Source organism: Aplidium turbinatum, chromosome 7 (assembly GCF_918807975.1).
Source record: "Aplidium turbinatum chromosome 7, kaAplTurb1.1, whole genome shotgun sequence".
NCBI classification, from domain to species: Eukaryota; Metazoa; Chordata; class Ascidiacea; order Aplousobranchia; family Polyclinidae; genus Aplidium; species Aplidium turbinatum.
Window position 1 is genome coordinate 2,430,490 of NC_137478.1, and position 72,089 is coordinate 2,502,578.

The 72,089-nt window shown below is 40.1% G+C and overlaps 2 protein-coding genes and 6 non-coding genes across 8 annotated transcripts; 2 read left to right on the top strand and 6 right to left on the bottom strand.

Moving 5' to 3' along the window:
- Positions 1-2,036: 2,036 nt before the first annotated feature.
- Trnar-ucg (transfer RNA arginine (anticodon UCG)) lies at positions 2,037-2,109 on the bottom strand. Its single transcript has one exon. It is a non-coding gene; the product is annotated as a tRNA-Arg (tRNA).
- Positions 2,110-2,350: 241 nt separating this feature from the next.
- Positions 2,351-2,423, bottom strand: Trnar-ucg (transfer RNA arginine (anticodon UCG)). Its single transcript has one exon. It is a non-coding gene; the product is annotated as a tRNA-Arg (tRNA).
- A 261-nt stretch (positions 2,424-2,684) lies between these two features.
- On the top strand, positions 2,685-2,757 carry Trnar-ucg (transfer RNA arginine (anticodon UCG)). Its single transcript has one exon. It is a non-coding gene; the product is annotated as a tRNA-Arg (tRNA).
- Positions 2,758-7,807: 5,050 nt separating this feature from the next.
- On the bottom strand, positions 7,808-9,886 carry LOC145774508 (nose resistant to fluoxetine protein 6-like). The gene has a single exon (XM_082585765.1). The coding sequence runs from the start codon at positions 9,884-9,886 to the stop codon at positions 7,808-7,810; it is 2,079 nt and encodes a 692-aa protein (XP_082441891.1).
- Positions 9,887-42,409: 32,523 nt separating this feature from the next.
- Trnar-ucg (transfer RNA arginine (anticodon UCG)) lies at positions 42,410-42,482 on the bottom strand. The gene has a single exon. It is a non-coding gene; the product is annotated as a tRNA-Arg (tRNA).
- A 179-nt stretch (positions 42,483-42,661) lies between these two features.
- Trnar-ucg (transfer RNA arginine (anticodon UCG)) lies at positions 42,662-42,734 on the bottom strand. Its single transcript has one exon. It is a non-coding gene; the product is annotated as a tRNA-Arg (tRNA).
- A 558-nt stretch (positions 42,735-43,292) lies between these two features.
- On the top strand, positions 43,293-43,365 carry Trnaq-uug (transfer RNA glutamine (anticodon UUG)). The gene has a single exon. It is a non-coding gene; the product is annotated as a tRNA-Gln (tRNA).
- A 7,997-nt stretch (positions 43,366-51,362) lies between these two features.
- LOC145774789 (cyclic AMP receptor-like protein A) lies at positions 51,363-52,593 on the bottom strand. The gene has a single exon (XM_082586099.1). The coding sequence runs from the start codon at positions 52,584-52,586 to the stop codon at positions 51,549-51,551; it is 1,038 nt and encodes a 345-aa protein (XP_082442225.1). The 5' UTR covers positions 52,587-52,593; the 3' UTR covers positions 51,363-51,548.
- Between the last annotated feature and the right edge of the window lie 19,496 nt (positions 52,594-72,089).

A 72,089-nucleotide genomic window follows, 5' to 3' on the forward strand; every position in this document is an offset into this window, starting at 1 on the left:
TTCTTTAACTCTCTAAAGTTCAGATGCTCCCGTACTCTCGTGGTCAAATGTCTGGTGGACATTCCGATGTACCGTACGTCAATGCCGAATCACCGGACCTGTAAAACTGTATACGACATTTGAGCAGAGAGACGAAGGCGTCTGGGACTTTAGTTGAAAATGCGAACTAAATTTGAATGTTTTGTAAGTAGGAAAAACGCCCACATCAAAACATGTAGCTTACTGTTTACAAAATTTGTGCTTTGTTTCAAACTGTTTTCGTGCTAGTTGTTGTTTTCGCACTTATTTGTGTTGGCAAACGGAAAGCTAATTCTATTTTGTCATACATGACAAAAAAGTCGAGATCTATAGAAGATTGCGAGAATGGACGTAGGGATGAGGATGCTGTGGGTGCTAGTAGCATGGGCAGGCGCGGATTTATGGATGGGGCCCAAGGCCCCCCCAAAAAAATTTTGTGAGAAATTGTTAAAATTGTATGTTTCCGTATCAAATGGTTTAATATGCTTCTAAACAGTTAATCTTAGTCCCACGGCGGACTTAACTTATCCCGGGGGGGGAGGGAATAATTTTTTGTTATTATTATGGTTGAAATTATCCATCGATCAGACTCCGTTATTTTCTTTCATGCAACTTCAAACACATTTTAATGGCAACATTTGTTGAAGCTGACTCAGCTACCAACGTTGAACCAAATGAAGTCAGTTGAAACAATCTGAAACCTTGAATAGCTGTGTTATAGTTTTTAGTCTTCATTATAATTTCTATCAAGTACCATATAAGCCTGCAAACATACAAATATCCAATTGATCATGGACACTGTATACAGGGTTTTAAACCAGATTTTAAGTTTACTTTGCATGCTTAGCAATTTTTATTCAAGCAGAATTTATTTTTTAAACATTCACAATTGATGAAACTAGCTGTGTCGTAGTATCATTGTTCATATCTGTTTTATCTTTTTCTTTCTTTTTGATTGATTTTTTAAATTTTCTCCCCCCTCCCCGAAAAAAACTCCTAGATCTGCGCCTGAGCATGGGGTACACTAGGCCAACTTCTATTCTGATTGACAGAACGCATCCTGATGTATCGGCAACCGGTGGATTGTAAGTGCTTTTAAATACCGTAGCCTATTAATCAAAGGGATGGGAATTGACCTATTGTCACTGTCACTATTGTCGCAAATCACTCGGCCTGCATTTCTGAATTAACTCCCCCCTAATTTTTTTACTGGGTGCGCTACTGAGAAGGAGATTTCCCAATAACAGATTGCGTAACTAAAAGTTACTATCGGTCAGTAGTGTTGTCGAAACACCACAACAAAACTATGCAATAGAATAGTTCATACATTCTAGAACAAAAATGTAGCCTTCCGCCTCAGCCTGAGCTACGCACATGGATTGTGACAAGTACCGTACGCTTATTATTACTAATAGTAATCATTGTTTTAAATATACTTGTAAGTTAAATTAATAATGGCTTGTAATGACGTTTTTTTATAAGTGAGAAAACATTTGCGCTACAAATACACGAACGAAACTTACGAACACGAAGATTTTTATGTCCAAAACACTTGAATCATTTTGTTTTTATTTGTGCAATTATTCTAAAGAAATTTTGACTGTTCGTAAAACATTTTGCTAAAATTAAAATCTTCGAGTTTCAAAATAGTCGCACAAAGCTTTCCGAAGAAAATATTTAAACACGAACGGCTTACGAATGACAAATATTCGTGTTCACACGAAGAACATAGTATGCGGCCCCTGAGCTGCTTTATCCTAAGCATCCAGAAGATGAACTACTATTTTCTGGAGCTTTGTATTTCGATCACATCTCACCCCATCCACGGCATAGCCTACACATTACACAACACCGTTGCAAGATGGCTTCGTTTTCATGCTCCCTACTAAATACAATGAGTACTTGACAAATGTAGGCTAAGGTTGCGGAATTGATTTTAAATCATTTATTATGTCCATAGGATTTGAAATGTTGAAAAGTCGTGCCACCTTTTTTCAAAGTAAATCGATTAAAAAAATTGACCACAGAGGGACTCGAACCCCCAATCTTCTGATTCGAAGTCAGACGCCTTATCCATTAGGCCATGCGGCCGACAAAAACTCAACGGTTACATCAACTTTGATGAATGTAAATTTGTACTATCTTCACGAACCGATTGCGTTTTGGAGGCGATTGCAGTCCACGAAAAAGTCTAAACTAAAATCAAATGATCAACATTTTGCCTGCTTTTTTGCAATTTAGACAGGTTGGTGAGTTTTGGTTTTTAAATCTGTCCAGATGATTGAGTGTTGAAAAGTCGTGCCACCTTTTTTACAGTAAATGAATTAAAAAGTGACCACAGAGGGACTCGAACCCCCAATCTTCTGATTCGAAGTCAGACGCCTTATCCGTTAGGCCAAGCGGCCGATGGAGATATTATTCATCTCTCCTTGATCAAGTGTCAAGCATCGTTGGATAAGTTGATATGCAGCAGGTTTGTAAATCGGCAATTGTGGTTGAGCACATTCGTGTTTGTTGTGTTTTACGTTTTCATCATTTTGTAAGTAGGCTACTGTGTGCTTTCAGGGGCGTATCCAAATGAGGAGGGGTTTGGGTGAGCAATCATTCTCCAAACATAAGACTCAATTCCACCGATGAAAGTTGATTGCGATCACTGAATTTTCGTCGGCCGCATGGCCTAATGGATAAGGCGTCTGACTTCGAATCAGAAGATTGGGTGTTCGAGTCTCTCTGTGGTCACTTTTTTAATCCATTACTATTCCAACCGGACAGACGTGTGCTAGAGAAGTTCTCCCGGTCCCAACATCGACCCTCGCTCATCACGACTCCTACGCTCACAAAGCCTGTTAAGAGATGGAACTTCAGAATAGCTAACTGGTAGTGCTATTGCCTCCTCACCAACGAAGCCACACAGTATCTCCCATCCTCACAAAACAACAACGTGGAAGAAGCCTACCAGGACTTTTGTGATGCAATAACATCAGCGGTAAAACACTCCATCCCCCGCGGTTGACGAAAGAACTACATGCCGTGGTGGGATAAGGAGTGCGAAAGCCTCTACGAGTTCCTCCATGCCCCCCCCAGGGCAACAACACCAACAGCTCAGCCAATGGGTGAGTTCACCCCAGAGGAATTTTCCGCCGCCCTCCAGCACATAAACCCAGGTAAAGCCCCGGGCCCTGACCACCCATGCCCGGAGTTGATACTCCATGCTTCTGCCTCCTTAAAGTCCTGGTGAAAAGACTTCCTTTCCTGATATTTGCGCCACCTGAGAATTCCCAGAATTTGGAGAAGAGCCCTTGTGGTTGCAGTTTTTAAGCCGAAGGAGCCCCCAGGGGATCTGAAGAGCTGCCGCCCAACCTCATTGCTCTGCATCCCTTTCAAGATCCTCGTGAGACTCATCTATACCCGTGTCGAACCAATAATAGATCCGCAGCTCCCCCGTCAGCAAGCTGGCTTCCGACACAGACGAACAACCGTAGATCAGGTCACACTTATGACCCAAGACATTGAGGACAGTTTTTCGGCTAAAAAGAAGGCTGGCTTCGTGTTTGTTGATCTCACGGCTGCCTATGATACCGTATGGCATAGCGGCCTCACCTGCAAGTTACTCCGTCTGCTCCCTGACAGGCACATGGTCCATATGATGATGGAACTTGTGCAAAACCGCAGTTTTACCCTCTCAACCGGTAGCGGTCGTCGAAGCAGACTACGCCGACTTAAAAACGGCGTCCCACAGGGCTTAGTCTTGGCTCCTCTCCTGTTCAACATATACACCTATGACTTGTCCCCACCACCTCCAGGAATTATGCTTACGCAGACGACCTGGCACTCCTGCACTCAGCGGGAAATTGGCAGTCAGTGGAGAGGAACCTCAGCCAAGACATGCAAACATTATCAGCATACTTCCAGATATGGAGGCTACAGCTCAGCAAGGCAAAGACAGTGTCCGCGGCCTTAGACCTTAACAACCGAGAGGCACAGCGTGAAATCAACATTGATGGGGAGCACCTGCCCTACTGTGCCAAACCTACTTATCTCGGCATAACTCTGGACAGGCCACTCACGTTCCGCCGACACTTGGAGTCACTGCACAAAAATTTTCTACACGCGTCGCACTTTTGAGGCGATTGACGAGATCCGGCTGGGGAGCTGATGCCAAAACTCTTCGTACATTTGAACTAAAATAATTGCTTGCTTGCAGAATAATTAATGCCTTGCAGAAGCTGGATTCTTTCATCTCATCAAATCAGACTAGATAAAATCTTTTTATACGCGATAAAATAGCATTGTTGGCGAAAGAAAGATGAATCTTGGTTTGTACATGCAAAGTGGAACCTTTTGTAAATAGAATTCACCTTAACAAATTCAACGGAATTTTTAACAACAACCATCAACCAAACCTCATTTTGACATAAAAATAATTATATAATAATAATTGGTTGAAACTACTCTGAAAATCAAATTTTGAAAAAATAGAAAATTTTTACCCATTATACAGTAATAGCCTACAAAACAAACTGTGATAACCTGCGCTAAAACTACTAATATGTAAGAAAATAAAAGCTTAAGAGCAAGCGCTGGGCTCAAGATCACGCGGCGCTGGTTCAACTCTCGGGGTGTGCGCTTGAACAGCGCATTTCAGGACTGCTCTCCATTCAGCGGCACCTAGTGAATGGAATAATTCCCTGGCAACAAAACTTCAACAATCTGAAAACTTCAATCTGCCAATCTCGGTAACCGCACCTGCGTCAAGAGCCTCTACAAGTATGCGAAACTACCAGGAATAATCTATCAAGCTTTGTCAGTCCGAGGATAAAGATTCAAAACCAATCAATAAGAAGCCGGGTATTTTCCTGGAGATGTAACCTGGAGATGTAAACCCAGGTAAAGCCCCGGGCCCTGACCACCCATGCCCGGAGTTGATACTCCATGCTTCTGCCTCCTTAAAGTCCTGGTGAAAAGACTTCCTTTCCTGATATTTGCGCCACCTGAGAATTCCCAGAATTTGGAGAAGAGCCCTTGTGGTTGCAGTTTTTAAGCCGAAGGAGCCCCCAGGGGATCTGAAGAGCTGCCGCCCAATCTCATTGCTCTGCATCCCTTTCAAGATCCTCGTGAGACTCATCTATACCCGTGTCGAACCAATAATAGATCCGCAGCTCCCCCGTCAGCAAGCTGGCTTCCAACACAGACGAACAACCGTAGATCAGGTCACACTTATGACCCAAGACATTGAGGACAGTTTTTCGGCTAAAAAGAAGGCTGGCTTCGTGTTTGTTGATCTCACGGCTGCCTATGATACCGTATGGCATAGCGGCCTCACCTGCAAGTTACTCCGTCTGCTCCCTGACAGGCACATGGTCCATATGATGATGGAACTTGTGCAAAACCGCAGTTTTACCCTCTCAACCGGTAGCGGTCGTCGAAGCAGACTACGCCGACTTAAAAACGGCGTCCCACAGGGCTTAGTCTTGGCTCCCCTCCTGTTCAACATATACACCTATGACTTGTCCCCACCACCTCCAGGAATTATGCTTACGCAGACGACCTGGCACTCCTGCACTCAGCGGGAAATTGGCAGTCAGTGGAGAGGAACCTCAGCCAAGACATGCAAACATTATCAGCATACTTCCAGATATGGAGGCTACAGCTACCGCCTACAAAACAAACTGTGATAACCTGCGCTAAAACTACTAATATGTAAGAAAATAAAAGCTTAAGAGCACCACCGTATGGTGAAAACAATGCTACTTCGTTACCGATGCCACAACTTTTGCGTAATCCATGTCAGTTGCTCTCAATGTGGTGAAAGAGATTGTCCGCCCCGTTAGCTCAATGGTTACGCGCTCGGCTCAAGATCACGCGGCGCTGGTTCAACTCTCGGGGTGTGCGCTTGAACAGCGCATTTCAGGACTGCTCTCCATTCAGCGGCACCTAGTGAATGGAATAATTCCCTGGCAACAAAACTTCAACAATCTGAAAACTTCAATCTGCCAATCTCGGTAACCGCACCTGCGTCAAGAGCCTCTACAAGTATGCGAAACTACCAGGAATAATCTATCAAGCTTTGTCAGTCCGAGGATAAAGATTCAAAACCAATCAATAAGAAGCCGGGTGTTTTCCTGGAGATGTATGCTTGCGATGTGTAATTTTAGACTTTTCTCTGTCGTATTAGAATGAGTTTTTGCTTTCATTGGTTGGATTTCAGGTGATGCTTACCGATAGGTTTTCAAATGAACTTATGAGTGTTGTATTCTTTTCAATTTTCTTTTAAACTGCTTGCAGTAATTATGAGACAACAAGATTTGCTGAACATGAAAAACAAATGCAAGTTAGACGATCCCTTTTGCATAAAAGAGCCACACAAATGAACACCCAGCACAAATCGCATATTATGCTAATATAATGAGGATGAAAACAATCAATTTTAGCGCAAATTAAATGATATGAGATGTTCTACTGGTGCAAATTTAATTAAGCTTAATTTGCACCAGTAGAACATCTCATATCATTAAATTTAATGCCTGGTGAACAGCTTCATTCAATTTTGAGCGCAAAGTTATGATTTGACAGGTGGACGACTTTATAACAAGTGGAATTTATTTTTAGTGACATCACACAGAGCACAGAGTTGTCCTTTAAATATCTTTCTTTTTTTGCAAGTTTTCATCACATTTTCTTTTGCTGTTTTATTGAACAAAACTTTAAGAGTTTTAGTTTGCAATTGTACAAAACAAAAGATGAAATTTGGAAAACATACGTTGAGACGATTGTCAGACATCTATTGGGTGTTGAAGGTGGTCAGAAGATGATTGGTTCGCCCCGATAGCTAAGTTGGTTTGCGCGTGACTTTGTGAACGAAGAATCTTTAAGGTCACGCAGCGCTGGTTCGACTCTCAAAGTGTGCGCTTGAGCAACGTATTCTAAGGACTGCTCTCCATTCAGCGGAAGCTAATGGATAGAGTACTTCCCTGGCAACAACACTTCAACAATCGGAAACTTCACTCTGTCAATCTCGCTAACCGGCCCTTCGTCAAGGGCCTCTACAATTATGCAAAACTACTAGAAATAACCTAAGGCTTTGTCAGTCCGTGGATAAAGATTCAAACCAAGCAACAACCGTTGAGAGCAAATATATTTTATTGTTTGAAACATAGAGTGTGTTTAAAAATAGAGCTTCTGAATGCAGCCATAAATTTATCAAACGCAATTCAACATGTAATACAATGTCGTTAAAACGTTTTAATAATATTAAATACACTTTTCTATTTGAATAAGGACCTTCTGATAATCTTCATTTAGGTGAAATAGGCTGTCAGGGGTTTAGATAGTAATAACTATATTTGATTTAATTTTGAACACATATGTTTTGGGAGAGCAAGATAAAACTTTGTGTGGACGATTGCTATGAAACACACGTTTAGTTGAAATTTTATTGTTATGCATCGTTTAAAAATCTCTCAAAGCAATTTCTTTTTTTCACTTTGCATTGAAAAGTAGCGCGTAGTAGACGTAGGACCGTAGCAAATATTGGGCTGTTACGATACCACTACGTAGAAAAAGTAGTAGCCTAGAGCGCTTATAATATCGCTATCAACCAAAGTAGTGCGTTTATGCCCATCTCTTTTTGTAACTTAAATTTCATCAAGTTATCTCTCGTAACAATTTATGAGTCTACAAAACATTTAGTAAAAGTTGACACTCTACAATATAGTTAACAAGATCAATTTGCAGGGAAACATTTGTTTGAAAGTCAACAAACCAGGTGAACATTTAAACAATAGTTTAATCAACCAAGCTTTTCACGCAAAATTTTAATCAATATTAACATCGGAAACTCTGTCAACATGGCAATGACATAAGCAAACAAGTAAGCTAAAACTAGAGTCGCCAGGAATAACATCATTAATGTTGGTATACTAAAGTGCATCAAGGTTTCTTGGTTCATCGTCAGCCACGCAATAATCATTAGGTGCACTAGGTACGCGCAGTAAGTCAACCTGCTCAATGGGATAAAGACTTTCCAACTGAGAAAGGTGTTAATTGGACCTCCATAACTGTTTGCACAAGCTACAGTCAACCACGCCAACCCAACGCACCAAAGCGGTCTTGCGAAAGCGTAGAAAAGAGCAGCGAGTACATTGTTACTAACGTGTCCGTAAGAAAGTGATGGATACAGCCCAAACAACACAGCACAGTTGGTGCCAGTGGCAACTGTCCAACCTATTACGACAACCAGCTTTGACATCTTGATCTGTTTGTAAGTATGAAGAATATAACCAGTTATAACTCCCACGATGTAGGCTCCAATTCTGTACCACGGTTTTGCATATATGTCGTCCAGGTATATGTTGGTGCGTGGCTGATAACGGATGTTGTTTCTGTATTTTGCAAAAGCAGGACATACAAGAGATCCCTTACTTAGTCGATGCAACATATCAAGCACTGGGTCTTTGTTCGTGCAAGCGGACACGATGCCTGTCATGACAATGCTTGTTGTGACGGTCAGTACAGCGACTGCCACGCCAAATCGGTGATTTATATAAAACAAATACAAAAAAAGTGGAGAGAGTATATAAAATTGGAAGTCGTTAGCCAGATACCAACCCCAAGACATACAGCTCTCATGAAAATCACTTGGAAATAGATTGTTAATGTAAAGCAGGTTGGTGTACCAGTATTTGGAACATTGTGAATGAATGTTTTTCACAAGGGAAAACCAAAATAAACCATTACCCAACTTTGGGTAAACACTCACAAACATAAAGATAACAAAAGCATATGCAGGAGTAAGTCTGATGTAGCGAATGAGATACATAGAAAAGATGTTGATTTTACCATTTCGTTTTTCTACTGTTGGAAGATTGACGAAGATTACAAGAAGCCCGCTCAAAAAGAAAAACGTATCGACGGCTAAGAAAAGGTCCCAACCCAGTAATTGGGAATGCCAGTGGTAAATGTAATACTTAACTACTTCTAATTGATTATCTGGTTTTTGAAGGAGAATGATAAAAAAACTATGCCCAAGTATAATCCAGGCCATACTCAGGAAGCGCATTCCATAGATGCAGGTGATGTCTGTTGGCTTCTGCTCCGTGTCCAGCAGCCGCTTGGTGTTTTCAATGAGTGAAAATGACATGAACAATCGATATGGAATTCCATGTTTTGCTTGCTGAGTTGTTGGCAACAACGACGAACCCTCAACAGGATCTGTAGCGACTTCTTCTTTTCTTCTTTTGATGTACTCACACAACGTAGATGCAAGAACAAGAAGGATTAACACAATCAAGAGGCAAAGTCCGCTGATATCTCTAGCTTCCCATTCGTCATTCTCTTTCGGACAACCAATCTTCGTCGAGTGCTTTCCAGATGAACTAGGAATTAATTTTCGAAGGGAATCATCACTACAAGTGCGAGGAAAGCAAAGTCCCATCGTGATTCCTTCAGTTAAATTTAAGTTAAGCATTTTGTCATATTTTGGTTTACCGATATAGACATGGCAATATTTTCCACTGAAATTGTCAGCACGTATGTTCACACATTCATCATACCTTCCGAACCATCTTACATTGCCTTGGAATAAGCCACTTTCCAGTTTTCCTGAGGCATCAAGCGTTTTCAAAGCGTATAGTTTCGAGCGTTTGGCGTCATCAATAAGCTGTTGCAATGATTGAACACATCCATCCATATGGATGTCAGATGACAGTGGAAATGTTGTTTTGATATTGATTAAATTTGATTCCAAAAAGTTCCAATAATCGATCCCATCGTGTAGTCCTTTCATAGGATTGTAGCCAAAGGTGGTTTTGTTTGCATTTGTTTCAAAGCAGAAAGCTAACAGAACAATTAGCAGATAACAACCTATCATGATTTATAAAAAATAACTGTATTTAAATGACCTATAAATGAGTAGAAACCAAATGCAACAAAATGACTTTTATGTTTGTTCAATATGAGCAAAAATAATTGTGAACGACCTTAAGTAGTATCAACTTAATTTTATGTACCGTGCGTAGAACTGACAGATATCTCATGATTTGGCTTTGTCGTTAAGCATTCAACCGTATTGATGCCACCTTTTGTTTGCAAAGTAGATTTTTGAGTTGGTTTGATTAAGCTGAATGTAATAGTAATAGTAACAGTAATGCAATAGTAATAACTACTTCTGAGTTTCTTTGAAATTATCAGAGAGCATAAGATAAGCCATGCTTTAAAAGATGTCATGTTACATTGTTTTCTATGGCCAGGGTCGGATTTAGCTGATCGGGGGCCCGGGGCACTTTTAGATCGGGGGCCCCCGTGCAAAAAAAATTTACGCCACGCCGCGAAAAACCCCCTCTACGTCTACAGTAGCATTAATCCAGCACTGCACTGCACAGCATTTTCCAGAAACTTCAAAGGCTGAAAGAAAAACAAAAATAATAACACAAAATCACATTTTGTCTACGTAGGGGGCCCTTCAAAAGTCGGGGGACCCGGGCCACCTCCACCCTCTGCTCCCCCTAAATCCTAGCCTGTCTATGGCCCTTACATTATGTTTCTAACTTATAACAAAAAGCTGTAGGACAATTCTTGACATAACCTAATTTATCTCATGAAACAAACAGACTGATGTGGTAAGTTTTTATTGATTTCTTATCTGAAAGCAACAAGGGGTGAGTTCTTGACCCGCCAATAAACTTCTGCATGTACCGGTACACCTTAATTCACATAAATATTTATGGATGTTGTTAAAATGTTTTATAAAAACGAGAGATTGTAGGATACTGAAAAGAACTTGACATCGGCTATGTAAACTGCTCTGCTTTTGTTGCTTAAGAGATTACAAAATTATTTTTTCTCTACGAGGATTCAAACGTATTGATATATCTCAACAGAAACAATTCAATAGGAACAATTAGGACCAATTCAATAAATTCCAATTTTTTATTCAAATGTTGGTCTTCAAAACTTATTTTCACAAAAGCTTACCTCAAAACGGTGTAGACCTATATCTTTTTCTCAATAAATGTGGACAACGTATTTTAAAGTGATCTATCAGTCAGCCGCTTTTGTGCCTTTTTGTTTTCGAATACATTTCCATGGAAAAAGATTGGCTTTTGTAATAACGCCATCAACCATAAAGTTGCATTCTCTAACTGCATCTCAAAAGTTTTGCTATAACCATTCTCAGCAATTTTTCTAAAGCAGTGTTGCACAAAATACATATTTGATAAAATAAGGAAAATATGTTGAATTGAATTATTTTTTAAAGGGATCGGTTTCCTTGTCTCATAAAACTAACTAAAAAATAGGAATAACGATTTTTATCGTTTGGCATAAAAATATGTATATTGAGGTTCGCCTTGGTTTGCATTATAAAAAATGAAAATCACAACATCATTATAATGTATCCTGACGTGATCTATCAGCTAGCAGTAGTTTGTGCGTGTTTTGTTTTTGGGTGTGTATCAATTAAAAAGATGGCTTTTACACTAACACCGTCAACCGCAAACTGCATCTAAATAGCTATGACAAATTAGAAAAAAATGTAGAAAACGATATCTTACAAATCTAGTTGACAACATGAAAAAAGCCATTTCAATCGTTTAGACACAAACATGCATTTTTAAAACATCAATAACCTTATTTTTCTTGCAAGATTTGATATCTTGCTAAATGTATTTATTTTTTGTATCGTTATGCCACGACTTTGAGTTTGTCACGCAGAACGGGAGTTCCATTTGGCAATGTTCAAACGACCTCCTCTATCGCCTACCAATACGATTTGACTACACGATTATTATCACTACACTTAATCAAAACTGTTTGCAAAATTGTTTCATTCGAAGTGACCATTGTCGAAAAGTATGGAAACATATCACTTTTGTAATGCATCGTGACATAGTTTATCAGTCAGGAGTTTTAGACGCTTTTTGTTTTTGGAGTGCACAAAGGCCTAAGTTGGAACGAGCTCCTATTCCTTTGGATAGGTTGTTGTTCAAATACCATGTGACACCATCAAGCTACCTTACTTTTCTGTATTCAACCGCTAGCCAGACAACAAATCAGACACTTGTTACATCGATTCAATTTCAACGTCTCTAGACGTTGAAACAATGTTAAAAACGAATGAATAGCTTCCTGGGATGTGCTGCAAATTACAAAGTGCTTCTTGATCATGTATAACCAAATTGGACAGTGCGAGTGTGAAAACTGAACTAAACACAATTGACACAAACGAAATGTTTAGTAAAGCTCATTGCTTGATTTAGTTCTAATATCAAGTGATGACAGTACGTTTAAAAACGTGTAGACTATAACATGTGGCTCAAAAAGAGCTTGAAACAGTTTCGTTTTACAGTAATTTTGTCTCATTCTTTGCAAAAGCAAAAGATTTTTACAATGCCTTCGACAAAACAACAAGCAAACGCATGTCGGACGCCGATTACGATTTCATTGAAGCGCAGGGCCTCTGAGAGAAATTTTCACTAGGGGTACGAAGAGTCATTCCGGGCCCCTCTCTCACTCCGGGCCCCCTTTGTCTTGGGAAAAAAGTGTGATGTTTGCTTAGGCGTATTGCACACCACACAACATTTTACTGCAGAATTGGACATCTGTGCGCAATAATAGTATCAGGCTGCAATATAAAACTAATATTATTTTGTGGCGTGCATAGGCTACTGCATATCATGTGATCTGTCCCTTGCCAATTTGTGTATCCTGCATTGAATTCGTGTGTCAGTTGTTGATGGTGCTGTTGAGAGGTGCTGCTTGTACATCTTTAATGTGAAAATTTTGAATTCATTTTTTTATTTCTCTTAGACGTAGCTTATAATTATTTGTATATGTATCTGGTACCAGCCAAGCTCTCTACCAAGGCTCAAACATAACATCTTGTTAAAACATAATCTAGTTAATCATCTGACCAATCCTAACCTTTCTTCATTAACTTTTGCATTCACCACATGCCCAGCACTAGCAGAGGTGAACGAGAGAAGTCACTTTTTTTGACTCCGGCTCCGGTCCTGCTCCGAAAGTATTCTCCGGCTCCTGCTCTAACTCCGAAATTCATTTTGAAGTGAAATAAGCGTGAAACTACCTTTGTCAAATAATTAAAAAAAAAAAAAAACACCCGGGCTTTTTGTCCGGGTTTTTTACAAACCTGCTTTTGCTACAGTAGGCTATGCCCCCCCCTGGACAGGAGAATAATTAACTTTTATGATTTAATTTGAGGTATTTTTAACAGAACATCTTTTCACGTAAAGCATTAAATTACCACTTTGGGCCCCTAATTTGCTCGTAAAGCACTCGATTACCTTTCTGGGCCCTTTTGCTACATTACGGACCCCCAGGACTAAAGAATAACAACTTTTATGCTTGAATTTAGTCGTTTAGGATGGTTTTAACCAAACATTTTTGCGCGTAAACTATAAAACCACAATTTCGGGCCCCCCAACAAGCACAGGCCTGGGCCCTCAAGGGTACGCCGTACCCTCCGTACCCCCTCTCATAGGCCTTGTTGAAGCGTGGACAATGTCTACGCGTAAGAGATTAAAGTCGAACACAAAAGAATCGGCTCGTCACACTCAATTATAAGTAAGCGATTTCTTAAGTCAAATAAAAAATATGACTAATGATCAAATTATTTAATTTTCAAGTTGTGCTGTTGAACAAATTGCAAAAGATTTTCGATGCTGTGTTGTCAGATACATTATCTGCATCATGTGAAAATATGGTTGATCGATCTTGCGTAGTTTTTGAGCTACACGAGTTCAAAGCGCTAGTGTCGAACTCACCCCACCGTCCGCAGGTCAATTGGCCAAAGAAAGTCACAGGAAATTGGGTTAAGGTCTCCTCAGTGCAGTAAATCGTACACATGACAGGAACGCCTTATTACTATATTATAAGTAATGTAGCGTGTGATTTGTCCATGACCATTTGTGGTACGCAAGAAACCATATTTAGGTACTTTTGACCATCTTGCCAGAGTGTTTAAACTGCCGGAGCGATGAGCTATTTTAACGTTATTTTCTAACGTATTTGAAGTAGTGGATTCAGGATGCAGTAAAGAGTTTAGCCTATTATTCTACACATAAAACTTTATGTTTTACCATTATTAATCACATTTACCATATTCTATCCACATGTAGATGTAGATTGTGTAACCTACCTGTCTGGTATTGCAATGCCCTTACCTGACCCGCCTTATTGACCGGCTGATTAACAACGAGTTTTGTATTGTAATTGATGTCTGACCAGGGGCGCCGGAACGATTTTTGACTGGGGGGGCAAGATTACGAAAAAAGGGCACTTTTGTTTACTAAAAGGCCAATTTTTTTTCAAGTTTGAAGATAAAATATAGCGATAATGATAATCCGGTATGCAAAGAAGGGCACCATGCTATGTTATAATGATGTAACCTACTGTCAAGCCTTAAAGCAGCTTGCGGCCATGGCCGCTAAGTTGTTCTTGAATGAACGGCCGGTGCTACCTCCTCAATCGGCCAATTTTAACCGCCGGTCTCTTCTAGCCAATTATTTAATTTCGCAATAGAGTGATCGTGGATTAACTGTCGAAAATATGTAGCCTAGTATCAAAGAGTGTCGCAAAATTAAATCAGCGCGTCATAATCGCAACTGTTGCATTGTGCGGGGAATATTTGTTATTGATGGAATATATCCATCTGCGATCACCAGCGCTGCAAGTCTTGTTTGTAATTCCCGACGTTTATTTTAACAAAGTCTTAATCCGAAGTGCTAATTTACATCGGTTGGCAATATTGTCGTTTTTATGTCGATTCGATGTTGTCGGACATTGAATCGTTGTTAAAAAGGAAAACTTAGTTAGTTGACATCAATGAGAAAAACATTTTTTGATCATATTTTGAAAAAATTATGCTTCTTTTAGTATAGTAATGTCTTTTAGTAATGTACATCATAGAAATAGCTAAAACCTCAATTGCTAAGGCAACAGGGATCAGATGTCAGTAGATGTAACAGAAAATATATTTCGCACTGGCTAGTGCATCGTCAGTTCTGATAAAGGGCAGTTAAAGTCTACAAGTAATGTTTTAATCATTGAAATACTTATTTTATTACCTTGCCGTCATCGTCAACACATGTCGAACGTTGTTTTTCGTTGCTAAAAAGAATTCTAGGGGAGTGGCAAACTTCTATAAAATCAGCCACATTGGAGACACTCGTGCGAGTGTCTTTGGAATAGTAGGCTACTGGATTACAATCCCGATAAAGCAGTTATTGCGTGGTGCAACGATTCTATTGTAGGACGTCGCCCAGGCCCAGACTTCAACAACGCTAAGTGATCATTTTAGCATTGTTGCAAGTTTAATTCTATTTACTTGTGCTATCGTTATTCATATTTTGGCCTCCAAGCACGCAGATTTGGCCGCCGAGAAGGAGCTCCCGGTAGGCCACGATAGCTGCTAAAAAAACGAGTTTTAAGGCCTGTACTGTGTTGCAAAATTTTGTGCCGTAAATATTATTTTGAGGCAAAAATAAAAGATTATAATTAGGCTAAAAGCGAATAGCAGAAATTGTTATATTGCAAAATGTGCAGTAGCTTACATGACTTTAAAAAGGGCACCATTGCCCCCCTGCCCCTCCATCTGCAGAAAATTTGAGGGCAGAGGGGGCATTCGCCCCCCCTGCCCCCCCGCTTCCGGCGCCCCTGTGTCTGACCCTAACTATGACAAACTACTTACCATTCCTTGCAGATATTCAGCCTACTGAGCTTTGCTAAAAAGGTTCTGACCTTTTTCCCACGCAAAACTTTCCATATCACCACAAGACTCCTTCCTGATACTGCAATAAAGAAACCCCTCTGCACCGATTGCGCAGGAAGCAACACAGCTTTTTAGCGTTTGTACAACTAATGCAGCAATCCAGATAGAAGATATCCTACCACATTCTCATTCAAACGGAAGGAAGCGGTTAATGAAAAGAAAAACTCTCTTTTTAAAAGTGAAAATAAAGTACTTCTGCTTTTTCATATGTTTTCTCCAATAGAATATTCACAATGGTCAAAACCGTTACACTCAGTAAAAGCAGTGGCGTAGCCAAGGGGGGGGGTTTTGGGGGTTACAACCCCCCCCCCTTTGGCACGCGTGTGACGTCACGATATTCAGAATGATGCTTTCAATCTAAAAAAAATTGCCTAATTTTAAACAAAATTGCATTAAAAGAGCAAGTTTTGCCAATACCAAACATCTCAGCCAGGAATTAGCAACAAGAAAACATAGAGACATAGCTTTATTTTCGAAAAATGCCGAAGAAAACATGATCTTATCCTTTTGCTATGCCATCAGACACCACCATTTTACAGGAGTATTCGTAACCACATTTTTGTTGAAAAGCTCTCAGAATGCACCAAATTCAAAGTAATTTTTCAAAATTTTCTGGGGGAGGCCCCCCAGACCCCCCGCCGCTGGGTTGTCAAAACCCCCCCCTTTCAAAATTCCTGGCTACGCTACTGAGTAAAAGGCAAAGTTGTTAGTCTGAACAATGGCCACCCATGGACAAGGAGTATAGGCCTATATACAGGCCACCTATAGATCGCTGTCGTCAGAACAATGTTAATCGTACAACATCCTGAAGCGGTCAGGAACTTTAAAGTAGTGTGAAGTGTGATAAAAACACGTTGTAACAAAAAAATAGCCTATTGGTATTTCATTTGTTGTATTTTTAAAACGATATTAGGCTTAGGGTGGCTGCTTGACTAGAAGACCTTCCAGGTCACTTCGCAGCCACCCGTGGCAGTAACCACACATTCTACATTCTACGTTTGTATTATTTGACTTTACTTAATGAATGTGTGTATTTACACTCGCAGAAAAATAAACGCCAATCAATCAATAATTGGGTAGACCCATAGATTCCATGGGTAGACCAGTGGCGACTGGTGGCTTCATGAATTGGGGAGGCTGCAAGCTGGCATATCCAGGAATTGTTGGTGGGCGATATCCGACGAGGCTCGTCAGAGTGTCGTCGAAGGCTATACACACACCGGGGGATGTGGGGGCCTCCATACCCACAAAATGTTTTACAATTACATTGCATTTAGCGCGTTTTGAGAGCATTTTTAAAATAAATTTGAAAGTCGAACAACAGTCAAAAATGCTGCTGTAGAGCTTGAAAAATACTATCATTTCAAATTTTTATATTCAAAATAAATGCTAAATACAAAGGAAACTATGTTCTATGCACTTCGTCGTTTTCTCAATAGTTTGCTAAGTTTATTGTCTGCAAATAGTTATTGTCGATCGCCGGCCACTTCCCTTCTGAGCGTGAGGCAGGTTTTTCCATTTTAAAAATGCTGCACAATCCTCTGTATTTACAAATTGATAAGTGCTGTGCACTTAGACTTGTAATCCTGGTGTGTGTTGAACAGGCGGAGGACTTCTGCAGGTGACTTAATTTCATACAAGAATTGGACAATTTTCAACTTTTGCTCAAGCGTGCACATTTTGCATACAATACTATAATACTTGTATACAATCTGAAAAACAAGACATGCAAACAAATTCAACCTTGTTGACTATGTTTACTTTTTATTTTGTTTATTTATTTGTATCGGACAAGAATGTCCATATACAATCCACAAAAAAATACACAAACAAAAGACAAACAGAAGTACATTCACAGCAATGACGCTGAAGTAAGCAATAAATTAATTAATCAATCGTCCATTTCAGATCATGCGATCCATATCACACAAATAAACATGTGAAACAAAAATCAACTCAAAATGAAATATCATACTTAATCTGTTCAAACACCCAGCTATAGCCTAAAAAGAAATTTAAACTTCATTAATCGATAAATGTTGATATCACTACTGTGCCATAGCAGCCATCAAGGCTGTGTAACCGCATACATAATGATATTATAATGAAGGAGGTAGTTTGAGCTACGATAGCAGTTCGACCTCATCAGGGAAGCAACAATAGAGTTTGACGATGATTCACATCTTCCAACAGAAGAAAGGCACATTTCCGTTGCAATGCATCAAATGCTACAATGTTACACAAGACTTGATGTTCACTTACGCTATAATGTTTGGGCAAATTGTGAATAATTCTAAATGCATTATTGAATGCAACACGCAAGCAATTGATGTCACGCTGGTGATAATTTTCCCACACATGACATGCATATTGCATACATTGGGGTACAATACAAACGGAATAAAATATTTTTAACTTCACTGGAGCTCTTGTAAAATGTTGCTTTCAATTTATTGGCAAAACAGTATAATGATCGCACTTGTCGGTTTATATCCTTGTCATCACACATTGCCGTGTCAAGAAATACACCCAAATATCTTGCTATCTACAAATTTGATTTGACTTCCCTTGAGCCGTGAAATTGGATTTAAATTTAACTTCAAGAGATTAGTTGGAAAATACATAGCAAACGACTTTTTACTGTTAAAAACGATCTCATTACAAAGTGCATTACCTTCGTACACACGCAGTATATTGCAGTATACACGCAGTACATGTAACAGTAGCAACGTAATAACACATTGTTTAAACGAAAACAAACCAAAATACACAACACCTCCTCAATAAAACTTATGACCACCCATAACGAGGGGGTGGTTGGCGTCTTCTCTGTGACCGCCTCAATATGCGTCCTTGATTCGAGACCGATGACGATGAGAAGTCCTCGGTTGCGATCGGCGTCGAAAGATCAGGAATCTCGTCGGCTGTCGATAATTCAGGAACCTCGTCGGCTGTCAATGAATCAGGAACCTCGTCGGCTGTCGATGACGACGTGAAAGTAGTCTCCCCTAGATCCCCGTCTTCCTGCGAGATGCAACGCGGACGTAGCCGGTTGATATGGCGTCTCCATATTGGACCTCGAGGGTCCACTCGAACCTATAAATTACAAATCCCATGTCGTTTCACCACGACGGCAGGAACCCAAAGAGGGCTTCGGCTTTACCTGGAATCAAACTACAAAGAATAACGAGGATCACCAATTTCGAACCTAATTATTTTCCTGTTTGTTTCCGAGGTGGAGGACTCGTCGACGTTTTCGCGACCTGAGCTGAGGAAGGAAGTAAGATATCTAATTTAGTACGTAATTGGAGTTGGTTTAGCGTCAATTGAGCAGTTTTCTTGGACAGCTTGTTATTGCATTGCGCATAGCTCACTGCTCCGGCAGTAGCCTACCAACTGTTACTCATTACGTATAACAAATAAAAAGTGACCTCGCTAAGTAACTTTTCATGAACAGTGGCGTCCTGTCTGCAGTTAGTATATGTAGTCTACTTTTAACTCGTTGAGTTTAGTAAAACACGAAAATGGTTCAGCATCTGGTAAAAAAAAAAATAACGTTAAAAATAATTAATTAATAATAAGATCTGGTCTGTTTGTTTTTGATTACAAAGACATCGTTGAGCGTCATTGGACCCATTCGATCATGAAGAAGAAGCGGGATAGTTCAAGAACGTGTTTGTTTTCAGATTTCAAACAACTTGGTAGACCTTCAAGAATAACTTTGAGCAATATTTAATTCACAAACGTTCAAATTAAAAAAAAAATTAGTTTCTGTTTTATTATGAAAAACGAAAACACTGGGGGTTTTTCACTTTTGGCATTTCTCACAAAATATAGGCAAAGCATTACAATTTCTCTCACTGATTAGAAACGGAAGATCTTGAACAACTTTTAAATCAAATTTTAACAAGACATTTTGGAGACTGTCATTCAAAATAGACCTAATAGCTCTCGGTTTTGTGAAATGGTTAGACTACCATCACGTTTTTTATTAACCGCTCAATTGTTGTTGTTAATTACTAATCTCAAGACAACGCGGATTTGCACCACTGATGATCCTAAACAATATTGAAACTCAAGTATAAAGTCTTCCATTTTCGTTTGATCGGAGCCTTAAAGTTGTAGCATCACTTTTGGAGAATATGCGTTAGGCAAGATAACATGATAATAAAAGAAAATGCAAACATTCAAAGATTTGTTAAAATGTTATAATAATATGGACGTCCAACTTGTAGCGTACGCAGGGAAAGCATTGGGCTTTGCCTCCCGTTTCAAAGAAAAGTTTGAGTAATTTAACAAAATTGAGTAGGCCCGCGGCATTCAATATGTTTTAAATAACCATGTCAAAGCAAATAACAATATCGTTAACAACTAAGCAAATGCTAAATCTACGGATCCATGCCCCACCCCGCGTATGCCACAACGTCCATCACTTGCTAGAAGCAATTGCAAAATGCTTTCAGTTTTATAAATCAATGTTGTTGGTGTTGTGTATTTTGGCTTATTTATGTTGTAGATCAGCGGTGGGATGGCGCAACGGATAAGGCTTTGGCTTTCCAATTATGCAAACCTGGTTCGACTCCCGGCTTCAGCTGGTTGTTGAAAACACTGCTCACCTCTGCCGAGGGTGTAATAAATTGGGTAGGCATAATTGCTGCAGGAAAGGCGGCCGAGAGAAAAGAACTGGCCACCCTACTCTCCTTCGTGCCGAAGGCTTAGTAGGCTACAATGAGAACCTTTTCTTCTCATACCCGAATCAAGTATGGCACCACCATTACCTTACGTTGTAGATAATTATGTACCTTGCTTTCACAGCACAAGGAAAATTTCCCGTCGGATAATTGCTCGCCGGAGCACCAGAAAGAAACAAGCTCCTCCATCCACAATTATCATGAAAAGTTAAACATGAAAAGTAGAATACCTCTCATTTCTGTCGAAATCTGGTCGATCAGTCAACCGCCCGCAACAATTAATTACCATTGTTTAACATTTCACATGTTCAACTATCTTGGCAGCTCATGTGAAAGCTACAAATTTTTGCGTATACGTCGTATTTTGATGTTGTAATTATGTTACTGTAGTTTTTGTGTATTTTTTTAACAGCGCCAAGCTGTTGTGTTAAAATAACGCCTTACAGTTGATTGTAGGCAAACGATTGTTCACTCCACAACTCTACTAGTTTACTTTGCAGTCTGCAGTACTCGCAGAAAACTAGGTTATTCACATACGTATAGTTATTTTGTTGCAGAAGAGCGATTGCATTCTGCAATCACAGCTTCTTGCAGGAAAGGCATTTCAAATACTTTGGAAACGAGGTGCACCTCAGCCACTTCGCAATTCTTCTAAAATTTTTACCTTGTAGGCTACAAGCTAGCTAATCAGCGTTCGGAAAGTTCTTGCCTCATTAACGCGTCCGGGACGAAAAAGATACTAACTACAAAAATAGATATAAACCTACCAGCACGTTAACGAACGGGAAAAGGTGGCAAAACCTTGAAAGGTTTAAAACGTGCCTGAATGAAAAGTTATGTAGTAGGCTATATATCAGTAGTTAGCACGGCCACAAAACCCCAAAAAAAACAAATAGCAAAAAATAAAACAAAAACAGAGAGAAGCACACATGTAGTAATGAATGACAGCCCAATGAAAAGTGTTGTGGATTGAATTTGCCAGTTCCAATATTGATGTGGATGAGCAGTTTTAATAATAATAATAATAGGATGGAGAAAAAAAACCGGACATAAAAGAAACCCATCCTCAGACAAAAGCCCGTTTCAATGTGGCCGTAACTTCATCGCAGGAAAAATGCAAACATCGCATAAATACGAGTTCGTCGTTGTTTTTTCTCCAACCGTCTGCATTACTTCCAATGCAGAACTATGTGGTTGTCAATTTCCACCATTCTCTCTCTCGAACTTGTCTATTCAATTTTTTTTATTATGTAAGGTTGAAAATGTCTGAAATTGAGAGTGGGGCATGCTAAAACACGCGTACATAACGGTAAGCATGGCTTGTTGTTACTAACCTACATTTGTTTGTTTGTTTGTTTGTTTATCTTTATCCTGCATTGCGGGAAAGCGGACTTGAGCTATGCATCGGTGTACGCCTTCCGGCATACACCTGACCCACGCTGCAGCCGACGACAAAGTCTGTTACCGGTTGTCTACTCTACTTATGACTTCAATTTGGTACTACCCATTACTCGAAATCGATCACTGGGTAGAGGCAATTATCGTAAGGTTTCTTGCCTAGAGAAACAACAGCAAGTGCGTGTGGCTGGAGTCGAACATGCAGGCTCTCGACTGAGAGCCCAACGCGCTAACCACTCGGCCATTGCTGCCGACTGGGCACGCATTCGGGCACGCGTGCATATGCCCACGAAACATAGCCGTGCATACTGCATGAAACAGAAGCACGGTTTGGAATCATGTATCTTTTTAATTTCTGGGTTGTATTTGCAGCTGTTTAACAACTGTTCAGACTATTACATGAACATTTACGATTCTGTGAGCGGTAGCACATAGGTTATCGACGTGTATTTTCTTTTGTTTTATTATTAGGTTGTCCGTATGGTTTTTTTATTTTTGCAATTTGTACAGGTCGGCTTACAAACCAAGTTGTAATTAAATATGTTTTGCCCTTTTCATAAATCTTGTATCATGAACAACAACAGAAGCATGTGTGTTCTGCGGACCTGCCGCCTAAAACGAAAAAAAAGTGCTTTAGAGTCACCTGCACTCGTCTCTCTAGAGTCACCTAGCGCCTCACAGCGAATGCAAAAGTCGAATGCCAACGAATGCTGCGATAACGTCAATCCTTATTGCCTTGAAGAGCACAGTATTGCCTACTAAAGGCAATAGGGAATAACGAAAACAAATCTGCCGACCCACGGCAAGAATTGAAAACTAATGTGATATTATCCTCTATCACTGGGCTCGACCACAAAGGCAATCCGACTGTTGTCGAATATAAATGGAAATAGTTTATTAAATTGGAGCGAAATTACAATGATACTTGACGTTTTTGTCAACAGTCTCTCAAACCACAATCTCGAGTGATCAGAACAGGAGTGTGATCAAAGAAGTCGTTTTCTGAAATAACATAAAAGCACAAATCACGCATTTGCCTAAAACTACAAGGCAATAATGATTAATGTGAGTTTTTACATTGCTACATCCATCGTGAATATGCGTCGACCTTTAGCGCTTTACGGACAGATAGTGTGAATAACAATACATTAAATCAGCAATAAATTTCCCATAATTAAAATGTCCATACCAATTTTTGCCAAGTAAGCCGGTGAATTTCGGCAACAGCTACAGTCTGAAATTCTTTACACAGGATTCCAATGCGGTTACAATTCAGCTATAACAAATGAAAATAACGCGTTACGATACGTAGATAATGCGCAATAAAACTGTGTCAGCAAGCCTTCTTTAAGTGAACACAGCGCGTACAAGAATGATTGAAATGTCAGACATTTTAACACAAAGCAATAGTCAAATTTACAAATAAGCAAACAATCTGTACTCACATCAAAGCAATCTCTTTAAAGCTGCTTGTCCGAATTCTACAAATCTCGACTTACTAAATAAGTCCGAACTGGTTGACACAAACGTAGTCACAAACCCAAGTTCACAGTTGAACAGAACTCTTGTCCCACAATTGGCTACAAACTGTCTGATAATATTTCAGGCACAAGTGCGCCTATTTAAGATAAATTTTTACATGTTTTGAAATTCCCAAATTATAATAAAGAAGCAACAAATCGAACACAATATTTTCGATGAATCATGGAATGTTGTTTCCGTACGCGATAAACTAAGATCCCAAGGGGCGATGATTTCAATAAATTGTTACGTCACAATAAACTTGGAGCCACCGTGTTTTGCAAGGGCATATGAAATCACCAAAATGTTTTCCAAAATAAAGTGTTTTTTCTATATTGTTTTAAGCTAAGCAACTTTCCAGTACATCAATTACGGTTGATCAATCGCCAGGAGAAAGCTACTATACCGTCAAAGAAGGGCATTTATCAATATATTGCCACTCGTAAACACGTGAACTTCAAGGAACTTTGGCAGAGTGGAGAAAATATCTTACACACAGCAATGGGTTTGCATGTACAGTACGTCATGATGTGAGTGGAACCGTCCGTGACACAGTCAAGCATTCATTAACAGCAATGTTATGGTTTTATTAATTGTTGCTCTACAACAGCTAAAGTCTTTTAACGACAGGGCTCATTTTTAATTTAATAGCAGGTTTACGATGTCATCACATTATTACCCGACTTAATCTCACTGCATTATGCAAGAAAGAACCCAATCGGTATCGTTTTTAAAGTGTTCGGTTTGACCTGACCTGGAATCGATCTCAGTTTATCAATTGAGCCTACCAGAGCCGAAACTACTCGGCCACTGAACTGGTGAGTAACTGAGTATTAATTCATTTCATTGCCAGCGAATTCAACAACCGCTTGCGGGGTTTTGCCACAATTGAAATGGACTTAACATTCCCTTTTAACTGAGTGAATCTTGATAAGGCTCCAGCTCACCTTCAGTAAATTGAGCTTAAAGTGCCTCTGACAGGTAAATAAATTTGCTAAATTTACCTAAGATACCAAAAAGATGACACTAACAAACTTCCCTGACCAGCAAATCGTAAAAAATATCAACAGGTTACTAAGTTACACGCTTGCAAACTTTCGTTGACATCGGCGAATCTAGCAAAACTATAATCTGGCAAAACTTTGTGCAAAGTTTACATTTTGAAGAAATCTGCCATACCATCTATAGTTTTATAATTTTTGTACGAAATTAGTTTTGGCTTGTTTCTCATGGCTTCTTGTTCTATGACAACTTTGTTAATGTTTAATGGTACAAAACTTGACAATCGCAGAGAGCATATTGACTGCAGTACAGCAGTCACTTCTTCAACTCTCGGTGGTGCGTTTGCCACAAGTGCCAGTCTATGCCCCAGCCCAATGAATGTGTATGTTGCCATGAAGTGCCACAAACGAAAGAACTTTTAAAGAAGGACGCCTCTAGTTGTGTTACAAATTTGACCGATTTTGAGGCACACTTCCTACATCCTGCAGTTCTGAGGACTTTTTTTATGAGGAGCAGGAAGAACTGGAGAAAAAGCAATAAACCCATTGTTCCCGACAATTTTCACCAAATCAAACGTCATATAAAAACCGTTCAAGTCTACTGAATATTACGTCATGGAAATTCCTAAAGCATGTGCCAAAATTGCGCCATCGTTCATAAGACCTGTTTGGACCTGTTTGGGCCTGTTTAAACAGGAAATATTACATCAGCTTAAACACCTGTTGGAATGACTTCATAATTGTCTTTCATGTATTGCGTCACAGTTACTTTCTACGTGAATTTGAGATATTGATATCTATTCTGGTCATTCATAAAATGATTGTTTGAAAGTTGGCCGCACATTTAACTGTTGGCTTAGTGCTTGCTAGCTGGACAAAAGTTCCGTCTTTTATCCAATTAATCTGTATTGTAGTGACAGTTTTTTTAGAGGTGTAGGCGTTACACCTATTTTCGATAGCCTCGGGCTAATTTTACTGGAATACACTGTTTGAATAGACGTTTCGAAAGTGTGTTTATTTTTGGGTCATTGCATGCAGACGAACGGATTTGGGAATCTTACGTTACAATTTTCCCACGAAGAGATTATGGTTTACCGCTGTGACCATAAAAAATAAAAGACGAAGTTTGTTAGTTGGTAGGCTAAGAAGCACTTAGAAGCAAAAAAAATAAAAGACGAAGTTGTTGGTTGGTAGGCTACAAAAGCAAAGAAATAATAAAAGAAGATCTTGTTGGTTGGTAGTCTAAAGAAGCAAAGAAAATTAAAGACATTTCTTCTCGGTAGGCAACTGAAGAACTTTAAGCTAAAAAGTAAAGACATTTCTTCTCAGTTTGGTACAGAAGAAAAAATAACTTTGACATTCATTGGCAAGAAAGAAGATTAAAGGCAATCCATCTGTGCTTGAAGATTCAAGTGGAAGAATCCAAGCAAGTTTTGTGGACGTTTGGACTTCACATACTCGTACAGCTACGGTATCGTGCATTTAAATTCTTTTTTGTATTTTTTACGGTCTTTGCAGTTAAGTTTTTTATAACTATACTGTAATTTGTGTGTTTGTGTAACTTAATTTTTTAATTGTTAAATTTAGCCCTAACATTTAATATGTCTACACTCGGTGGCGACAGGGACTCGACCGCCGTCGACTCGACTGAGTTTAAGCCTGATGATGTTCTTTGCGGTCGGGCAGGCCATTCTGGGGAGGGACCCATTAACGATGAGGCTAAGTCAGTTCGAGAGGCCCGGCATCTTAGACGGGATATTTTGACTCAAATTGGGAAACTTTCTGTGGCCCTAGGTTCTTTGAGTGATAAGCAGGAACTGTTAATTTTTAGATCTAAGTTATCTACTTTAGAAGAGGAATTACGGCATTTCCATGCTCTTTTGAGTAAAATTGTTAACTCTGCAATCTTGGCAGAACTTCGTGATAGAGTAGATCCCAAATTTAACTCGTTAAAAAATAACTTCGAACAAAAAGAAAGTGAGTTGTCAGATAGGTTGGATGCTGACATACATCCTGAGGATAGCGCCTCAAATGTAAGCACTAGGATGTCTGAGAGCTCGTCACGGATAGTTGCACAAATTAACCTACAGTTAAGACGAGAGGAGCTCCAGATCCAAGCTGAGGCCGAAGCAAGAGCTGCTGAGGCCATCGCAAGAGCTGAAGCCATACGAGCTGAGGCTGCCGCACGAGCAGAGGCTGCCGCAAGAGCTGAGGCCATACGAGCTGAGGCTGCCGCGAGAGCTGAGGGCGACGCGAGAGCTGCTGAGGCCGAAGCGAGAGCTGCTGAGGCTGCCGCGAGAGCCGAAGCTAGAGCTGCTGAGTTCGCACTCAAAGACGCTCAGTTGAGGGCCGAACAACGTAAAGAGGTAGTTTTAGCTGAATATCGTTCTGAGTTGGGCTCCCGGCGTAGCTCTAGGAAGGGCTCTTCTAGGCATTCCAGAAGTGAACATCAATCACAGTTTAATTTACCTAACCTTTTCCACACGCCTGTTCAATCCGTAAGTGGACCTGTACAATCCACATGTTTTCCAGCTGTTTCAGGAGGTCTCGGGGCCGCGGCTAAGGATCTTCCGAAGGCTGTAGAGCCAAGGTCTGCAAATTACAACCGAACTCCTCCCCCAGAGCGTACAGGTCACGGGGCCGCCATTAGCAGTAATGCTTTGCCCCCTTCACAGTTTTCAGCGCCGCTAGTTTTTGATCGCCCAGCTACACGTAATTTGGGTGGTTGTGAGAGGCGTATCGTGTCTCCTGATTTTAACGTATGTGAGGATCGTGATCGGGCTGTGCATGTGACTGAGCCCACTCAGCCCATTAAGGGATATAGCTTGTCTTCTCCCGCTAAATCGAGTTCTCAACAGCAGGATTGCTTTTTTGAATACCAAAATAGTAGGACGTTCTTCGATAAGGCGGCCTTGATTGGTTACGATGGTAATAATATGCCATTTGTCTTCTTTAAAAATCGTGTTATGGCCTTGATGGCAGCTTCGCCCTTTAAGGGAACTCGTTTGACTTTGTTGCAAGCAGCTTGTGTTAGAACAGCTGCACAAACGATTGCTAATTTGGTTTCTGACACTCCTGGCTTGTCAGAGGAAGACAGGATAGAAATGTCGTTAGCTCGCTTGTCCCAACGTTTTGGGGTTCGTGGAGGTCTTTTCGCAGAACCAGAAATTAGAAAGTATCGCTATGGTAGCAAATTGACTTCTATCTCTTCCAGTGATTTGAAAGAGTAGATGAATTGTCGCAGTGTTTGCTTTACGCGAAAGCTTATGGTCAGCGTGATAAATTAGAAGGACGTTTTGTTTTGGATTTGGCTAAGCGACTCCCGTTTGAGGCTAAGCAGCGTTATCTTGACTTTTTAGGTGATCAGTATGGTAGCACTGAGGAACCTACCTTTCAGAGTTTGTTTGATTTTGTAGTACGGGAGGAAACGCGCAAGTCGACTGATTTTAGCATTATGCTAATGGGCGATTCTGGTGAGTCGCAGCATTTTAAAAAGTTTGGCAAAGGAAAATTGCCTTCATGTCCGGTTAGGCAGACGTCGGTAAAGCCCCATGATAATGTGATTTCAGGGAGTTCGCAGTACTCGACTGCTGTTGGCGCACCGCGCGGCGGTGTGGCCAGACATAGTGACATACCGGCGTGTTTTTGTTGTTCGTCACGTGGTCAAGTTGAATATCATTTTTTGTCTAATTGTAAAGAATTTTTGCGCTTGACACCTAAAGATCGGAGAGATGTCATTGTGAAAGCTGGCAAATGCTTGAATTTTTTGCGCCAGCATATGGTTAGAGACTGTAATCATGCAAATAACTGTCGTAAGTGTGGACCTACCAACGATAGGAAACACTATTTTCTTCTGCATGATTTTTATGTGACGTCACGTGATTCTCTGGATTTGGTCGGTAAAGATGAGGCTGGTGCCAGAGTTCCTGTGCGTAATGTTAAGATTGGAAATGTTAAAGCAGCCTTTAACCGCGTTACTGCTGCTCGTGTTTTGAATCCAATGACTGGCAAATCGAAGTTGGTGTATTGTTAGCATGATCCTGGTTCGCAGTTGACCTTTGTTTCGAGTGACTTGGTGTGCGAACTTGGTCTTAAACCGTATGATAAAGCGTCGTTTAAAATGGATACTCTGGCTGGTCAGAAACCTACTTGTGCTGACCTTGTTAAACTCAACATCCAGTCGTTAGAGACTGATGAACTGTTTTGTGATATAACCTCGGTGGTTAACCCAGCTTGGGCTGACGATGTTAAAACTTTACCCCATAAACAAGATTTAAGTGGTTTCCGTCATTTTCATGACGTGAATATGTTTCATTTGAATGATTGTAGTACTGTAGATGTACTGATTGGAAACGACAACGCTTATTTGATGTGTGCAAAAGAAGAGCGTGTTGGTGACAATCGTAGTGAACCACATGCTTTGCTCACTCCTCTCGGTTGGTTGGCTTGTGGTGGTAAGTCACCCTTAGTTGAAAGCGTTGCTAAAGTGTGCAGAGTGCAGACGTCTTCAGAGTCGGATGTCATCTCTGGCTTTCAGCATAAAATTGAGTCTCGTGATATGGAAATAGCAGACCTGAATAAAGTCATTCAGGATTTGACTTTGCAAAATGAAACCTGTGAATTGTCTCGCAATGACATTTTGGCTAGAGAACTTGTCGAACCGAATATTGAGTTGAAAGATGGTCGATTTGAGATACCTGTTCCGTTGAAGGAAGATATTGATCTACCTAACAATTTTGTGTTGGCGTCAGATAGAGCTGCTGCTTTAAGGAAGAAGGCTTTAAAACAATCTGAATTTCGAGGAACTTGTGTAAATGATGTAATGTCTTCTTGCCCTGACTTGTCCGACTTGTTAAACCCTCTGGCAGATGTCTTGGCTAGATTTCGGCTTGAAAGATTTGGTTTCATGGCTGATGTGACCAAATACTTTTTTCACATTTTGGACTCTTCAATTCGTAAGCCCAATTTTATTGAACTGCTTACGTACACAGGCAGTGCCGTTCGGATCGTGAACGAACGCCCTTTGGTACCTTTGAGTGACGACCCTAGGGATTTTACTGTCATCACCCCTGCCTCACTTTTGACCCCATACTTAGACCCATACTGTGCTGTTGGGCAACCACATGATCGTGACCAATTAAGAAGGGATTATCGGTTCAATTTGTCACTTTCTCAGCAGTTTTGGAGTAAATGGATCGATTTTTACTTGCCAGGTCTTCAGGGCCGGAAAAAATGGCTAAAAATGGCCGAGAATTTGGAGCCTGGTCAACTTGTAGTGGTAGGTTCTCTCCAAGACATTGGTAAACGTGGGAAGTATCAACTTGGGAGGGTGCATGAGGTAGTTCCACAAATTAGGAAAGGGAAGCCTGTGGTTCGTAGAGCCAAAGTTGCCGTCTGCAACTATGATGAGAGTACGGGGAAAGTGAAAGTAGACTACGTGTTGAGGGATATTTCGTGCCTCGCCCCCGTAAAGAACACCTAAGTGTTAGGGTTTGAGCCTGGTTTTGTCTGCGGTGGCCGACCCTTGTCTGAGCCCGGAACAGTCGGTTATTAGCGCAACCATTGTATATAGCGTCATTTAGCGTGTACCTATGGTACCAATTTCATGTATCGTCGTGTTTATTCTTATTGCTGTTCATTCTTTGCATGCCCTTTGTATTTGCGTATTAACTTAAACGTGAGTGATTCAAACAATTTGTGTATCATGTGTTTTTATTCATTGGCTCACAATTGTCGTCATTTCTTTTTAGTTATGCCATGTCAGACTGTCATAACTAGGGGCCGCTATGTTCCCGACAATTTTCACCAAATCAAACGTCATATAAAAACCGTTCAAGTCTACTGAATATTACGTCATGGAAATTCCTAAAGCATGTGCCAAAATTGCACCATCGTTCATAAGACCTGTTTGGACCTGTTTGGGCCTGTTTAAACAGGAAATATTACATCAGCTTAAACACCTGTTGGAATGACTTCATAATTGTCTTTCATTTATTGCGTCACAGTTACTTTCTACGTGAATTTGAGATATTGATATCTATTCTGGTCATTCGTAAAATGATTGTTTGAAAGTTGGCCGCACATTTAACTGTTGGCTTAGTGCTTGCTAGCTGGACAAAAGTTCCGTCTTTTATCCAATTAATCTGTATTGTAGTGACAGTTTTTTTAGAGGTGTAGGCGTTACACCTATTTTCGATAGCCTCGGGCTAATTTTACTGGAATACACTGTTTGAATAGACGTTTCGAAAGTGTGTTTATTTTTGGGTCATTGCATGCAGACGAACGGATTTGGGAATCTTACGTTACAATTTTCCCACGAAGAGATTATGGTTTACCGCTGTGACCACCCATAAGGAGAAAACGGAGACCTATCCAAAGAGTAAGGATGCTACATTAGGCTAAAAATACCCTAAACGCTAAAGAATGCACACTAAAAGAAGTGATTTTATTTCTTTGCAGGCAGTATCGGTTAGTTGCTTACAGGCATGTGTTGGAGTGGATACCGTACTACAAGGTGATGTTATCAGAAGCAACAATCGGATTGTGCTGCCGTCATACATTGTTTGGCGAATCCGAAACAATTTTCCAGATCCAGATGGCGTTACACCGGATTTCAATGGCCAACTGAAGGCACATTATGAGAGAGAAAGAGAGAGAGAACTTTTATTTTTTTTTTAATTGTGATGATGAATTAAATATGAATGATAATTCGTACGATTTTTTAATTTTTCACTTCAAGTATATTTTAGGTTTTGTAGGAACGTATGCAGTACAGTTTTATTAAACTGCAGAAACAATAAATCTTTGAAAAAAGCAACCGCTTGTACCAACTCCGACCAAACTGTGATCCACCAATTACATCTTGGAAACGTTTGTTTCATCCGTCGCTAACAACGCTCACTTAGGATGACGTAATACCACCAAAGTCGTCCCAGAGCAGTGAAATATGGAGTTTCGCCTGTGGTGGCGCTGCGGAACGGTTGTTTGATATAAATTACGCCTTAACCAGTCGAGCTACGAAGTTAAGATTAAAAAGTTCGCTAAGTATAATTCTGCGCTAGAAAATGCTTTAAAAAGTTATTATACTTGGATCCAACCTGTCAGGGGCACTTTAACTGCGACGCCTAGTGCCAAAATCAGCAACAACGTCTTTCCCTCGCCTAGTTTTACCAGCAGCTGGATAAAACTAGTTTTAGACACGCGAACGCTTTGCAAAGAAAATTTTGAGCTTTTTGGGCTCCATACATTTGTGTGACCAGACGTTCTCGGTCCGCTTGAGATCAAAACTGAGCGACTCTCGCCTAGGTGATGTTTTACGTTTGTCTGCCACTAACAGTGAATCAGACTTGACCTGGAGATTGAAGTCAAGACGTCAGTCTCATCCTTCATATTAACACTACACTACTGTGTTTTACAAAATTACTGGGCGTTTCAATTTATAATGGAAAAATAGATAACTTATATGACGGACATCGCATCCCATGATACAGCATGTAATTTATAAATATATAACAAGATTCTGCATATTGCTTTGTTGTATGAAAATTACATTGTAAATAACACAATATTGTTATATAACGCATCTTTCTTCGCGCAAAACTAGATTACTAGCGATTATCAAATTTAGCCCGCCAGTGGAAAAGCTTCGATACATCTGTTGTAGTGCAACTATGGGAGGAAGCAGATATTAAAAAGGAAAACTCCCGTTTTAAAAAGAAAACAATCACTTTAGTTTCTTCATATGCTTACTTCAAAAGGAATATTCACACTATTACAACCGTTACACTCAACGAAAAGTAATGTGGTTGATCACAGCAATGGCCACCTGATGCATGTATTGTACACACCACACAGGCTATGCCAGTGGTTCCCAACTCATGGGTCGCGACCCAAAGTTGGGTCGGCTGATAATTTTTTTGGGTCGCTTGTTTTCAGGCATATTGTATCTTGGACGAAAAAAAAACAATAAAAAAATTTAAAACTTGAAGAGATCGATCACAAAACTGGAAAATATAAACACAAGTCATGAAGCGTTTCATGTCCAGACATCGGAAAGCTTTGTAGCACGATCGTAGTGCAAGAAGTTTTAACAATTTTCGCTTTTATTATTGTTATTATTATTATTAAATGTAAACCCAACAAAAATTTCAGTCTCAAACATAAATTAACTTGACAAAGTTACGGGATATATATTGTAACGTGCACTATATGTCACGAACGCTATGTCGGACAAACTATGACAAAGTTTTCCACACGTTGGACCACGCATAGTCTTGTGTGGTAAAACGCATCAAAGACAAAGCCCCAAGTGCTGTATGGACTTATTGCTTTCTCCACAGAGAGGCCTTTGCTGCAAAAAAGCTGTCTCAAGAGCTGCACGAAGTGTTGAATGATGTGAAGTGTGTAAACTTCATCAAAACAAGTCCACTAAATTGGCATTTGTTTTCGTCTTTGTGGATTCTGATTGTTATCAAGCATTGCTGTTGCACACAGAAGTGCGATAATTGTCACGAGGTCGTGTCCTGAAGCGAGTTTGTAATTTGCGGGAAGAGATTGCTATCTTCTTGAGGCAACAGAACTGTGTGAGATTCGCTGAGAAGTTTTTCCAAGAAGATTTCAAGGCAAAAGTTGCTTACCTTGCCGATATATTTGACTCTCTGAATTCTCTATGCAAGGCAACGGTTTTACGGTGATTGATCGCGCCGCAAAAGTTTCTGCTTAACACAAAAAACTCATATTCTGGAAAATTTATGTCACCAGAGATGAGTACGATATATTTCCTTAGCTAACGCAATATATCTGTGGCAATGAAGTTGATATTAAGCAAACGATATAATTAGACACCTGGAACAGTTTGCCAAAATGTTTGTGCACTACTATGGAGAATCTCTAACACTTAATAACCAAAATGATTGGATAATTGATCCATTTGTTGGAAAAGATCTGCCTCAATTTTCCATCCATGTTGCAGAACAGTTTATGGACATAACGACAGAAGTAGCAAACCGTATTTCTTTTACGTCCTTCAAAGGCAAATACCCCAAAGATTCTGCAAACATCCACTTTTGGGCTTCCATGTACAAAGTGTATCTCACAGTTTCACAATTAGTGATTCAAAAACATATTCCATTTGCAACAACTTGGCTTTGTAAGATTGGATTTAGCGCCATGTGTCTATTGAAAACTGAACAGCGAAACCGGCTGGAAGTTAAAGCCGACATGCGGCTATGCCTAAGCAAAATAACGCCTCGATTTCAAAAACTCACTGACAGCAAGCCAGCACAGCTATCTCATCAGTGCTTTGATAAACATATTCTTTTCGGAAAAAGTTACTGCTTTTGTAGTGCTGTTTGTTTGCAACACAATCTTGTATGGCTTTAAAATATTACGACAATTTGCTTGGGTCGCAAGATTTTACCAAACTGAATTTTTTTTAAAAATGGGTCGCCTTAAAAACGAGTTGGGAACCACTGGGCTATGCCAACGTGCAAGCTTCCAGTTTGACTGGAGGCCGTTTTGCTACACTTAATAGCAGCCAAAATCGCTACATAGTATAAGTTGATAGTTTTCGCACTGGTGGATAAATGTATGTGTTATCACTATGAGTTTTAATTAGTTATATTTTGCTTAGTGTCATATTTGTTTTAGCCGAATAACATCTTCGGTGAGAATGAAGAAAAGAGAAGTCACTTCTGTGCTGCATGACTAAGCCAGAAACTACAATGCTTCTGTTAAAAGGCAATAATTTGACCATGTACGGATTTCCCATACTTTTTGATGGAACATTATCCTGCAACTTAATAATCTCACCCTAGTTTCATAAGGCCGGTAATAGAGTTTAATTGTATCAAATGAAACAAAACCAAGGCTTATGTTAAGACTGTTATAATCTTGTTTTGTTGAGCAGTGACTTGGTTTGACCAACCATGTTGCGTCACTGCGTTTTTGCTGCCAGGCAAAATGAAATAAGAAACTGTAACTTATGTTTATGCTGCTATATGCCATACTATCGAGTAACGAAAAACGGGTTAAATTTAAGTAGAATGAGGCTATAGAAGTGGTCGGTAACCTCTGGTGCCAGTCTGCGAGAAGTTCGTCACTGATTTGCAAAAAGTTCGTATACTTTTGCAAGTTAAGTGAAGATTCAGAATTACAGTGGTCAAGATCACTGATAAAAATTTAAACAAATTCAATTTAATCTGTTTAATCGAAACATGTGTATTACTGGGCATCCTTTCTTTACTAAAATTGATATAACCAATCTATACCTGGTGTATTTTCTTGAGTTTGTTGAGACTATGAGACTAATAGTTGTATTTGACTATATTTGTGTGAGACTAAATATGCTTTTTGGTGCTTATGTTGAAGCGCAGAAAAGTTATAACTTTTTCTTTTTTTTTCTTTTGTATTTTAAAGGGCAAAATCGTCATTTCCGTATGGTGGCAATTGACTAGTATACCGTATGGTCGTCTCGTTGTCTCCCTGTCGGTATGGGAACTTGTGTAACTTTTGCATTGTGTTTATTACTTGCATATTTCAAACATATACTATGTTTCTGTTACTGAACAATAAACCATTGGTTGATTGATTGAGACTGGCAACGCAGCAATGCTTTTATTACATTATTTTCTTAAAAAGCGCAGAAAAGTTATAACTTTTTCTTTTTTTTTCTTTTGTATTTTAAAGGGCAAAATCGTCATTTCCGTATGGTGGCAATTGACTAGTATACCGTATGGTCGTCTCGTTGTCTCCCTGTCGGTATGGGAACTTGTGTAACTTTTGCATTGTGTTTATTACTTGCATATTTCAAACATATACTATGTTTCTGTTACTGAACAATAAACCATTGGTTGATTGATTGAGACTGGCAACGCAGCAATGCTTTTATTACATTATTTTCTTTAAAAGTTCATAAATGACGAGTGATGGTAGGACCAGGCTGACATAGGCTACCCATCTTCAGTTATTGATTATAATTTTGTTAGCAATTATGCTGTGGGAGTGGAACGTTGCACTCTTGCTGGCTTATATGCTTGAAGTTAGCTGATTTATTGTGAAAAGTCTTTCAAGTGGGGAAAGGTGTGTATTTTGAACCCCTTAAAGAAAAATAAGCACAACTCAGCCAACTTCCGGTCAATGTGTATTATTTTTCACCCAGATACAGTCTAGGTACTTGCAAACCAGTGTAGAAAATATAAATCACATACAATAAAAAAATACAGAATAATTAAGCAATAAAAAATGTTCAAAAATGGTCCAAATTACACATATGGTGTGTATTTTGGACCATTGGGGTGTGTATTTTTGGACCATTGGAGTATGTAATTTCAAATAAAGTTGCTTGAGGTCTTCGAAATGAAATTTCTGGATGACGGTTCAAGAATCCCTTAAGCCAATCTTTTTCAGCCAGACCCTTTTCACTGTTGAAGCGGGTATTGATATTATTGGCAGACGCAATGTCATATGCAAGCTTTCTTAAATCTATGACCCCTAAACCATAAAATCTTCACTCCATTTCCAAAACATGTTTGACCAGTTGATCTTTAATATTTTCGGGAAGATCAAGTTGTCGACCAATGGTTTTTGACACTTGTGTAGCATATTTATTGGTAGCCTGTTATGGACATGTTTTAACAATGTAGCTTTGGAAATTTTGAACTGACGCGATGCTGCATAGGTGAGATGACTGGTCCAAATTACACACTGTCATGCACTGATATAAATTACCAACTATGACTTCTACACTTGGTTACAAGTCTTGTAATTGAGCACAACATCTCCTTATAGGTTAAAGATAATACCAACATCATATCAGACTCAAACGTCATGCCAATAACGTCTCAGCGCTTAGCAATCAACTCCCCAAAATAACATCAGCATACCCAAAACCACAAATTCCAATCTCCCGTCCACGTTTCTAAACCTAATGAGCTGAGTTTTTCACATCCGGGCTATTATTATTTTTTCTTTCAAGCTGTTCAAAAATACTGACAAAACGATTTTTATTTTTTTAGTTAGGGGACTGGTCCAAATTACACACTGGTCCACGTTACACCACTTTCCCCTACGAACTACGTTGTTGATTAAATACAGCTATACGGTACCTCAGAAAAATTAGTCAATGGTTTTATTGATTGTTTTCAAGCATAAAATAGAAGTCTGAGCTATAGTTTGTAGTTAAATTTAACTGACTATTTTAGTAATTATTAGAGGAAGGGAAAGTAATTTGATACAGAAGGTAATTTGATACACCCCCTACAGAAATGTACAAAAAATATTAGTCAAAAATATTGTCATTAGGTGGAAGATCTGTGAAATAATGCCTACAAAAATTGCACCATGCAGCTAACTCGTGCTTTTATGGCATAAAATTGTAAAAGTGTGTTTTTTGAGTATTTTCGTAAAATTTTTAACTCATGATTATTTTCATCTGGAAAATTAAAGAAAAGTTTCTGAAAGATGAAACCAAACTCATTTGACAGTTCATAGATAAGGCTTTAAGGGCATGTCACGTTTTTTTCTGCAATGTGCTTCCAAGCATACAAAAATTAGAATTTTATAACTTTTTTTGAAAAAGGTAAATTGATAGGGGAAGGTATGGACCCATGACCATACCTGACCCATGAACCACCCCCTTCCAAATTCGAATAAAACCTTATAGTAGATTTTTTATCAATTAAATAAGTTGCATTTAGTTCAATAGTATTTCTTGGAAAGTATTAGATTGAATTTTTTAAAATTTTGCAAGTTAGAGGGCGGGGTGTGATTTTGAGGTGTTTTAGTAAAATTTCTCATTTGCGTTTGGAGCTTTACAGAAACTTAAATACAGCTAGCATCAAGATATAAAATTCAGAAATTGTAATGGGCTATATAGTGCAGGATTTAGTACAGTTCATTTAGACTTTACTTCATTCTAATTAAGTAAAGCTAAGATGGAACTTTGTCACCAACAGTTCTGACCGATGATCCACCAAAAGTGTTGTCCCTTGAACCACATAGTTCATGGGTTAGCACAATGGCTAATTGAGGGACAATAAACATGTTTTATTTATTTTTTATTTTAGAAATTATTGTGTATTGTAAGTGGAGTGTAAAGTATTATAAAATGACTAGCGAAGCTGGTGATGCCTCATCAATTGTTTTTGTCCTCCCCCCACCACTTGCAGGAACGACAAAACAAACAGTTGACATTAAAAAGTTTTGAACCGACTTTTCGCAGTTTAATATTGCTTAATCTATTTCTGCAAACTGTTAGCAGTGTGCGCATTTGACAGTGTGTTTATTGTATCATAAAAGTTTGCTCTAAACATCTTTAAGGTCAAACTTATCAGAGTGGTTCAAGGGTCCATACCCGGTGGTTCAAGGGACCAAACGCGTTTGCACCCTTGAACCACTCTGATCACCGTCAATGTTGTCAAATATTTTTGTTGATCCTATAATTATATGTGGTTGAATTTTTTACACAATATACTGAAGTGATCACACTATGTTGTGTGGAAGTTTCGTCATCATAGAGTGATTAGTTAACCAACTATAGCTTTTAATGTGAAAAAGTGGCTAATCAGTCCATACCTTCCCCTACATGTGGAGAAGGTAAATTGATACAATACATTAAATTCTTTTTTGTGACTCTAATATTATTATTATTATTTATTTGCATCAGGCACTAAAGAGACAGGCCAATAAATGTTGTCATTGATCTAGTTGATTTAAATAAGTTATTCTTTATTAACAAGACCTGCTACTTTGGGAAACAACTATTATATTGGCTTTCGTAGGCCTACACGCTATCTGCTGTCAAAAAATGAGAAAAGCGCAAAGCATCCCCCTTGAATAAGAACTCCAGCCAACGATCCTTCCCATGACCATCCCGCTGCAGAAGCTTCGCCGCACACATAGGCCTTAACAGTCATCCTTGCACCCAAGCACGTCAACCACATATTAAATTTTCATTTATTGCTTTGCTGTCAAAGGGGATTGCTGTATTAGTTTTACTGTATCAAATTACCTTCTGGGTATACCAATTTACCTTGCATGGAAGGTAAATTGATACATTTGATTGACGTTTTTAAAATTTCAATTAAAAAAAAGTAACAAAAATAGAAAAGTGAAAATGTTTTTAAAAAGTGTTTAAGGGATCAGACTTTTATTTCAACCTAAAATCAATAGTTTCTGTCACATAATTTTCAGTTAACAGGCAAAAATGTTAAAAGTGTATCAAATTACCTTCCCTTCCCCTACAGATTTTATAAGTTTGACCCTGAAAGCACACAGTAGCCTACTTACAAAATGATGAAAACGTAAAACACAACAAACACGAATATGCTCAACCACAATTGCCGATTTACAAACCTGCTGCATATCAACTTATCCAACGATGCTTGACATTTGAGGACTGAGAGACTAATAAGTAATAACGTCTCCGGTCAGATGTTTGTTTTTGCTTGTTTGTTTATCTTTATCCTGCATTTGCGGGAAAGCGAACTTGAGCGCTATGCATCGGTGTACGCCTTCCGACGTACACCTGACCCACGCTGCAGCCGACGGCAATGTCTGTTTCCGGTTGTCTACTATACTTATGACTTAAATTTGGTACTACCCATTACTCGAAATCGATCACTAGGTAGAGGCAATTATCGTAAGGTTTCTTGCCCAGAGAAACAACAGCAAGTACGGGTGGCTGGAGTCGAACATGCAGGCTCTCGACTGCGAGCCCAACGCGCTAACCACTCGGCCACTGCTGCCGAGTTGCTATGCCGTAATCAACCAAGTTGCTATGCGTAACTGCACTTGCGAAACAGACTCCCAGCACTAGGCTACTTGTTTCATAGCAAAATCTGGTCGATGACAAGCGCCCCAAAAGAAAGATGTCGCTCGACCAATGTAAGATTTTAGTTTAATTTGAAGTATATTTTCCCTTTGACATTGCAGAGTCTTCATTCGCATCCAGCCCAACAAATTAACTCATGACGCATCTTTTCCTTCTGAAGCCATGAATGAGTGTCACTCTTACTGCTTTAGAAGCGAGCCACCTTCTTGCATTCAGAGGCCACATACTATGCTCTTCGTACGAACACGAATATTCGTAGGAAGATATATTTTTTCATCAGAGTATTTTGTTTGTAAAAAATTGATTTGTTCGTACGAAGATATTTGTGTTTCTACGAAGACTTTTAGTACGTCAACATTTTTCAGAAATCTTTGTAGAAACCCCACTTTTCCGCGGATTTTCACGAATGGTCAAGACTCAAGACCCTTCGAATCACGCGGCTATTCAAAACAGGTTTGCTTAGACCAGAAGTTTCCAGAGACTAGATTAATATTGCATCACAACTCATTCTTCTGGTCAACAAGTATTTTGATCAACAACAAGAAGTTTCCAGAATGTCACGTGCACAGAAACTTTCTAGAAGGAGATTTCCCAATAACAGATTGCGTAACTAAAAGTTACTATCGGTCAGTAGTGTTGTCGAAACACCACAACAAAACTATGCAATAGAATAGTTCTTACATTCTAGAACAAAAATGTAGCCTTCCGCCAGAGCTGCTACGCACATGGATTGTGACAAGTAGGGGAAGGTGGGGTTAGTTGAGTCATGTTTCAGATTTTTCCTTATATTTTTTTACCTATTGTAGATACACCTATGAAACTCTAAGTGAAACAAAGGTAATGAAGTATGCTTGCTACTACCCATTTATCAAAATGCTATCTCATGTTTAATTGCCATTTTTATTACCTCAAACATAGAGTACCGTTTGACTCAACCAACCCCGCAGGCAGGGTTAGTTGAGTCAGTGGGTGGGGTTAGTTGAGGCGCAATGGCATTCATGAGATGCATAACTTTTTGGGTTTATATTGGGCACCGCCCCCATCTGGCACCTCTGATATATACCATCAATGAACGTTTATTGTATTCAGGAGTGGGGAATAACCTACTTTGTACTGTGGACCACAAAAATTATTAACAATACCAGGCGGGCCACATGGCCCCAAATTCGCCCGCTTCAACAGTCTTTCCCTGAAAAAAGAGTCTTCACTGCAACCAGACTCAAATTTTCCTCGGTTATTTTACTCGACTTTATGTCGTTTCTCTAAAAAAATAAAAATAGATCTTTACTGCAACCAGGCCCTAATTTCTCTCGATTTCGCCCTACTTCATGCCACTTCTCTAAAAAAAAGTCTTCATACCGCCTAGACCCAAATTTCACACATTCTATCGAAATTAGTGACGTGAAATCTAATACTTTTCATGCTTTTCCCGCGGGCCACATTGTATTGCTTCGCGAACCAAATTTGGCAAAATTGGAAGTATTTCCATTGGAGACACATAAGTGGTCTCTGAACTAGCTGAATTCCGAGCAGAAGTTACGCTGGAACAAGCTTGATGTGCAGCACTAATGTTGGGTGTTTCGAAGGTTATGGACAACTGATCCGTGTGTTCATTGATTTCTGAAGCACAGTTTTCAGCTTGAATCCCAACACGTAACTCTAAAGGTCGGTTGGTCATTTCTGATGGAGCAAAATCTATGTCAGTGAAAATGTCTCTGTACACAGGATATATCCCTGTTGTCTCAAAACCGGCAGCAATATTTTTGTGGGAAAAAGCATTTTCATAGGCTTGGTTTGTAATGCCAGACACATCATATATAGCCTACTATAAACGTAAACCTTTCCAGGATTATTTATTTGTCAGGAACTCAATGCTCTGTTGTAGGAGGCCTTAAACGGGCCATACACAGGCACACAGCCCTGTCCAAAGGCTGTAATTAATGAGATGTGTGAGCCTGAGGGTGTAAAACTAAATAGAAAAGTAGGCCTAATGGATAATTTTAATCAAATAATAGCTCATTTTGTCCAAGTAACTGATTTAATAATGCACGTTTAGCAATTCAAATTCAGAAGTAAGATTTCAGCAGCCTGCAACTTGAGGTAGGGTGAGTTGAGTCACTGCCTCAACTAGCCCTGCAGCTATTGACTCAACCAACCCCAATCCTTCCTCGTGACAATTATTGAACATATTATCTATACGTAAAGCTTTATCGGTCTTACACAAATGTTCTATGCTTAAGATAGCTATAAACTATATGAAACTTTGACGCTATCTTCGTTTTCGCCTAGCATAGCTTCAGCATCCCGATCAACTTTGAACTGAAAATATTTACTTTTTAGTCCAAAAAATGGCATTTTGCTGACTGTACATTTAGTGTACAACCTGTATAACTTGCACGGCTGCTAAAGCAAGATGGACGCAGTTACCCATAATGCTTATTGTTTCTAGCAATTAATCTTCACGAAGTCATGCTTGGCTAGTCAGAAAACAATGGTGACTCAACTAACCCACTGACTCAACTAACACCACCTTCCCCTACGCTTATTATTACTAATAGTAATCATTGTTTTAAATATACTTGTAAGTTAAAGTAATAATGGCTTGTAAGTAATGACGTTTTTTATTAGTGAGAAAACTTTTGCGCTACATATACACAAACAAAACTTACGAACACGAAGATTTTTTATGTCCAAAACACTTGAATCATTTTGTTTTTATTTGTGCAACTAAAGAAATTTTGACTGTTCGTAGCCAAAAACATTTTGCTAAATTTAAAATCTTCGAGTTTCAAAATAGTCGCACAAAGCTTTCCGAAGAAAATATTTAAACACGAACGGCTTACGAATGACGAATATTCGTGTTCGCACGAAGAGCATAGTATGCGGCCCTTGAGCTGCTTTATCCTAAGCATCCAGAAGATGGTCTACTACTTTCTGGAGCTTTTTATTTCAATCACATCTCACCCCATCCAGGGCATACACAACACAATTGCAAGATGGCTTCGTTTTCATGCTCCCTACTAAATATAATGAATAGGCTTGGCTACTTGACAAATGTAGGCTATACGGTTGAGGAATTGATTTTTTGAATCATTTATTAAGTGCAGATGATTTGAAATGTTGAAAAGTCGTGTCACCGTTTTTTCAAAGTAAATGGATTAAAAAGTGACCACAGAGAGACTCGAACCCCCAATCTTCTGATTCGAAGTCAGACGCCTTATCCATTAGGCTATGCGGCCGACGAAATTTCAGTGATCGCAATCAACTTTCATCGGTGGAATTGAGTCTTATGTTTGGAGAACGATTAAGTTTAAGTTTACTATCAGTTCACCAAGAAAATTAAGTTTAAAAATTAAGTTACCAAAAATTAAGTTACCAAAAATTAAGTTTACTATCAGTTAACCAAGAAAAAGTAAAGTGACCACAGAGGGACTCGAACCCCCAATCTTCTGATTCGAAGTCAGACGCCTTATCCATTAGGCCATGCGGCCGACGAAACATCAATGGTCGAAATCAATACTCATCGGTGTAAAGTTGTCTTATTTTTAGGGCGCGATTGGGTTTTGGAGGCGATTGTAGTCTATGGGTAGTCTAAACTAAAATCACATGATCAACAGTTTGCCTGCTTTTTTGCTATTTGGACAGATTGGTGTGTTTTGGTTTTTAAATCTGTCCAGATGATTGAAATGTTGAAAAGTCGTGTCACCGTTTTTCAAAGTAAATGGATTAAAAAAATGACCACAGAGGGACACGAACCCCCAATCTTCTGATTCGAAGTCAAACGCCTTATCCATTAGGCCGAGCGGCTGACGAAACAATAAGATGTTACTGCTATAAATCGGCAATTGTGGTGGAGCTCATTCGTGTCTGTTGTGTTCTACATTTTCATCGTTTGTCATTTATACATTTGACTACAGTAAGTTAATATACTGTGTACTTTCAGGGACATATCCAAATGGGGAGAGGCTCGGGTGAGCAATCGCTCCCTAAAAATAAGACAACTTCACACCGATGAGTAGGCTATTGATTTCGACCATTGAAATTTCGTCGGCCGCATGTCCAAATGGATAAGGCGTCTGACTTTGAATCAGAAGATTGGGGGTTCGAGTCCCTCTGTGGTCACTTTTTAATCCATTTATTTAAAAAAAAAAAGGTGGTTCGGCTTTTCAACACTTCAAATCATCTGGACAGATTTAAAAATCAAAATAGGCTGACACCAATTGGTCTAATCTAAATTGCAAAAAGTAGGCAAACTATTGTTCAAGTGAATAAAGAAATAACAGTAACCTCTCAATTACATGCAGTGGCGTAACTACCCATGAATCTTGTGGATAAATCCAGGGGCGGCACGTTGCTGGAGGGCGGCAAAATGTGATAACCTTTTAAACGAACAAAGACAATCACATTAATTTATTCTCAGAGAGACTCAGACTTTAAAAGACGTAAGTTAACACTGATCTAAGTGAAGCTAAAAAATTACACAAGTTATGCCTCTAAACTAATTTGCAAATTTTTTTATTGTGACTCACTTTGTGGTATTTTTATACGGTACTGGTATAATGATACTCATGCTGTTGAAGTCATCATGGAATGTCGGTTGTAACTTGTAATTATTGTAAGCAGATGGCCATGTTGTAAGCTATAGCATTGTTAAGTCAATTTAGTTTTGGTAGTTAAGTTTAGATTAGTTTTAAGTTTATTTCACTTTCGCGAGGAGACAGGAAGGGACTGTGAGGTTATCGCGTCAACGGCCACCTTTGCTATCTGTCTGTGGTAGATAGACGGGATTCCTCCATCTTCATGTGTGAAGATAGATTAGGTTTGTAAAAGATTTAAAGTTTCAGGTCTGAAATAGATCACTTAGCTTAACTCAGCAAATTTGCAATTAAGGTTATTGTTTTTTTAACTATGGTTCTGCAGATTCCAGAACAAAATTTAAGTTGCAAAGTTTTTAAGTTACTTTTGCCTATGAAGAGATTAAAAGAAAGTGGAGCTTTTTTTAGAAAAAAAAAAAAGAATTCTAAGTTAGAGAAGAAGAACTAAAAAAGAATAAAGGGGACATTTTGAAGTTCATAACAATTGCCTCTACTAAAGAAACAGAAGAGTCTGAAGAGGTTAGCAGCCACAGTAAATCGCTACCTCAAGTTGAGACGGAAGAAGAAGTGTACCTCGAGCAAAACAATAACAAAGTGATCATTGAAAGAAGTCAGCCTATGAATGAAACAATTTCAGATAAAGATAAAACAGACAATATCTATTATTCTCATAACGATGTGGCTACTTGGCCAGATACATTTACTCATAACATGAGAGTTGAGATGATCAAATTAGGGCCCGAAAGGTTTCAGAATATAGAAAGGGCATTCAAGCCAGCGATTAGTGTACGGTATTAAAGAAGGAGACAAAGAGAAAGAATCCTTCAGCTGTCTGAGTAAGGAGTGGTTTTACTTTGAACTTTTAATAAAATATAACAAACACTGTTTTAATTCTTCTGTTGTGTGAAATTTTAATCAGCTTTTACGACGGTGCTCAAGGGAGGGCGGGATTTCGAGGAAAAATCCAAGGGCGGCATATTGCGTTGCTACGCCACTGATTACATGTAGCTCCACACAAAGTGAAATTTGCATGACTTTTGACTCTTTTTTATTTCTTCAAAGAGTGGGAAACCCAAATTAACTTTTTGCGAGTTTTTTGTTTCAGCGTGATGTCATCGTGTACAACATGTGTTTTATCAAAAAAAAAATCCAAATTTTGTTGCCCTCGTCTTGCTAAGGCCGCTTTTGTTTGATACCCGTTTGCGAGGCCTCGCGCGCATCCAGCTATGATGTTGTGCGCTGTGACGTCACAAGGTACATACAGCCGTAGCCAAAAGTTTAAAACCAGACTTGATTTATGACAATCTTTGCATTAGGGAGCGTTCAAATATTACGTAACGCTGTTTTTCCGAATTTTTGACCCCCCTTTCCCCATGTGACGCCAACGTAACGTTTTTGTCACCCCCCCCCCTCCCCCACGTGACGCTTTTCCATTATAAAGCCCGTTTTGCCAGTTTATATCAAAATTATGACGTGGAAACACGTGCTGATAAAATATCTTGGTTTGTATGCACCTAAAGCTTACGTTTGAGACATGAAATTTTAGCTATATTCTTTTCTTGGAATTAAAACGTTATGTACCTACTGAAAACGTTTAGTAGCCCACTGTCCAAAATTTTTCGATTCAAACCTTTCATTGTTTGGTTATGTATTGAAAGAAACATCACAAAAGCGCAAAAGAAACCGCAAGAAAAGCTAAGCATCTTCGAATGGGGTCATCAATGCTTCAAAAATGTTTCTATATATTGGAGCAGTAGCCTACTCTCGCTTGTGTGGTTCGAACTTGATGCATAATTGTCTTTTTCAGACTCGCACGTATGAATGTCTTCTACCTGTTGAGAGGTTTGTGTCAAAGTCGTTTGGTTTTTAATGAACATATGTAGGCCTAGGCCAGTGCTATTCAACCGGGTATACTGTATACCCAAGTGTATACCAGATCAAAACTAGGGTATATAGCTGGAGAAGGGTATAGCCTACAGCTTAGATCTGTGATAGTGGAAGTCACAACAGAGACAGCAATTGGCGTATTTGTAAACTTTCAACCGGACCTACTGGTGTGCGGTTATTACTCGCCAACCTACTTTGTGCTTTTGAAATAGATACGCTCGAATATACTTTGCGAACAATTCGGGGCATTTTACACTGCACGGAGACCCAATAAGGGCTTTCAAGTTTCGTGACATATTCTGGATTGCAAATTTGGCGTACTTGGCGTCGATTTTTGATCGTTTGAATCAAGTGAAGATCAGTCTTCAAGGGAGAGGGGGAATATATTTCGGTCAACTAGCAAGATCAATGCGCTGAAGATGAAAATTGCACTCTGGAAAGAGAATGCTTTGCCGAAGAACTTCAATGAATTTCCTGTATTAAGTCAATACATGAAAGAGTCTAGCTGGGAGTTTGAGGACGTTTCTACTGAAGATAACTTGTCTGCCCTTATTGTTGGTCACCTGATATTACCTGCCGACAATTTCACTACGTATTTTCCTGAAGATAACGACTAATGTCTGGAAGCAAACTCGTGGATTATCCAACCATTTAATGAAGAACCAACTGAGGATGAGGAATTATTGGAACTACGGGCTGATTTAAATCAAATATACTCATTCCGAGAAGTGGATTACACAGAATGTTGGGTTTCTCGTCTTGAATTTCCCGAATACAAAAACCTCCCGCAAAAAGCCATTGATGTCTTGGTGTAGATGCCTACCACTTCTTCTTCTTCGTTTGAACCTTCTTCGCCATTCCAAGGGTCGAGGGGCTCTGCCTTTTACCACCCTTGGGCAGTGGCGGCGACGCGGTCTAGATGTTTGGGCAGGTGTCGAGCAGCCATTCAATTGATTTGTCATCCAGTTCACGCAGACCACGCACACCATTTGGCGCATGGTAGATGGCGCAATTACAAATGGTGTGGTCTACGGTTTGTTCCTCCTTGCCACACTCACAAATCGCGGATGGAGCCATCCCCCATTTGTGCATGTTCGAGCGGAATAGTCCGACGCCAGTACGCAGGCGGTTGAGCCGCACCCAGGCCTTCCTTGGCAAATGCATTCCGGTTGGGTGGTTGCCGGTGTCGGAGATGAAACTTTGGAGTCTTGAAGAGTTCTTCTTCCACTCCGAGCTCCATTGGTGGTCCGCCCAGGTAGCCGCACTGATGGATTGGTCTTCAGCAGTTTTCATCAGGAGTTGTGCGGCACGTACAAATGGGTGTCTCGATTTCAGTCGCTGAGGTTTCTCGTTCACAGACTCATAGAGACTTGAGTAGAGCAAGTGGTTGGGGTTCGTAGCGCGACGAGAAAGAGACAGGATAGCTTCTTCGCGACGAAGCTCAGCTGGTTGGATGCCTGCAAGGACAGGGAGATTTTCCGATGGTGTAGGTCGCAGGCATCCTGTCACGATACGCAAGGCGTCATTTATGGCAGTGTCAATTTGATGGCAGTGGGCACTGCGACTCCAGACAGGTGCACAGTATTCTGCTGGAGCGTGAACTAGCGCGATGGTGGCAATGCGCAGGGTATCGACTCCGGCTCCCCAGCCTGAGCCGGCCAGACGCCTTAGCAAAGCTGTGCGTGTTGAGATCTTTTTGCGTAGTGACTCCAAATGTTGACGGTAAGTGAGCGACCTGTCCAGGACTACCCCTAGATATTTAGGGTTTGGGCAGAAGGGCAGGGTTTTTCCATCGGTGTTGATCTTGAGCTCACGCTTCGCTTCCCGGTTGTTTAAGTGGAAGGCTGTCGTCACTGTTTTGGTTTCGCTGAGCTTCAGTCTCCATCTCTGGAGGTATGCCGAAAGTGTCGACATGTCCTGGTTTAGAGTCTCTTCCAATGTATCCCATTGATTCGACAAGTGTAAAATGGCCAAATCATCGGCGTAGGCGTATTTTGCGGATACCGTGATTGGCAAGTCGTGGATGTAGATGTTAAACAGAAGGGGGGCCAGGACAGATCCCTGAGGGACGCCATTTTTAAGGCGTCGTAACCTGCTTGGTTTACCACTTCCGGTGGTGAGGGTAAAGCTTCTGTTGTAAACGAGCTCCATGATCATGCGGACCATGTGCCTGTCCGGGAGCAGGCGGAGGAGTTTGCAGGTGAGGCCTTGGTGCCATACGGTGTCGTATGCGGCTGTGAGGTCAAGGAACACAGCACCAGCCTTCTTCTTTGCCTCAAAGCAGTCTTCGATGTCTTGAGTCATGAGAGTGACTTGGTCTACAGTAGATCTTCCACGTCGAAAACCAGCTTGTTCCCGGGGCAAGAGTGGGTCTATAATTGGTTCGACTCTAGTGTAGATAAGACGTTCGAAGATTTTAAAAGGGATACAGAGAAGAGATATAGGTCGATAGCTCTTCGGATCCTCTTGTGGCTTATGAGGCTTAGGGATCGCGACTACTTTGGCTCGTCTCCAAATTTTGGGGACTTTGAGTTGGCATAAGCAGGAAGACAGAAATTTGCGCAGCCAAGACTTCATGGCGGTGCCAGCATGGAGTACAAGTTCGGGGCAGATGTTATCGGGACCAGGGGCCTTACGGGTCTTAGTTGATTGTAGGGCAGCGGTGAACTCATCGGACGTAAATTCACCAGAAATGCTTTCCTCATCTGGTGTTGGGATTTTCCAGAGATCAGACGTTTCCCTCTTTACAAGTTTGGAGAACTTGCGGTCGCCTATTTTGTACGTCCCGTTTTTCACAAGTTCTGATGCGATGTTATTGGAAGTAACGGGGCATTGGCGGGAAGGGCGTGCTGAACGGCCCGTAAGGTTGTTGACAGTACTCCATGCTATTCGGCTAGAGTGTGTAAAGTCGATAGTGTTGACGGTGTTTTTCCATCGCTCTAGCCTCCGTGAGTCCAGCCGATCAAGCAGTCTTGTTGCGGCTGAGATAGAGGCAGCACCTGGTGAGGCACGAATATAAAAGCGGTATAAAGTTTCGCACTCTGAATCCCAGCACGGCGTGTAGTTCTTTCGGCGGCCGCGAGGGATAGCTTGTTTAGCTGCGGATTTGATAGCACGGCAGAAGTCTTGGTAAGCCTCATCCACATTGGCGGTAGAAGGTGAGGGTAGTTCCGCCGCGGTTTGATTGGTTATGAGGCTGTAGCGATTCCAATTGGCCTTTCTGAAGTTCCATCGCTTCACTGGGGCACTTGGGATGGGAGAGACAAGCTTAGGGGCAGTGATAAGCGAAGGTCGGTGTTGGGAACGTGGGAACTTCTCTAGCACACGTCTGTCAGGAAGAGAGCTGTCTGTGTCCATGCTTGCAAAGGCCAGGTCAGGGTTTGTGCCCGTTCCCCAGCGTCCGGACCAGAAGCTGGCTGGATCTTTTGGATTGTAAAGGAGGGCGAGGTTGTTGTTTGCAGCCCAAGCAGCCAGGCATTCTCCGTCGCTGTTGATGTACTTGTAACCCCAGTCGGTGTGCTGGCAGTTAAAGTCACCAGCATAGATACTGGGTGAGGGGAATGCGGGTATAGATGATGGGTTCAGGTGTGAGGATGGTGGCTTGTATACATTGATGATGTTGTAATTTTCAATGATCACACAAACCCATTCTATTTCCTCATTGGCGGAGGAGTTTGCAAGCGTCCAGTTTAAGCTCTCATGGACAAACGTGGCAAGGCCATGCTTCCTGCTTTGGGTAAACCCAGCTAGTGAGTAGTGTGGAATTACTAGCTTGTCTGCAGAAGTGCAGTGGGTCTCCTGGAGGAGGATGACAAGAGCTCGGTCCTTATGAGCGAGCTGCTCGATCACATCAATCTTGCTGGATGTGATGCCCTCAGCGTTCAGCTGTAAGATGGTGGGACGACGGTACTTGTCGACAGTGGAACTGCCGCGCTCTGAAAAGAGCGGTTCTCGTGGAGTCTTGTGCTGAGCGTTCCGGGTCGAGGTTCGGTTTTGACAGTCTTCGTTTCGCATTTTTTATGATGCTACTTACAGGGGGGACCGCGTGAAGGTGACTGTTCTTCCCCCCTACCTACCACTTATTAGTGTGAAGAAGGATTTTCCAGTCTTGTTGAGATCAAGTCAAACAAACACAACTCGATACTTGACATTGATTCTTTAATGCGGGGAAGAATAGAATAAGAGCTAACACCACGTTATGTCCAACTTGCCGAAACAATGCAACAAGCTAGCCATTAAATCAACTTCAATTTTGACGTTTTTTGCACTTTTGCAAGCGTAGTTTCTTGTGCCCAGTTCAAGACTACTATAAACACTTTAACAAACAATTAATTAATTATTAGTTCTTTTTACTTCCTGTGCACAATTAAACATTGCTATTTGTGAGGTACCGGTATACGAGTAAGTTGCTATACTGTAAGAATGCTGCCTTGCAATTTCGCAATGCGAGGTTTTAAGCACTTAGAACCTATATGGAATTACGGGAATTACAGTAGGCTACCGTAGTTGATACTTGATAGAGATTTTGTTGGTGCTAAATAGGTGCTGTTGGATATGATTTCAGCTTAATTTAGTATCCAAACAACGATACCAGCCAGCACAAATAAACTACCGTACTCGTAAGCGTTACGTAACGTTTTGCTTGAACCCCTTCCCCCCCGATGTGACGTTAACGTAACGCTTTACATAAACCCCCCCTCCCCCTCGATAGCGTTACGTAATATTTGAACGGTCCCATAGTTCAAAACACTGCATCAGATATTGTTTCAGTTGCATCATCTTATATCTGATGCAGTATTTTGAAGTAAAAATTTGTTCGGGAAAATTAATGGTACTCAACAAAGTGTTTTCGGAACATAGCGACCCTTCCCCGCAGAAAAATACTTGAAGCTACCCATTTCACTAAAATTTGGTCATTTTTTAGTTAAAACATTTTTATTTTAGTAGTAAAAATGGGCCCCGTCAAAAGTGAAAAAACGAAAAACTACTCATTTTTCCTTTGCAATGTTACTTTAGGGGGTTAATTATAGTTGCCCGACTTCCTCCCTACTCGGAGCCCCTGCATAGGACACCGATAAATCATTTTCCTACCAAGTTTAGAGGTTTAAAAAAAGGTAGAAGCGACAAAATGTGGACGTTATAACGTGCATGATACCAAAGCAGAACAATCAGTTTAAAATATGGCACGGTCGCAACACCTTACCTTATAAAATACACCTTAATTGAAAATGTTTTATGCTTTAATTTATCTCACAGAATCGGTTCAAAATCATACAGTGGGAAAATCCTAAATCTTTTTCTTTTCACAAAAACTTCAATGATTACCGTGTGTAAGTTAAGATATACTCTATCAAAACCTGTTCTGTATAATTCTACCAGTCTTTTAACGCTGTAAAACTACAAGTCTGAACAACAGACAAAAACAGTTAGGACTTGTAAAATTAAATCCAATAAAAAGTAGGGTATATATATATAATACTTTGACACCATGTAGGCCTACATTTTTCTTACAAAGTGTAATTGAGTAAAGACGTATATAGACAAACTCTATCAGTTTCAAAGGATATGAAACTTAGTGTTTTGTCTTGTCCAATCCAAAACATGATAAGAATTGATCATTTACGATTTAATTTATTATGGTATAATTTCACAGGTAATGCACATATGTCCAACAGGTATAAACAAACATACAGTATTAGTGCAACAGGTTGCATAGAAATGTAAAAACATGTACAAAGTTTTATATGCCAAACGAACTATAATGATTAGGAATTTGCTGACATGTATTGTACGCAAAGTTGCACATCAGCCAACAATGTGAAATCAATTTAATGAACTGTAACTTGAATATCTGTCCAACGAACCTTGTCGATGTATTGTTTCATTCTCAATGCCGACTTCACTGTTACCTGCTGTTGCATCTGTCGTATCACTTGGCGAAGTTAGATATTCTTGCACAGCTGAAGGACCAAACCTGTTTGCCCATGCAAGCTGAATATGATTCCAGTTTAACTTCTTTCTTGTTTCTGGATCAAAACCAAAGACTACTGCATTTAATGCCCCTTGCAGCGGAGCAGTTAACACAGTCAAGACCCACAGTACATACACATCATCCCCCTCCTCTGTTGCAGCATTATGGATTCGAAGAATGAGAGGAAAGATTGACAAAACCAAATAAACAAATGGATAAGCCTTCAACACCTTGATGTCCTCCTCAATCAAGGCATTATTTCTTTCAGAATCTTGATTAAAGTTCCCATGCCAAGAAGAAGTCGTTAGTTGTCGCTTCAAAAATATTATGATGTAGCTGTACACCATAAACAATGCAAATATCACGATGAACACTGGTATGTACCAAATCACAAACCTCCAAACAATAGAGTCGTGTTTGATCCAACACCACGCACCAGCAGGGCCATAATTATTGCCAGCAAGTGGCAAAAGACTGAGCAGAAGTGGAGGTACAAACCAACATAGAAAATGATAATACTTTTCCAAGTTCTCTGTTCTTTTGTGCCTCACCACATTTAGGTACAAATTAAATGTGATGCAAGACACCCACATTAGAACTGTCCAACCAAAGTATGTCAACCACCAAGCTTCAAAGTCACAGGTCGGTCCATCAGGCGTCATATCTCCAAGTAAATAACCAATTGCGTCAAACAAAGCAGCAATACTTAAGTAAAGAATTAGTCTTTGGGATAAAATGTTGTATTTGCGGAACAGCCAAATTGCAGAAATCATGAACAGGCAACCAACCAGAGACAAAGTTCCTGTAACTCTTTTCAAAATAATAATAGTTCCACATTTTTCCATGTCACCATTGAACAGACCACATGTGGAAGTAGTATTATTACTCATACTTAATGTAAACTCTTATATACAAATTTAAAGAGATTTAGTCACAACAATCTATTTAAAAGTTCAAAATAAGAATTAATCTAATGAAAACTATAAGCAATAGACAATAAGCATATCTCTAATCTGCTAACACTGATGATTATGCAATATGCATCTTAGATATGGTCAGGCTTTCCACTGCAACAGAGGCTTTCTCATACAATAACCACAGGTGGCCCACCTTGAACAATTAGTTGACATAAAGGGCACATGCTCTGCGTCGGCCTAAAGCTAAACTATCAGTATGGTTTTTTATGAAGCAAAGTCAAACATCTATTCGTGCATTCTTAAAACCAGCTTCCAAAAGGCGTCGAGATGATAATGCTGAAGAAGAAGTGTCCACCACGAATGAACGTAGAAATGACATTGATGAAGAAAGCAGTGCTTCAAGGATGGACAGTGGTGAAGTCAATGTCTCAGGCAATGCACCGGTAATTGTAGAAGACAGCATAAGCTATGGATCTCTACCTGTTCTATTTGACGTTAGCATGCTGCTGGATCAGTTTCCGGCTCGGGAAGGTCGTGTGTCGCAAAGGAAGTTTTTTTCCGAATTCCAGTGGATGCGTCTTAACCCTGATGGTAGCCTACTTGTTACAGTAGCTGCTGTTTGTGGGCCTCGGAAAACAATCGGTGAACTGCCGCATACCAACGGAATTTATACAGCAGCAATATCCGCAGTCAGCAGTCACCTGTCAGCAGTGATGTACGCGCATACAAAAAATATTGACGCCGTCAGCGTTAACGCAAACGTTCGAAAAACCATACGCCGTATGCGTCAACGCAACTTGTAAAAAAAGTTGTCAGCGTCAGCACATACACTAGCGTAAACTAATTTTGTTTGCTAAGTGCCAAACATTCACACGGTATAAACCACTCGAAACAAACAAGTTTTATCTTGAATTTTCACGAAGAATTAACACAAGCATCTGAAAGTGTTCATCTGACATTTTGCTGTGTTTTGGTTCCAATATGTCTTTGCCCATTGAAAACATTCTTTCAACTGCAGCGCTGGAAGATATTGGCGTGTTGTAGCGAAAAAAATACATTAAAAAGTATGCGTTGACGCTATGCGCTAAAAAACCGCGAAAACTTTACGGCGTAGCCTCAAGCGCAAACTGTCTAAAAAAATGTGGCCGCAAGCGTTAGCGTAAACAAAAAGTCTACGGCGCAAGTATGCGGCGTAGAATTTGCGGCGTATACGTGCAATCTGCCTGTCAGAACATTTTGCGGCAAATCCGAAAGCGCCACTTTAAAGATAACAGGTCACGAGTCACGCGCTTTTTAGTTAGCAAAGAAAAACATGAAAGAAGTTTGTTTAGTTTAGCAGCGCTCATAAGATCGCAAGGCGCAAGAAAGAAACATCAAACCTATTAAAGCTCAATTGCTCCCGTAACGCTAAACGCAGTCTTTGTAAGAAAGACTATTAACCATTGCGAATTTGGGAAAATACACATTCAATGAAATCTGTTTGAAAACTCTCGCCCACCCAGAATTCCTCTCTTCTAAAAAAAAATCGACGCCTATGTATAAGTCGAATAGCTTATTCCCGACACCACCATTCGATGGTTCATCTACTGTATAAGTATTGGCACTAAGGGTCTGCTACTTTTCGGCGAGTCCGAATCGGCTAGTCCGATTCAGCGAGTGCCTTATTCGGCGAGAGCTCTTTTCGGCGTGTTCCCTATTTAGCGATTTTTTGAAATTATCATCAAATTATCATGCAATAATTATCATTGCCGCTTTTACATCGTTTTAACGTTGCTTAACGTTGAAATAAGACCCTAACCTCTAAGGCTCTAACCCTTACCCCTAACCCTAAAACGGCAATGATAATTAGGCTACGGTACCCAATAATTTAAAAAAAAAATCAAACAATCGCCGAATAGGGAACTCGCCGAATGGGGCACTCGCCGAATCGGACTAGCCGAATTGGACTCGCCGAAACGGGCCCTTCCATGGCACTGACATACAGTACGGAAATTTCAAAGTAGATCATAGAGTAGGGCTACCACATGTCCTCTTTTAAGAGGATTTGTCCTCTTTTTTGAAGAAAAATAAATTGTCCTCCGAGCAGTGGCGTATCTTGGTTGGTTGAGCAAGGGAAGCAATAAAACTCGTGGGGGATCAGAGCGTGCCGTAGGCACGTGGTTTCTAGGGGGGTTCGGGGGCATGCCCCCCCGGAAATTTTTTTGCAAAATTACACTCAAATAATGGATTATAGTGCTTTCTGGAAACACTTTTAGGGTAATATTTGTTTAAAATTTATAAGCAGATAAACAGCTATTAACTTATTAATGGTAGCTCTTACGCACAAACGGGCAAAAAATACGGCTAAAATTGGAAAAACACCAAAAACTCAGATACAGTTACCTACTGCTGTAGTAGCTTAAGCCAGAATTCATTTCAGTCAAGTTTAGCCTCGATCTCACATATCCTGTCTTATGCCAAAGTTTATCCAGCCAGGATAGCAGTGTAAAGCCAACATTTGGCTCAAACTTTTGCTTACTAGGCCGATATTATAACCATAACGGCGCTTTAACTTTTTTCATTTTTAGCCCGCGACGCAAAATCCAACAGAGCAGAGTTGCCAGACTATGATAAGGTCTAAAAGCTAAAATAATACAAAAATAGGCCAAAACAAGGAAAATATTAGACAAAAGGGCTAAATGGATATATTTACCTGTTTCTATTAAAAATAATAAAATGTACATACATTTTATGACTTGTAGCGGATTTCAATAAATTGTAGCAAAAATAATTCTGCAAGTATAGCCCGAAAAATAGCAAGTATAAAAGGACTGTAGTGGATGAGTTTTGATCCGCCACATTACGAGTAGGCTATTAAACAAATATAAAACATATATTGAGCAATGGAGAACATGGTTTCATCTGGTAGGGTTACAATATTTGAGAAGTATTGAATATTATGCATTTTGAAGAATTAATTTTAAAAAAGCCTAATTTGAGGAATTTAGCCAATCTGGTAACCCTGCGACAGGGAAGCGATTGAAAAGTTGCTTCCATGGATTAGTTAAAAGAAACGTAACTCGCGCAAACTTTGCTCTGCTTTTTTTCCTTAGTCTCTCACTTGTTTCTTAGTGTAGCAAAAACGAGAGCAAGGGAAGCGATACGAATCTTCGCTTCCGTAAAGGTGCGTCTACACGACGACTGTTTTCTTGCTTAAGCTAGCCAAACTTCTTGTTTCTTTAAGTTAATCGCAGTTTGTTCCGCTTACTTTTAAGAAAATGGGCGAGTAAGCGAGCCGTCGAGAAAAAATACGCTCCAGAGCGAAAAACTGGGCGCTTAAGTGAGTTCTCTTGCTTAGAAATGTTTTTCCCGCCAAAATCTCAGGTCTCCTCTCAGCTCAGTATCCAGACAGGGCAGGGCGGTATCGTTAAAGGATTTCGTTAAGTTTTGATTCCAACCCGTTCTTATTAATGTTGCGGGCTGAACTGGCGGTGACCGTAGGCCTACTCGAAATAGCCCATAGAAAGCACAATATTTTCCAATTTCAAATCCAAAACAGGATCTCAGCAGAAAACTATTGCCATTGTACACTGGGTAATAAAAATAGCGGAGGAATGATCTTGCTGGTTGTTACCAGTCACCCACGCTGACACGAAATTCTGTTTCCAACATTTCAACCTCACTGAGGTGTCTGAATGCTTCAATAAGCAGTAAATTGCGGGTTTGCATCCTTCGCTTTTTGCAGAATTTTTTACACAACTTCTGGGAAGCCATGACTGAAAGACTGCAACAACTTCAAATGGTTAAAGAACAGTCAGTTGCTTGGTCTACTCTGCTGTACTTTAGCGCAAACTGCTATGCTTTGGCGCGAAATTTTTAAAACGTGACGTCATTGGGGATTAGATACTCACGTGACCGCGATTCAAGCGAGCAAAATCTTCGTCGAGGTTGCCAGTGTAGACGAAACGAGCTTAATCACTAGCTTAAGCAAGAATTTCTAAGCAAGAACACTTTCTCGTGTAGACGCACCTTAAGCTTCCAACTTTTTTAAAATTAAAACCGAGCTGAAATCACACGCTGACATGAGTTAGAAACCGTTCTAATTTGTAGTCAGGTAAAGAAATTACGAAACCGTTTTACTGAAAAATATAATTTTCTCTTTTATCAATTTTGACAGGGGAAGCAATGCTTCCCTTGCTTCCATTGAGGATACGCCCTGCCTCCGAGGACACCCAAAAATGCTCAAATGTCCTCTTTTTTACATTTTCAGTTTTCTTGCTCATATTTTCAACAGGATTTCATTGTTATGTGACTTTTTCGCAATTTCCAACCATTTCTGCACCAATGCAACATGCTGATTTAGAGACTTTCAAAAAAAAACATTGACGTAGGCTACTATTTGATTTGCTGTTCTAAATAATCTTAGACGTTCATTGAAACATACTACATTGCTTTGCGATAGTCTTAAGTGGCCAAATAGTTGTCAGCGATGAGTGCGAGCGGAACTGCAAATCCACTTGTGAGGAAATTTCCTCATTTGAGGAGATCTGATCAACAAATTTATGAAAATGAAAAATTGGGACAAAGAAGAAAAAATGGAGTAAAGCACAAAGAAATAAAGAATTAAAAAACGCAAAAGCTTGACATATTTACATTTTAAGCTTCTCACACTTTTACTATAAATTATTGTTTTACCCAAAATCCCAAATCTATTTTGTATTGATTCAGCACTTGTAAACGTTGCTGATTAGTGATTACCAACTTAATAGACCGTTTGCATAACGAACCAACAGAGCGTGATGTTGGAGTCGTGAACGACTAGCCGCTGTTTACAATGCTGTGCGCTAGAGTTAGTGGCGTAGTTTGCAGGCAAATAAATTGTTAAACGTTTGCTTGAGCATGGCTTAAGCTGTTGTTTTGTGGTCTTTACAGTGTTTCAGTATAATTTGCCTACGAGGACTACCCAAGCACCATGATCATCGTCGACTGCACTGAAGGTACCTACATCTCGAAATACTGTTCTCACTTCACCGTCAGTCGCAAACGTACTCGAACTGCAAAGGCATTAGTGGGAGTTGATCCATATGGGCGTATTATGATTACATAGCCGTACGAGACCAAACCATTTGGGGAGGGCAGTACGTAAATTTGCCCAAATGTGCACGCTTTTATAGAAATTGCCCAAATATAATGTATGCGGTGCATGATAACAGTGAAAAAGTAACATAACAAGATCACCAGCAGTGGCGTAGCTAGGAATTTTGAAAGGGGAGGTTTCGCTTATGGCGACACCCAGCGGCAGGGGGTCTGGGAGGCCTCCCCCAGAAAATTTTGAAAAATTACTTTGAATTTGGGGCATTCTGAGAGTATTTTCAACAAAAATGTAGGTATGAATATTCCTGTAAAATGGGTATGAATATTTGTATGAATATTTGGGTGGGTATGAATATTCCTGCATTTTTCGAAATAAAGCTACAAGTCTCTGTTTTCTTGTTGCTAATTCCTGGCTGAGATATTTGAATGTTTGGTAATGGCAAAACTCGCTCTTTGCATGTTTTATTTAAAATTAGGCAAACTTTGTTTTAGAGGCATAGACTGAAAGCATCATTCTCAATATCGTGACGTCACATGCGTGCCAAAGGGGGGTTGCAACCCCCAACCCCCCTTTGGCTAGCCACTGATCACTAGCTAGCTAGAATTTCTTACCGAAGTAATCAAGATAGAACAACTGAATTCATCTTTGAAGATACCTTGCTTGTGCATTGCTCGATGCTTCTGCACTTTGGCATGGCAGGTAGGAGTAACAAATATTGTTTTACATGTAACAGAAGTGGTTAGGCTAACATTCTGTATACATAGATCAAGCACTACAGTTGCTCCTCAAAAAGGTTTCTTTATTGATTACCCAGCATTTATGTCGATGCCATCAGATAGCCAAGACAAGCACACGAACGCCAAGTTGTGTCAATTTGAAAAGGAATGTTCTTGCGCTAGTCTCCTTATTTATATACGAAATATTCCTACGCCGGGTGTTGCCAGGCGCAATGCTAATTAAATTAAAACTTGAACGTAGGCTAAACAGTAGAATTACGAGAACGTTGGACTGCACTGCAGAATATTCGCTGGTGACGAATATAAGACAGCAGTCGGTACATACACACCACAAATAAAAAACAACCCCACTTAAATATTCAGTTGTGATGTCATAAAAGACTCAGAAAACTAAACATTGCAGGAAACCGGCTCATGGTGACCATGCGGATTCAGAAAAAAGTACGTAACAATAGAGAAATTATAATTAAATGTAAAAAACACAGACATACTACTTCTGTTCAAATAAACTTTTTTCAATCAATTAAAGTAGTTTTGATGATACGAATTTTAGTACAAAAAATAAAAAGGTCTGGTAGCACTACTTCTAAAAATATAGTTAGGCTAGGTAATTTGATGACAAAAATAACTAATATATTCTAAGTTTGCATACAGACGGTGACGTAGGATTCAAAGAACCCAATTAGCCTAGCAGTACGTATTTACATTGACTCAATGTCTGAATATTGAATAATATTCCATTGTTGGATTCGCAGAAGGCGTCGTTGGATTTTCAAAAAATCGCCGAATAAGGAACTCGCCGAAAAAGGCTCTCGCCGAATAGTAGCAGACCCTTTTATAAAAGTAATCAAACAAAGCTAAGCAACACCTTAACATTACCTTTAACAGGCATAACATTTTTTTGTTAAATGTTGTGGTGTTGCTTAGCTGTGTCCGTTTATGGTTGAAAAAGTACTGTAACCTCTCCACCCAAATTGTTTTATAAAAGTGGTCACAGCGGTAAACCATAATCTCTTCGTGGGAAAATTGTAACATAAAGTTCCCGGATCCGTTTGTCTGCATGTAGTGACCGAAAATGAAACACTCCTTGAAACGTCTATTCAATAAGTGTATTCCTGTAAAATTAGCCCGCGGCTATCGAAATCGAGATGCAACGCCTTACACCTCTAAAAACTGTCACTACGATACAGATTACTTGGATAAAAGACGGAGAATTTGTCCAGCTAGCAAGCACCAAATAAACCAGTTAAATGTGCGACCGACTTCCAACAAACAACTTCGAGAATGAATCAGAAAAATTTGTGATAACTCAAAGGCACGCCAGCAGTTCGTGACGCAATATTTTATGTTTAAACAGGTTTCAACAGGTTTGACACAGGTCTTACGAACGATGGCGCAATTTTGGCTCATGTTTTAGGAATTTCCATGACGTAATATTCAGTAGACTTGAACGGTTTTTATATGACGTTTGACCAGGCGAACAACCGTCTGGAACAAAAAGTATTCACCAGATTTATATAAATTCATATTTTGTAGTTGCCCAAATCAAGATGATGCATTTATGGATATTATGAAAAAAAATTAAAGACTTTGCAAATTTTGATGCCGAGGCAAACTGCATCATGCCAAATAGACTATGATCAGATGATTTCATATTTTTTTGTTGCCCAAATTTAAACGATACAGTTTTGTAAATGGGAAAAATTAATGAATTTGTTCATTTTGGGGAAACTGCCTCACGCTAATTTGGGCAGTTGCATAAACAGACTAATCAGTTTCATCAAATAATTTCATGTTTTCAGCTGCTTCGTCGTCATCGTCTGAGCTTCTGGGGCCAAGGGTCTATCCTTTTACCACCCCAGATTCACGATGTTCCCGGACTACACTGGAAGGCTGCTAGAGAGCAGCCAGTCTTTAGTTTCATCATCCATGACGCGCAGACCTTCCACTCCGTTAGGTGGCTTGAAGATGGTACAGTCATTGATGATGTGGTCTGCGGTCTGTTCCTCGGCACCACATTCACAGGAGGAGGAAGAAGCCATTCCCCATTGGTGCATGGTTGAGCGGAAAAGCCCGACGCCCGTACGGAGACGGTTGATGCGCACCCATGCCTGTCTCTGTAGTGTCAGGCCGATGGGGCGTGTATCGGCGTCGGGGATGAATGAATGGAGTCTGGTGGTGCTTGACCTCCATTCAGAATGCCATTTATGGTCCGCCCAAGTAGCCGCAGAGATGTCTTGTTCGTCAGCTTCGTTGATCAGAAGCCGAGCGGCTGGCACGAATGGGTGTCTTGATTTCAGTCGGCCCGTCGACCGAGGGACAGAGTGGCTTCTTCGCGACGAAGCTCAGCAGGTTGGATGCCAGCGAGAATGGGGAGATTGTCCAATGGTGTGGGACGCAGGCATCCGGTCACTGTGCGCAGGGCGCTGTTTATGGCAGTGTCGATGTTGTGGCAGTGAGCACTGCGGCACCAGACAGGTGCACAGTACTCTGCTGAAGAGTAGACAAGGGCTAAGGCTGCTATTCGCAAAGTGTCAGCCCTCGCCCCCCAGCTAGATCAACACGATGCATTTGTGAATATTAGTAAAATTAGCTAGGCTATATAGCAAATTTTGCGTTTTGATTTGGGCAATTTCACAAAAGTGTTAGAGACATATTTTGGTCGCTGCCCAAATTGGCATGATGCAGTTGGTTAAATGCATTTCGTACTACAGTTTGATCACCATGCAATACAATACATCAATACGGGTGTGCCAAACGAAAATTTTGCAGCACATTTCTTGTGCAAATAAGAGTCTGTACTTAGTTTGATAGGTAAAAGATATTAATTTATAGTTTTTCTTAATTCATGCAATTTTGTAGCTTTTCATATAGCAATTTTTGCGCTAATAATTGCAAGATTTTGCCCGAATTCGCGACGTTTTGAAACAACAGGGAGGGCAGCTGCCCCCCTGGCTCGTACGGCTATGTATGATTGTATCTCAGTTTTACACTGGTAATGTGAGTGACAAAGAAATATGTCAGAGAAGTGGATTTTTTCACCTTTTGAAGCAGAAAATAGTTGCTAATGCTAATGAACTGCACTTCAATGATGCTGTTATGGCCGATAAAGGGTTTCTCATAGAAAAAGACTTACATGATATTGGTCTACATTTGAATATCCCACCGTTCTAGGTAAAAGGCCTCAAATGAGTGAAGACGCCTACCCGCTTATGAAAACTTTCAACACCATGAATTTTAATTTATTGACAGAGAAAAGGCAATGCAGAATCAAAATAAAATATTGCAAGACAAGGTAGGCTACCATTGACGTGGTCCATAATACCCGGTCAAAATGCACACGCTCCACAAACAGCGACTTGGAAGTTAAACAACGAAGTCACACCACTGTAGTCCACTTAAACCTAGTTGTCCTTGGATCTGAAAATAGTATTTTTGCGTTGTTTTAAGCTGTATGTCGCCATCCAAGACATGAAGGACGAAGGTAGGAGTCGTTGTTTGTAGCCACCTCTTCTATAGTGCTATTCCTCCACACAAACATTTTATTTCTAACAAACCAAAGTTACTTCCAGTTTCATACTTTGATATACAATCCACTTAGATATATCCAGAGATGTACGTATACGCCGCAAATTCTACGCCGCATACTTGCGCCGTAGACTTTTTGTTTACGCTAACGCTTGCGGCCACATTTTTTTGGATATTTTGCGCTTGAGGCTACGCCGTAAAGTTTTTGCGGTTTTTCAGCGCATAGCGTCAACGCATACTTTTTAATGTATTTTTTTCGCTACAACACGCCAATACCTTCCAGCGCTGCAGTTGAAAGAACGTTTTCAATGGGCAAAGACATATTGGAACCAAAACACAGAAAAATGTCAGATGAACACTTTCAGATGCTTGTGTTTCTTCGTGGAAATTCAAGATAAAACTTGTTTGTTTCGAGTGGTTTATACCGTGTGAATGTTTGGCACTTAGCAAACAAAATTAGTTTACGCTAGTGTATGTGCTGACGCTGACAACTTTTTTTACAAGTTGCGTTGACGCATACGGCGTATGGTTTTTCGAACGTTTGCGTTAACGCTGACGGCGTCAATATTTTTTGTATGCGCGTACATCACTGGAAATATCACTTATGCCAAATGACGGCAGCTTTTCTAAGGATTTCATCCAGTCACACATTGTAGCTTACAGTATATCACAAACTCTACAAAATAGCATTTGTTAATTATGCCTATGGGCTACTTTGGAACACTCGGGAACCCATAAAATGAGCTTTTGGCTTGAAAAAAGTGGTTATGGTAGGCCTAGCTAGTGATTGCCCAGCCAGCAAGCCCATATGGGCCCCATATACTATTTTAATGGGCTTGTGGGCATGTGGGTTTTTGTGTTTTTGCCATATGTGCCCAATATGGGCTTTCTTGCAGAATGTGTTGCTAAATGACAAGGTGGAATATAAAACTTCCAGTCTTCAAATGCGTGATCATATAAATGCATTTTAATAAATTTAGCCAGATAAAATTATTGATCATGCGCTAAGCATGAAATATTGATGGGCTTCCAACTTTGTTTATGGGCAGACCATGGGCTGCCCACTTTGTTTATGGGCAGACCATGGGCTGCCCACATTTTTTATGGGCAGAACATGGGCTGCCCACATTTTTTATGGGCAGAACATGGGCTGCCCACATTTTTTATGGGCAGACCATGGGCTACCCACATTTTTCATGGGCAGGCCATAGGCTGCACACATTTTTTATGGGCAGACCATGGACTGCCCACATTTTTTATGAGCAGACCATGGGCTGCCCACATTTTTTATGGGCAGACCATGGGCTACCCACACAGTGATTCAAAGGTTTGTGGGCAACCATGGGCAACCCATACTAATATGATATAGGCCTACACCTCGATCAGCATTTGTTTAGACTTTGACATCTTTTAAACAAACACAAAATGAAATTGAACAAGCAAAATTACTGGGGGCATCTTGCTATGCATTGCGCAAAACTCACTGCTTGCAGTTGGAGCACTTTGGCAAAGTTGCCAGTAGTACTATTTTTGGTGCTTACGTACCACAAATAGAAAAATGTCCCATGGAGGTATATACCTTCATGGCCATTCCAGTGTATAAATACTAAACGGTGGTCACTGTCTGTTGACGCTCTTGGCTTACGCCGATTGAGCACTTTACTGGGGCACCTTGCTATGCATTGCGCAAAGTTCACTGCTTGCAGTTTGAGAGCTTTAGCATCTGTCTGCAGTTATTAATATATACCTGATATACACATGGGCAGCCTGCATTAGATTAATGGGTTACATATGGGCAGCCCATATTAGATTTGTGGGTTGAGTGTGAGCAACCCACATGAAACCCATAAATGAATATGGGCAGCCTACATGGGGGCAATGTGATGCCCGCGGACACAATGTGTATGGGCCCCATATGGGCAGCTCACATGGAGCCCGTACATCAGCCCATGTGGGGCCCATATGGGCTTGCTGGCTGGGTGGACTTGTGTGGACCAGACCTACTTAATCTACCTGGTGGGTATTGAAACATCACCATTTACAGTAACTTATTAGGTTAGTTTCCAGTTTTTAGTAGGCCTATGTCTAGTTAATAGTTAAACAATAATGGCGGCAAAGTCTTAAAATCAATCGAGCCAGCTAGACTAGGCTGAGAATGCACGGAGGGGATGGACACACACAGCAACTCAACTGGTCCGGTGGCCTAGGCTACCGTGTGGCCGTCCTACACTGCCTTACCTAGTCTGTTAGCCAGCACTATGATTAAAACGAACAAGAACTGAAGTGTACCGATAACCTACAACAATTCATAAACACAAAAAATTTACTTTCACCTGCCAGCGACCTCACGCTTGCTTCCAATTACAAGAAACGCCTTCATAAACCGTAGTAAACAAGCGATTCTTCACTCTCAGACTCCGCGTAACTCAAACGTCACGCTCTGGTGATTTTAAATGTGCAAAATGTCTGTAGTTTGGCTAATTTGTCAAGTGAAGCAAATCGAAAAAATATCCAATGTGCACTCTGCATAACATAAATATTTCAAAAATATATATTTTTAAAATAAATCGTGGCGTGGATGCTTACAACTTATGTGGGTGCAAATGTAGAATGAATTTAATCTATGATGCAGTCACAATAGTAGGCCTACAAGGAAGGTAACAGCCTTTTAATTGAGTCTGTCCTTAGCATCTCATTAACAGCTGTATACAACTTCAATTATATTTCATGCAAGTAATTTTATAATTTTGTTAAAGCTGATCTTTTTTTTTCTGAAAAAAGTTAAGACATGGCTACCTGCAGAGTGCAGATACTGCCTGATTTGTCACATTTTTATTACATTATCACATCACATTTTTATTTTGTCGCAACAAATCGACTTGCGAAAAACAAATTTGTCTGAGTTTTTTGTGTCTGCCTTTCTTCTGTAACTTTTCCTGCATACGTCTATAATTATCCAAAAGGATGTAAAAAATTCTTCATACGTAACATTCTACTTGTAGCCTATTTTTCCCGCTGGGGAAACGTGTCCTCTTTTTAGGCGATGAAAGTATGGTAGGCTTATCATAGAGTAACTTCCGCTGCTGGAATAGTCACGTAACTATTCACTGCAATATTAAGTAAACCAGCCAAAATAGACGCGCTATTTTCAACGAGGTCTTCCCGCTGTGAGATCAATTATGATTCAACAGAACGCATTGTTTTGTTTGCCATGTGTAAGAATCGAATCGAAAACTGATAAAATAAAAGGTGTTTAATGGTCTTGGTCGCAGATATTGCCTGCATTAACAACGTCTCTTACCGCTATTATCACCTAGCCATCCTGACATCATGCTGCCGCTAAGGTTTGACATCGACTTCAACGATCATGGAATGTTACGTAATATAAGAACGATTATAGCCTACCCTAACGCAAAAATAAAAAAAATTGATCGCTTAAAACAGCTCTTTACTTTGGCCGACGCCATTTCACACTCTGTAATCTACGTTGGCAATGATTTTGCCGCAGCAAAAATGCGTTCATTTTGAAAACTGCCGAACTGGAAACAACAGCTTGTTGTCCCGTGTAGGCTACATACAAGTTGAACCTGTCTTTTTCAGGTGAAAATCACTTGCGAACATCTCGACCTATACTCGAGTAGGCCTATAATTATACGGTATTCGATAAAAGACTATAAACACTTTCAATAAAAAACAGAAGAGAAAATATTTCGCTATTGTTAATGCTTTGAAGGTATGTAATTAGCAAAACGAGCGAAACGAGGTTAATAAAACTGATAGCGGGTTTCCACTCTGCTTGAGATATGATTTTTTACGTTTTATTTCGATAACTTCACTGTCTTGATTGTTGTTATTCACTCGCACAAAAAGAAAATGAATCGACTTGTTTTCAAACTGTTCCAATTATGAGCTAACAATATCAAGTATTTTACGGCTAGGCGTACTGGATGCGTAAAACTAATCGTTTTAAGCAGCGGTTTTAATAAAGTCGGTTTGCGACCTAGGTGTCAATATAAACAAGACATTAAGCTTAATCAAAGACTATTTTAATTGAGTGAAATAGCGTTATGGTTATGACGTCATCATCTTTCTCGCCCCCCAAGGTTTTTTGAAAAGTTGGTGCCTATGCTACAGCCCAATCTATTATAGCCTATATGTATTTTAAAATATGAATAATAAAGTTAGAGTTTTTTTTAATTTGCTGGAATTTGAGAATTTCCCGGGTAATTTTCCGTTCGTCATAAGAGGATGTGACCATGTTTGCCGAACGACGCACTACATATTTGCTCTTAACAAGTTAGTTTGGTGACTGTAAAAAGTTACAATAAATATTTCTTAAAGGCCTACTACATGAAATTTTCAAACGGGAATTAAGCATTAAAATGCGTAAACTGAACATTCAAGAATACATTTTTAAAAAAATTACCGAAAAAAATTGGTCTTCAATGGCGCTGGCAAGGCCCAAAATCCAATGTTTCATTTATTTTTTATTTTTTTCAAAATGACCAAAAAGTGGAAACACTGCTCGAGAATACGTCACAAAAGACGAGAGCTCCAGCAAGCAATATCAAAAGTTCGGACGCGTTGCGTTCCAAGAAGTTTTGCAGGATAGTTTTACACGTTTTTTAAGTTTCTAGGATATTTCGTTGAGTTATCGCAGCAATGTTATGAGCAAGGTGAGGAACGGTAGTAGGCTATTAATGTAGTAGCATTGCTTAAAATTAAATGTCCATAAAATCAATATTGCATCGTAGTTAGACTATTGTAGAAACAATATTGCATCATAGCAACTACTATGCCTGACTTTTGTGTTGTGTTTGGCTGTGACACGACAGCATTGCATAAAGTTGGTGTGTTTGGGTTTCCCAAAGACAGTGCGCAAAAAAGGAAATGGAATAAATTTGTCAACACCACAAGTCATTGGAGTGGACCAAAACCACACCACAGAATTTGTAGTCTGCATTTTCAAGAAGCAGACTTCAAAATTTTTCTTCAATTCAAAATGAGATATGCCAAAAGACTTGATTTGAAACCTGTTGGTAACTCATGACAAAGACAGGACTCGACCAAACATATAGAGTGAAACTACTTTACCTTTGCTTTACTGTTGTAGTACGGTGGTTGCAGAAGCAAGTGATGATGAAGAAGAAAGTGTGCTAGAACCTGAACCCTATCGTTTTGAGCCTGAGTACACAGAGGCAGAGATCAATTAGCTTCATCTTGCTGATGTGACTGACGTTTCTCAGCAGGAGGATCGAGTGGGAAACACTGACTGGTAAGCAAATTTAGATATTTGACATCATATACTGCATTTGCTTAGCGTTACTTAATACAAAAGAATTAAATCACCGACCCTAGCGGGATAAGTGGTCAGCTTTGCATTGCATTTCCTTATGGGTTTATAAGGCCTTAAACCTACAACACGTTGAAAACAACTTCACAAATGCAACCAAAATTATAAGAAAATGAAATCTTAGCGCTCTTAAGTTTACCTTGCCTAATACTAATATTGCAAAGTTGCATTTTCCCGTACCGGTGGCCTATGCAATGAATTATTACTAGGGCAATTATTTTTTGGCCTAAAAATTGAAACTTTTGACATTAAAATTTTTTTGACAAATTTTGACGTAACGTATGAAGAACTCAAGTAGTTAAATTACGCATTATTGTACAAAATGCTATACAACACAGCTGCCGCAAAACGACCTATCAAAAATTTTACACATTTTTAGGTGTGTTGAGCACCACACCATATTAATCTAATTATTTTACCTAATGGCTTATGATTCACAATAAGTGGACAAAGGGCCATTTACACCAGTATAAAGTAGGCTAAAAAGGCAAATGCGATCCCATACTTGATTCAAGTGTTGGGTATGAGAAGATAGGTACTCATTGTACCAAGCCTTTGGCATTAAGGAAAGTAGGGTGGCCAGTTCCTTTCTCTCGGCCGCCTTTCCTGCAGCAATTATGCCTACCCAATTTATTACACCCTAGGTAGAGGTGAGCGGTGTTTTCAACAACCAGCTTAAGCCGGGAGTCGAACCAGGTTTGGTTGGTTTTGAATCTTTATCCTCGGACTGACAAAGCCTTGATAGGTTGTTCCTGGTAGTTTCGCATACTTGTAAATGTAGAGGCTCTTTACACAGGGCCGGTTACCGAGATTGACCAGGTGAAGTTTTCATATTGTTGAAGTGTTGTTGCCGGGGAATTATTCCATTCACTTGGTGCTGCTGAATGGAGAGCCGTTCGAAATGCGTTGCTCAAGCGCACACCCCGAGAGTCAAACCAGCACTGCATGATCTTGAGCCGGGCGCGTAACCACTGAGCTAGGCCTAATTAAGCCAATGCCTTATCCGCTACACCATCTCTCTGCGCCAAAGTAGGCTACAAGGTGTAAAATGAAAAATTTACTGACAGTGCAACCTCTACAACACCACGACAATGCAGTTTGTAAACAATTTTGACAATTTTTGACCAAACACCACAATTTTGATGAATTTTTGACTTTTTTTGACAAGTAAAAAAGTAATCGCCCTAATTATTACCAATTTTATATCAACAGGTGTTCATGTTGTCACTGTGTGGCAATGGATGAGCAACATCAAGCTTTGTGCTATTGTGAGATAGATACAGCACGGATAAAAGACATGTTAGATGGACAATTGGACATGCATGATTACATTTACTCTGCTTGTTTGTTAATATATGGCGCTATTGAAACAAAATATATTGACTTGACCGTGCTATCGCCTTATTTGTTTCCAAGTTAGCAACTCCGTTCAGTAAAAATAAAGTAAAAAAGCTTTTTTTAGGTTAAATTAAAATGGCCTTAGTAATATGTAAGTCTGCACCGAGTAAAAAATGCACTAAACTATGAAAAGCAATTCAATGTCCTCTTAAATCTACATAAAATCGCTCATTTTGTTGGTCCAAGAAATGTAGCCTATGTGATCAGACGAGCGTAAATTTACACAGTAGCCTATGTAGAGTTGGTTGGTTGTGTAAAATCATGTGTAGCCTATGCCATTTCTTTGAATGCAGTATTTGAACTAGACAAAACATTATTTCATTCTCCAATTATAAAAACTACAGATTGTAATCATAGAAGCTCTGGTTAATGAGAGAATACATACAGTTAAATCGCCCGCAGTAAGAAATATTGCCCGATCAGCTGATTGCTTGTCTTTAGTGACGTAGACTGTACAGTCGCACGCTTCTCTGCTCACGCCTGTTCCCGTTTTGAAAGCTCTGACAAAAGCACGCGCGAATGCTGATCAGACCGCAATGGGGCAAAATTTTATTGAAAATCGTTTTATGGTAGTATGTGGTCACAACGGTAAACCATAATCTCTTCGTGTGAAAATTGTAACATAAGATTTCCGGATCCGTTCGTCTGTATGCAATGACCGAAAGAAACACTTTTCTGAAAACGTCTATTCAAGAATTGTATTTCTGTAAAATTATCCAACTGGCTGTCGAAAATGGGGGTGCAACGCGATACACCACTAAAAACTTGTCACTACAATCCAAACTACTTAGATAAAGATGGAAATTTCGTCCAGCTGGCAAGCACTAAGCAAAACAGTTAAATATGCGACCAACTTTCAAGCAACAATTTTACGAATGACTAGAATAGATTGCAATATCTCAAACGCACGTAAGCAGCTTATGTGACGTAATAATGATAAGCAGTGATAAGCTATTCAAAGCACCTGTTCAAGTTTGGCTTACACCTGTTCAAGTTTGGCTTAGGCTACACCTGTTTCGTAATTAAAGATTTAACGATGATGTAATGTTTCAATAGGTGTTCAAACGGTTGTGCAATTCAAGATTTAACGATGATGTAATGTTTGCTTATTTCAAGCAACAGTCCATGACGTAAGACGTCAGGTTTAGTAGACAACGGTTCTTTGTGACGTTTGATATGAAAATTGTCCGTAACAGCATGTTAAACACAAAGAACGTAGAAAATCGCCAAGTCAGGTTTTTCCTTTAGTATCCCTTTAAAAGATGATTTCATCAATGTTCAGTTTACTTTTAGGAAGTGTTTTTGGCAGGCAATTTAGTAAGAAAGCGCTTCTATGTAGCCTAGTATTAACCTCACATCCTTGAGAATACCAGCCACACAAATATCGCATGTGCCATTGATTCAGTTGAAGAAAACTGTTGAATTTAGAAGTTATATAGGCACTTTTTTTATTTGCTCTTCTCTCGTCTTTTGCTTTGAAAGAGAAGGTGAAAGAAAAAATAAGTTATGTCATGCCGATCAAATACGGTAGTGTTTTAGATTAAAGACTGGCGCCGGTCAAATAGCCACTGCTTATTTATTACTACAGTACATATGGAAGAGGAGGAAGACAAGCACCTTCACGTGGTCCCCCCCGTCAGTGACATAAGAAATTATACAAAATACGTATGCGAAACGAAGCTTGTCAAACAAGAGCTAATGAGACTGTTCAGCGCAGGGTGGGTAGGGAAATGCCCTTTTCAGGGCACGGCAGTGCTCGCACTGTCGAAAAGTACCGACGACCCACGTACTGCAGCTGAACACCGAGGGCATCACGGCCAGCAAGCTCAACATCATCGAGCACCTGGCCACCAAGCATCAAGCCCTCATCATCCTCCTTGTCACGATTTCTTTCTATCTCTTACCAGAAAAAAGACTTGGAAAGATTCAATGACGTAGTTTAATGGGTTATAACCGAAAAGCAGTCAATTAAATGTCGAATAATTCTACTAGTGAAATGATAATCTGACTTCTTGAAGAACTTTAACGAACGGCTTCTCAAATAACTCTAAATTCGAACACAATTTATATCAGCACCAATTCTCATCTACTTGTATTCAATTACTTCAAGTCTCAATCACCAATAATTTCTGCATCAACTACCAATCCACAACTCATAACACAACTCTCATAACCAACTCAATAATAATCATCATAATAAATCATTACGCAAATTACACCACTATTTATAAAAGGTTTGTTCGGTCTAGTAACTTCGAGAAGGTTACGTAATGTTGCATCACACGAACTCATCGTTCGGTCACGTAGCATTGAGCGGCATAAGCAAGCAAGTTTAAAGAAGACTCGAGATTGTCACGTAGGGCCGAAGGTTGTAGAAAACACGTTACATAATGCAGATTTCGTCATCAGAGGTTACTTTAGGTCAATACCCGATAATAACACATCGCTCAAAATTCCATAATGAAAACAGCACATTCTGTCAAGACGCAAAGCAGCCCGACGCGAGGCCTTGCACATTGATTGTGACACTTCTCCAGGAGACTCACTGTACATCTGTGGATAAGTTGGTAATAACCAACTTCACACTCGCAGGTGCAACCTGCAGCAGGAAACACGGCCTCGCCACGTTTGTCCATGACCGGCTGAGCTGGTCCTTGGTTGACCAATCCCAAGCTCAATCGGAGATCGAGTGGCTTTGTGTAGATGTAGCAGGCTACAACATCGTCAATGTCTACAAGCCCCCACCTTCGCGGATAACATCAACAGCCATCCCAGTGTTCCCCCACCCCAGCCTCTACGCTGGCGATTTTAACTGCCACCACACTGACTGGGGCTACAGCTCCGTCAACAACGACGGAGAAAGTCTGGCCGCTTGGGCAACCAACAACAACCTCGCCCTCTTATACGATCCTAAGGGCGCACCGAGCTTCCACTCCGGTCGTTGGAACACTGGCACGAACCCAGACCTGGCTTTCGCAAGTGATGACCCCGATGATGGCCAGCCGGACAGACGTGTGCTAGAGAAGTTCCCAAGGTCTCAACACCGACCCTCGCTAATCACGGCCCCCTTGCTTGCCACACCTATTCCGAGCAAGCCTGTCAAGCGATGGAACTTCAGAAAGGCCGATTGAGAATACTACAGCTTCCTCACAAACGAAGCTACGCAGTACCTCCCATCCCCACACACCATCAAAGTGGATGAAGCCTACCAGGACTTCTGTGATGCAATCATATCTGCGGCAAAAGACTCCATCCCGCGAGGTCGACGGAAAAACTACATACCTTGCTGGGATGTGGAGTGCGACAGGCTCTACCGCGACTTCCTCCGTTCCCCCCAGGGCACCGCCACCACCAACTCAGCAACAGCCCTTCTGGCAAGATTGGAT

What these genes read in the sequence shown, in the direction of transcription:
- LOC145774508 (XM_082585765.1), bottom strand. Translation starts at nt 9,886, where the DNA reads ATGATAGGTTGTTATCTGCTAATTGTTCTGTTAGCTTTCTGCTTTGAA.
- LOC145774789 (XM_082586099.1), bottom strand. Translation starts at nt 52,586, where the DNA reads ATGAGTAATAATACTACTTCCACATGTGGTCTGTTCAATGGTGACATG.